Source organism: Carcharodon carcharias, chromosome 2 (genome assembly GCF_017639515.1).
Source record: "Carcharodon carcharias isolate sCarCar2 chromosome 2, sCarCar2.pri, whole genome shotgun sequence".
NCBI classification, from domain to species: domain Eukaryota; kingdom Metazoa; phylum Chordata; class Chondrichthyes; order Lamniformes; family Lamnidae; genus Carcharodon; species Carcharodon carcharias.
Genome location: NC_054468.1, coordinates 228,448,643 through 228,520,731, shown reverse-complemented (window position 1 = coordinate 228,520,731; position 72,089 = coordinate 228,448,643). Strand labels below are relative to the sequence as shown.

The following is a 72,089-nucleotide window of genomic DNA, read 5'->3' as shown; positions in this document are numbered from 1 at the left end:
ATCTCTTCAGTTCTCGTCTCCTTTCTCTCACTGACTGCAGTCTCTTTTTCTTTCTGTCTCTCCCTGACCCCAGTCACTTTCTCTCTCCCCAACGATAAACTCTTTTTTTTCCTCTCACTTCGTAAAAAGCTTACAGAGCATTAAAAAAAACAAATTGGGCTGTAGCCTCCGACAGACCCGTGAGATTTAGAAGAAATAAATAACTACTTACCTGGTCTTGAAAATTACGTTGATATTTCCGTTCGCTGGAGCTGCTTGGGGTCTGCATCGAAATACTCTTTGCAGGCCCCAGCCAAGTCTAGCTCCAGCTTATTCAAGAAGGCCAAGCCCCCTACTTTACGGCATTAGCTGCCATAATGCAGGTAAGTTTATAGGGCCTGACAACTTCCCTTACCTGAGAGATGGTAAGCGTCTAAATCAAGTAGATGGGATTAGGGGGCGGGTGGGACTGTGGGGGGGTTGTTGGAGGTCGGGGGATGGGGTGTGTCAGAGGATACTTCCAGAGGAAGTGTGCATTTCTGGGCAATTTCTGGGCAAATCCTCACCTGGGAACTTCACAGAGGGATACCCCTGTGCATTTTTTGGGGTACCCCGCAAATCCGGCACTGGGGAGCATGGAAGTTATGGGCCATTATGTGCACTTTCTCTTTCTCATATACACGTGAACACAGATAGAAAGATACACAGTGTCTTTAAGAAAGTTTCAAAATGAACTATGTGACAATAAAAAAATTAAAAATCTGTTGAGCAGAAACTAAAGAGGCTAAAGAAAATACTCCTCAGTATTGCCAACTGAATGGTACTGATGCATCAGACTGCACAATACTAATTCATCGAAGCTGTAGGAGAGTATTTCATCTCCAACCCCAGGGTTTTAGAAGTGGCTGAGGCCCTCAAACAATAAACATAATCGAGGCACTAAAGGACAAAAAACAGCTCAATTAATACATGGAATCATATTGTTGTGAAATATATAATTTTTTAAATTTTGTTTTGACATTTTTGGACATTAGAATGTTCAAATACTAAGAAAAATATAATTTCTAGTTAGCATTGAGAGAAGTATGGGAATCCAAAGGCCAAATTGCAGTGTGACAGTTTATTTACATAGGCATTTAATAATGTAAGCAGTTAACATAAAGTATGACAAAAACATGAGAATGGAAAGCCAAATGGGATAGACAGGCACAATAATTTTTTTAACAATATTTTAGATAGATACAGCATCTTACTATATTTCAGAAATATTCAAATCTTAAATGGGAAAATGTACTGTTTGGTTTCCCCAATTAAAATAATTTTGATGGATTCCTAGCTATAGGAAAGATAATAAGGCAATGCTTCTACAGTCCTGCTGGTTTTGTTACAGGCTGTGTCTTTTCAGGATAAGGACAAGTATGCAAATTCTGCCTCCATGATTGAATTAATTTCTCTGGATTTTGTGTTCTGCCCAAGGACTGTGGCAGATCCAATTGCAATGGAATGTCTAGTTTCAAAGCTTGTATTTTTTTTAAGTCAGTCCCTAACTGAAAGGGAAATTGAACATTCAGGTTGCTAGGGAAACTAAAACTTAAACTTCAGGTTTCTGGGGAAACTGATGCTGGTTGAAACCAGATAAAAGACACAAGAGCCACATGAGCTCAGATTAGCCAGTAGTGCAATGCAGGCAAGCTGAATAAAACTAAGGTTGGGTCTAGGAGCTGGCAACAGGCCAACGCCAGGGTTGCTGTGGTTGTTTCCATTACTTAATTAATCGACTGCCCAAACTCAGCCATACAATGCACAGGGTTGTTACTGAGGGTTCAGATAAAGGTGAATCTGGTCGATCCATCCATCAAGCAGAGTTGAGGTCATTCTGCAGAAGTAGGTCATTTTGGTGAAGACTGTGCCCTTGGAACTCAGGTTGATTGGGAGCTGATGTTAGATGAGAATCGGTGACTAAATCCTTGAATAAAAGGAGGCAGATCAGAGCTTTAAAGGACTTTGTGGCTGAAGTATGTGCTGCATATGCTGAATGAAACACCTAGTAAATCTGTGAGTTCTTTTGTTGTATCTGTTGCTAAATGTGTAATTTATAATTTACATTGGCTGCAATTTTGCCTGTTAATTCAAGTTTAATTGATGTTGTTTTTGGTTTTGATCGTTAAGGAAAAGTTATAAAAAGTGAAATCTTATCCATTGTTTTTTTTCTTGGGGTTTGTCAGTAAATTTGGTTCTTTTGGTTGTTTAATCTCCATGATGTTCATAATACAATCCAGCTAATCTCAAATGAATTACGTAACTGATTTCTAAAGCCATCCACCCCCAAGTGACTTGCATAAATTGTTATTTTGATCCAGTTGCTTCCAAGTGCTTTACAGAAATGATTCCTTAATCTAGTAGGTGCCAAGAGTATTACAAAATTGGTTTCTTAATGCGGCTAACACCAAGCATGTTACAGAAATAGTTTCTTAATCCATTGAGTCATAAATACATTTTTGAGATGATTCCCTAATCCACAATGCATTGCAGAAAATCTTCCTGATTCCAGTCTGTCCCGGGTTCATTGTGAAGTTGAATTACTATATAACCTGTGTCTCAGTGGTAACACTCTGGCCTCTGAGTAAGAATATTACAGGTTTCGATGCAAGAGGATTGAACATGAAAATTGAAGCTGACACTCCAGCTCAGAACTGAAGGAGTGCAGCTCTGTTAAATGAACTCTATTTTGGATTAAATGTTAAACAGAGGCCCCATCTGTTCTCTCAAGTGGATATGAAAAATCCCATGGCACTATTTTGAAGAAGAGCATAGGAGTTCTCCCCAGTATCCTGACCAACAATTATCACCCATTTATCATCACTAAAAACAGGTCACTTGGTCATTATCACTGATGTTTGTGGGGACTTCCTGTGCACAAATTGGCTGCTGCATTGCCTCATTATAACAGTGACAACATTCCAAAAACACTTCATTGGCTGTAAAGCGCATTGGGATGTCCTGAGCTTGTGAAAGGCCCTGCATAAATGCAACTGTTTCTTTATTGGAGAAAGAACTCAGCCCAGCTGGTTTAGATCCTGAACGCTATCGGAGTCAAGCACAATTGACACAATGAAGTTGGAAAATTAATACTGCTATTCAAGAAAAGAGGGAGAGAGAAAACAGGGAACTACAGGCCAGTTAGCCTAACAACAGTCATCAGAAAAATGCTGGGATTTATTTGTAAGGAAGTCCTTAACAATGCACTTAGAAAATCAGTGTGATCAGACAGGGTTAACATGGTTTATGAAAAGGAAAACAAACAGAAAGTGCTGGGAAAGCTCAGCAGACCTAATAGCATCTGTGGAAAGAGAAACCGAGTTCATGTTTTGACTCCAGTAAGAGTTCCAAAGAAGACTCATATCAGACTTGAAACATTAACTCTGTTGTTTCTCTCTCCACAGACGCAGACAGACCCGCTGAGCTTTCCTAGCAGTTACTGTTTTTATTTCAGATCTACAGCACCCACAGTATTTTGCTTTTAAGAAAGGAAAATCATGTTTGTCAAATTTATTAGGGGTTACTGAGAATGTAACAAGCAGGGTAGATAAAGGGGGGCCAGTAGATGTAGTATTCTTGGATTTTCAAAAGGCGTTCTATAAGGTGCCACATAAAAGGTTAAGGGTTTGTGGAGTTAGGGTAATATATCAGCATAAATGGAGGATTTATTGATTGACAGGAAGCAGAGACTAGGGATAAATGGGGCATTTCTAAGTTGGGAGGCTGCAACCATTGGAGGCTGCAAACATTGGAAGGGCCAGTGCTGGAGTTATTTATTAAATATGTTAATGAATTAGATGAAGAGACCAGGGGAAATGTGTCCAAGTTTGCGGGTGATGCAAAGCTGGGTAGGAATTTAAGCTGCGAGGAGGGCACAAAGAGCCAACAAAGACATATAGGCAGGTCTGCACTGGAGTACTGTGTTTGGCTGCAGCAGAGAGCTTCAGTTGGAGATTGGTGACTTAGGGAGTTTAAGGGTTAAATTCTATATAAAGTCTAGTCTTTCTTTAATTTTGCAATTAACTAAATGTTGCTGTTCGGGTTGGAAGAAGGTGAGTTTTAGTTCAGCCTTAAAACAGGGCTCATACAAGCTCTGCTGGCAAATGAAACTAGTTAATTAGATAACCAGCTAAATCAGGTTTTCAAAGGCTAGGTTTAGAGAGTATAAAAGTAGGCTATCTTATAGCACTGACTTTGTCTGCCCTGCAGTGCTGTGTTTGGCTGCTGTAGAGAGCTTCAGCTGGAGTTTGGTGACTCAGGGAGTTTGTTGAGGAGGGAAGAGGTGCTCATTTTCTTTTCTACCTTTCCTCAGAAAGGAGAGCAGCAGCCTTGGTAAGGAGGACTTGGTGAGTAAATTAGAAAAGCATAATATTTTTTAAGTTCCTATACTTGAAATTTTTTTTTATTCATTCATGGGATGTGGGCTTTGCTGGCTGGGCCAGCATTTTTATTGCCCATCCCTAGTTGCCCTTGAGAAGGTGGTGGTGAGCTGCCTTCTTGAACCACTTCAGTCCACGTGGTGTGGATACATTCACAGTGCTGTTAGGAAGGGAGTTCCAGGATTTTGACCCAGCGACAGTGAAGGAACGGTAATATATTTCCAAGTCAGGATGGTGACTGACTTGGAGGAGAACTTCTAGGTGGTGGTGTTCCCATCTATCTGCTGCCCTTGTCCTTCTAGATGGTAGTGGTCGTGGGTTTGGGAGGTGCTGTCAAAGGAACCTTGGTGAATTCCTTACTGATTTAACTGAGAAGTGCCAGGAATAAGGGAAATTTAGGACCAATATAATAAATTATATAATTTATAATTATTATTATATAATAATAATATTTAAATTATTTTAATAATTTTAAAATTAAATTTTATGTAAATTTAATAGAATTTAAAAATTAAAATAAAAATTATTTATATTATAATATAAATAATCCAAAATAGAATAAAGTTAACGTAAGGGAAGCAGAGTTAAGTCACAGCAGGGCAGCTCAGTTGAGTGGAATGTGTGTCCTATAATATGTGCGAAGTCATGGGCACTACTGGTGTCCTAGAAGACCACATGTGCAGGAAGTGCTGTCAGCTACAGAAACTTGAGAAAATTGGCTGAAAAATAGGAAGCAGAGAGTAATGGTCAATGGATGTTTTTCAGGCTGGAAGGAGGTTTGTAGTGGAGCTTCCCAGGGTTGGTATTGGGATCCTTGTTTTCCTTATCTAAGGAAGCATGTACCTGCCTTCAAGGCAGTGCAGTGAAGATTTACTAGGTTGGTCCCTGGAATGAGAGGGTTGTCATATGATGAGAGACTGAGTAAATTGGGCCTAAGCTTTCTGAAATTTAGAAGAATGCAAGGTTATCTCATTGAAGCAAAGAAGATTCTTCATCATGGGCTGGTACAGATGATCGGAGAAGTTGGGGGAGGGGGGAGGACAATATCTAGGTGTGAGTGGGAGAGAAAGTTGTACCGGGAGTGGGGCGGAGATGAAGGTGTCAGAGCAGGAGAGGTTCGGAGTGGGGATGATGGTGTTGGGGGTGGTGGTGAAGGTGTTAAGGGGTGAGGTTTTGGGGGTGAAGGTGTAATAGGAGAGAATGGTGCAAGCGGAGTGGTAGGTTATATGGGTAGAGGAAGGTGTAAGGGAGGGAGTCTGGAATGGGGAAGGTGTCCAGAGTGGGAGGGGGGAGTCTGGAGAGGTGAAGGTGTCCAGGGGGAGGAAGAGTAAGGGGAAGGTAAGAGTCGGGGGAGGAAGGTTTTAGGAGGTGGGGGTGGGGGTGAAATGTCCAGGTGAACGTGCAAGGGAGGAGTCTTTGGAGTCAATGATTGCCTCCTGGGGAGTGAACTCAGAGGTGGGTGTGTTAGGAGGGGATGGTTAGAGAAACAGGGGATAGACGGAGCCGATAAGGTGGGAGGGTGAGGGTGCGACAGTCTCGGTAGAAGGGGCGGCGAGGGTGGTTAGTGGGGATATGGAGGTAAACGTGGACACGGGGGGGCTGATGGGGAGGTCAATTTGGATGGGGGTGGGATTTTCAGGAGAGTAGGGAGCATGCATGTTCACCTGGACTTCCTGGAATGACAAGTGTTTGGGGTTGAAGGTTATGCCGGGGTCTATGGTTATGGGGGAAAAGGACATGGGTGACTGGGGGAGGGGAAAGGATGGGGGAATGCAGGGGGAGCACTCAAAGCCTGTAAATGACACTGAAAGACATTACACATTATAATCTGAAAAATGTTCACTTTCACTGAATAAAGTGACAAAATGTATTCACCTGTGCAATCGCTTGTCATCAGAATTTAACTTTCTAGGCCTACCACTTCTTCTAGGTGCTGCCCTGACATCCGCAGCAGGGGTGGAGACAGACTGTGCACTGATTGGCCCTGTTACCTCTGATGACTTTGGTGCACGTCCTCTGGAGACCCAAGGCCTTGGGGACCCTGGCTTACTTTGGCTGTTCTCCTGTGGGCCAGCTGTTCCCTCTGCAGTGACAGAGGATGAGGCTGAGGGAGTCACAGGCAAAGGGGACTTGGAGGGAGACGGCAGCCTCTGAGATCCCCGAGTGGATGACCCAGGGGTATACAGCTGCTGGTCCTCCTCCCTTTGGGTGTCCGAGGGCCCCGGCCTGACTCCTTGAGGGGAAGGAGCACCTGGAGGGATGTTGAGGTCCCCCATTTCCCCCTCGCGTTGCCACTTTAGGAACTCACCCATGGCTACTGGGATGGAGTGCAGGTTGCACAAATCTCCACGTTCTGCTGGACCAGGGTCTCCATGGCGTCCGCAACCCTTCCCATGGAGACCTCCATGCGTGTACATGTGGGTACCATTTTATCAGAGCAGGCAAACACACTCCTCTGACTCATGTGCCACTCTGATGAGGGCTTCCAACAGCTCTGTGTGATGTTCTTCCATCTTCTGCTGTCACTCCACAATGAGTTGGAAGGCCGAATCCAGAGGCTCATCATCTGACTCAAACCTCACGTATGCCTCTTCCCCAGCAGTCCTCCGAGTTCCGGGGAGCTCGACTGAACCTGCCTCCTCCTGCTGCGGACACATGTCCGTGTAATGACCCCCAGATTGTGAACCCGAGCCTGCTCCAGATTTGGGTCCCACTGAGGTGTGTGTCCCTGCGCTGGTGCAGGGTGTGGGTAAGCGCTGTGACAGGTCTTCCAGGCTGCTTATTCCCAGCTCTTCAATGAAGGTGGTATCCTCTTGGCTGGAGCTGAGGGCCTGGATGGAGCTGAGGGAATTGCTGTCTGAGGGTGTCAGTTGGTTCACAGGGAGCTCTGCAAAGCAAAGTAGAGATAACTAGTTCATGGCAGCAAAGCCAAAAAACAGGAGAGAGAACATTCACAGTTGTGTTTAGAGAGGGATGATCTGTTGCAGGATCCTCATGTGGAGGGTCGCCATCAACCTCGTTCACATCCTCACCAGTTAGTGCGATGGTGCGCTCCTCAAGTGAGTGAGGGGCCTAGTGTGAGCCACTCCACCCCTGGTCACTGACCTCTCCCTGTTGTTGTGAGCCAGCTTCTCCTGATGGAGAGAGTGTGAGCGGGATGCATGCCACAGCAGATGATAAGGATGCGTGGAATGTTTGTGTGGTGAGCGGAGACATGGGCAGGATGAGGACACGAGCTCCAGAGGATACGAACCTGAAGGAAATGTGAGGGGGTGTGTGAGAGTTAGTGGTGTTGACCCTTGAGATGCGAGATCCCTGTGGATGTGTGGGAGTGTATTGAGTGATGAGCTGGTTGACTTACCTTGGTGGAATAGATGAGATCATTCACCCTTTTCCTGCACTGGATGGCTGACCTCATCTGTACTCTGGCGGCTGCTGCTGTCAGAGCAGGGGGTCGGGGGGGCGGTGGTGGGGGGGGGCAGAGGGAGTTCACGGCAGCCTTCCACTGCTTCCAGCAGGCACCCCAAAAAGGCGTCGCTAAATTTGAGGGCTGTCGTCACCTTTGCTTTTGGGGCCATGTCTCCTGCAGCAGTCCTGGTCTGTAGACATGAAGTCGGCTGCGCTCTGGTGCACTTTAAATATGGCGCCTGGAATGAGGAAGCTCGGAGATCATGGCGTGGTGGGTAAATCCGAGCCCACCCACCAACGATCAGGCGTGTTTCCTGTGTATGTGTTATTAATGAGGTGGGACACGCAGAGAAGGGGATGATGTGGTGCAAAAATCCACCATTACCACTGGTGGGTAAAATGTCATTTTTCACGCCTGCTATTGCACTTTGTGCAATTCCTGGATGATTCCACCTGTCGTATCCCCAGGCTGGGGTATCTAGGTGAGCATTCAATCATTTAGGACTGAGATGAGGAGAAATTTCTTCAGTCGGAAGGCTGTGAACGTTTTGAATTCTCTGCCCGAGAGGGTGGTGGATCGTTGAGTGTAGTCAAGACCGAGATAGACAAATGTTTGGTCTCTCAGGACTGAGGGATATGGGGAGCAGATGTGAAAGTGAAATTGAGGCCATGATCAGCCATGATCATATTAAATGTTGGAGCAGTTTCAAGGGACCAAATGGTTTACTCCTGCTTCCATTTCTTATGTTCTTATGACCCGGCAATAATACATGATGAGGCCTCTTCAAGAACAGCACACGGTTTTATAAAAATCAGGACCCATCTTGTCATGGACCTCAGCATCACTTCCCACAGTCTACACCAGTAGAAGAGAAAGGTCTGCCAATTCAAGCAGAACCTCGCTCTCTTTACCCTGTTATAAAATCCACATATCTAGGTTTGTTTATTAGGAGTTGAACTATAATATTGCTATTCTATCTGCCTTACCTAAAGCAATTCTCCCTCATGAGAATCAAATCCTTTGGACACACTGCCATAACATTTTTTTACAACTCTCTCATTGCTATAGTTTTGTGTTTTTATGGAAAATATTTACTTTGATTCAACATCAACCATAAGAGGACCTTGTAATCCCTATGATGGAGTGTGTTTTATTCTTCACAATATCTAGATAGCCAATAGCTAGGAAATGTAACACCAACACCTTACTCCATATAGCAGATATGGGAATGTATGACATTCCAACTGTAAAATGTAGATGCCATTCACTTTCTAAACATCAGCTTTAAAATCTTAGGCTCCTTTCCTATGCTGAGAAATGTATTACTGCCTCAGAACTCAAACTCATTTAATTGTCTGTAGTTACAAGGGCAGGTCGGAGACTGGGAATTCTGTGGTGAATGACTCACCTCCTGACTCCCCAAAGTCGAACATGTATGAGGCAAAGTCAGGAGTGTAATGGATCACTTTCCATTTGCTTGGATGTGTGCAGCTCCAACAATACTAAAGAAGCTTGGCACCATCCAAGACAAAGCAGCTCGTTTGATTGCCATCACATCCATTAAACATTCACTCCCTTCACCAACTATGCCCAGAATCAGAAAATGCAGTAACTTGTCAGGTCTTCTTCGAAAGTACCTTCTGCAGGATTTGGTGCAGGAGTCACAGATTACCCAAAAAGCAGGTTCAAAACCAAAGTGATTTTAAAGCAGTTTATTAAGAAGCAACAGTTTTGATGCGATACATAAGCTAAATAGGCAGAAAAGACATATGATCTGTAACAGGTGAGAATGACTTACCAGATCAGGGAGGATATTGATCTTTGTGGCTGATGGTGGCAATCTCCTCAGAACAGTTTATTGGTCACAAATCAGACAAATGGATAGATGAAGCTGATTTTTTTGTAGTTGGCAGTGACAGTCTCTGTCTGCTTGAATTAGTCAAAGTGTTAGACTGAAATCAGCATGGATCCACCCCTAGAAGCTATTTTCTGTCCAAAGTGATTTTTCCCTCAAGTACCAGTTTATACAACTTATGTCTAAGGTTTGATTGTTGTCTCATGACATCACTTACTCAATTGTCCATTGGCAAGAGACAGATATCCAAGATAGTTCCTTTTATTTCCATCCAAAACCCATGAAGTCAACTCCATTTTTAACAAATCCATTCTGATTTTCTTTAATTGATCCACATTTGTCCAAGTAACTGCTAATTTTGTCACATATTGTTCTACAAGCTTTCCCACCACCAAGGTTAAACCTACTGGCTTGTAGTTGCTGCGTTTATCCTTATTGCCACTGTTTTTGCAGAAGGGTGTAACAATTTCAATTCTCCAGTCCTCTGGCACCACCCCTGTATCCAAGGAGAATTGCAGGATTACGGCCAATACCTCTGCAATTCCCATCCCTAATGCCCTCAGTTTCCTTGGATGCATCATACCTGGTCCTGGTGATTTATCAACTTTAAGTACAGAAAGGAATTAGCCTTTCTAATATCTCCTCTGTTATTTTTTTTAGCCCAACCAGTATCTCAACTGTTTCCTTTTTCATTATGTCTGTGGTAGCACCTTCTTCCTTGGTTAAAAAAACCAATGGAAAGTAGTTATTTAATACTTCAGCCATACCCTCTGCCTCCATGCAAACTCAATCCTCATTTTGGTCCCTAACCTTCCCTACTCATCCTTTTGCCACCCTTTTACTATTTATGTGCCTTTGGAAAACTTTTGGATTCCCTCTTTTGTTAATTCCCAACCTCTTCTCATACTTTCTCTTTGCTTCTCATTTCTTATTCACTTCCCCTCTGAACTTTCTACTTTCAGCCTGGTTCACACTTGTATTATCAACCTGACATCCGTCGTATGCATTTTTCACTTCTTCATCCTACTCTCTCTCTCACACAACAGAACTGTTATTTATGCAGTGAGACTCAGTACCTGTTTCCATATATCAAAGCATTACCAGCCATTTATTCGCATCAAGGTCAGTCCTGTCTGATAAACTATTTCAATGAAACATAATCTTTCCTGAGTGTAGATAATATCTATTAATGTAACATTGTATTTGTCTTTTGATGTGTATTGTTGTTTTTGAGATAGAGTTTCAATACCTGGATCATGATTATTCAAGCTAAGGTTGAAAAGGTGAAGTTTTGTTAAAATATAAAAGGAAGCCTTTCCTTTACTAATACCTTCCATGACCTCAGGATGCCCATAAATGCTTTACAACATCCAATAAGGTACTTTTTAAGTCTGGCCACTGTCTGGCCACTATCATAGAGTAGGAAATTCTGCAGCTAATTCACAAACAATGCGGTACTGCAAGCAACAACTTGATAATGTGCTTTAGTGTTGTTGGCACTGCAATATTGGACCTCCAATTCTTGATGTTGTTCATTGAAAGAAAATGAGTTTTGTTGCTTTGATCTGTGGCTCCGAGTTCTCATTCTCAGCCTCATTGTAGAGAGAAGCATCTCATGGAGGTTAAATGCTTCCTCAAAAGAAGGCATAGAAAAATTAGGAATGGCAACTTCAGGTCAAAAGAGGTGAATAGCTGGAAGCAAGCCCATCCCTCTCAGCTAGACAGGAGCAAGGGAGGTCCTTTCTGGGAAAGGGCAGTAAGTTTGTCAAAAATTATGAGCGGATGCTTGAATCCGAATCCACCTCAGAATTACTAAATGCCAATTGCTTTCTGCTAACCACCAGGGAACCAGCCTAAGGAAAGTTGGAACATCTTCTACCCTCTTGTGAGCGAGAGTAAGATCACAGCCCCAAAACAATTTGTCATGAGCTGATAGATGAAGGAAATGGAGCAAGGAGCACTCCTCTATGGTTATGAGTAAGGCAAGGATTGTTTTTTTTTAGGTAAAATCGAGTTTTGTCCTGCAGCTGATTGCTGGATCTGGAAGTGTCTGATGGTGTTATTGGCATTATTTCTCAGCAACAGTACACTTCATCTTGCTGAGCATTCACCGTCGGTATGTCGTTTTAAAATGGAGTTTAGTCTGTATAGAACACTGCATTAGAGTGTCAGCTGTGGCTCAGTTGGTAGTACTCTTGCCTCTGAATTAGAAAATTGTGGTTCAAGTCCTTCTCCAGGACTAGAGCACAAAACTCAAGGTTGACACTCCAATGCAGGATTGAAGGAGTACTGAGCCATCTTTTGGATGAGATGTTAAACTGAGGCCCTGTCTATCCTCTCCAACATATGTAAAAGATCCCATAACACTACTTTGAAGAGGAACAGGGGTGTTATCCCCAATGTCCTGGCCAACCTTTAACCAACATCACTGATCTTGCTGTTTCTGGGAGTTTTGTGTGTACAAACTGGAAGCAACATTTCCTACGTTACAAGAGTGATTACATTTTGAAAGTATTTCATTGTCTGTAGCTATGAAAGGTGCTATATGAAAGCAAGTCTTTCTTTCATTTGTTTTTATGACGGGACACTACATGAGTAAGGCAAATCTCCTCCAACCATCTTATTTATTTTTTTTTTTACAAGTTAAGTATGGCTATGTATTTTATCTTCACTGGCCAGGTTCTTATTACATTTTGAAAACATGCTGAATGCATGTAAAACAAAAACAGGTAGGTTTAAGATCAAAATTAAGGAACCAAGAAATAATCGTCAGCCGAGTTCCCTGAACGGATTCAGTGCAAAATCCTTCATTAAGAGTGTACTCGGCAGCTTTGATCTGCTGGGGAACTGACCAATCATTCGTAAAACCTCGAGGGAAGCAAGACTCCAGGAAACACTCCCATAGATGGCACATTTATAGACTTACACAGAATTGGCAATTCAGGAGAAGGCTGAAGAAGTCTATGCTGGTGTTTGTGATAGGTATGAACTTTTTCCTACGCTCCACAGGAGCCTTATATGGAAATGACAAATGGAAATGTTAAGCACCAAACTGTTGACCTGCAGCTTCAAAAATTTATCAGGAAAATGACAACAGAAGTGTGACTACACTTTAAAAGGATAGATGCAATTTTTTTTTTCTTTGGTTGGTATCCTACACTAATGTAATCTTCAGTTTAACTAATGTTAGACTATGATTTCTGATGAAGCATCAGCATAAAAAAATTAGTTTTTTTTTTCAAAAAGGATTATGCAAGGAATGAACCAAGTTGACTGAGGCGAAGGCTTTGGATAACAGGGACACGGGTCGAACGTTCGAGAGGAGCAGGGAAGTCGGCGTTTTTATCTGCAAGAAGGTTAAGGGATTTATGAAATGTGTTACTGGGTAAGTCATAGGAACGCAGCAGCACGGATAAGTTTTTAAGAGAGAACGAGATCCATTTCTGGAAATAGAGGGGATTGAGGGATATAATAAAAGATGAGTATTTGAGGTTGAGAACTGGAAAAAAACCTATTTTGTAGGCCAAAATAGTCTTAACGTGCTCCCCATTAACTTGATAATTGAGATAACGAGTGGCATGAAAATCGAAACCGTCGCTTGGAGTATATGATTGCCAGCAGCTCCTTGCGGACTTAGTTGAGAATGGGTTCCACAAGATTGGTGTTAAAACGGGACGTCAAGTAAACGGCTACCAATGTCCAAATCAGTAATTTCAGAATTGGAGGCTGCAAGGGACCCCGAATCCTAATGGAGGCTTTAATCGAATTCATTTTCATCCAATTATTTTTGTCACTTTTATACTGAGGATGAGTATGAAAGAGTACCGCTTCGCCGCAAGCATATCTGCCCATATTGTAGAAAATCCTGCCTTTGTCCGAGTCGGGCCAATTGCTACAATCCTTGTAACTATCTTGTGTAGCTCCCCTGGTCAATCAAGTCCAGGAGCAGCTGCGAATTCAAAATAGGACCCGTTCCTCGCGAACTTCCCTATTATCCATAACCAGCTAATGTTGAGTTTACACCCTTTATTATTCAAAGTCTTTTCTACAATTTGGTTTATTACCCTTTAGAGTCTATAAAACTCCGGCTTGATGTCCATATTCCTAAACAGAAATTATAGCCTAGCAGTAGTAGCCCAGCTGTGGACGGTATCATTGGCACCGTTAAGCATGAGGAATTTTAATAAGCGAACGTTCCCAGCAGCAGGAGGATTTGAAAATTAATGGGCGCCGATTTTAAATAATTAGCCAGGAAGCAAAGGTGTGAAACAATTCTTCACAAGCGATTTGCTGTGATTTGGGAGACACTGGTGGGAACAGATTCGATCGCCACTTTGGAAAGGGAACTGGATAAATACTTTAAAAGGGGAATATGGCTTATGGAGAAAGCGGGAGAAGAGGGGAGTGAAACCAAGCGAGTAGCTAGCACCAGTGAGAGGGGCCAAACGGCCTCCTTCGGTACGGTGATATTCGATGATTCTAGTCATTTTCCCTAACCCCCGCCCCCCCGTAAGCTTGCGGAAGGCGGATAATGGATTTGCACCATTACCATTATACATGAGTTTCCGTCGAACATGGAAGGATTACATCAACAAGAGATTCCAAGCTGTTAATTAAGGCCTAAGGGAAAAGAGAGATTCGCTTGCAACTGGTTAACTGTCCACCTAGCCGAGGAGGTATGAGCTGAATAGGTATAAGCCACACCTTGAAGGTGCAATGGGTTCCATTGTCACCTTCACAATCTATTGTCAGATTGAGGCAGAAACTAGAGAGATTTAGACGAAGACGATACTTGGAGGGGATAGCGAGGAACTTTTCAGTTTGAAATCTGTCTGTGATATTACCTGGCGCTCTGTGTCTGGTGGTTCTGTCGGTAGCCCATTCCTGAGTTACCGATCAGAAAGTACCAGCGGTTGGACTCTGACGTTTTGTTGCCACCCCCTTTTTCCTCTTGGAGCGGAAGTTTGACGAGAATCAAAACATCTCGCAACACGTGAAACACAACCAGCGACGTATTCTTTCCGGTGCCCTGGAGTTGGTCAAGACTCAACCTCAGCCTCCACTCTACCCACACCGTCCACACGGTTTCAACCCCGATGAAATACACACAAGAAAGGGCACTGATTGCAAAGATCTCCCTTTTTGAAGTTGCCACGTCATCTCTCATGCCGACCAACGTAACCTTGAACATTTAAAATATCATAGTTTCCCTCAGAATGTGAAAGGGTTTCGAGGCGAATTAAAGCTGGTGTACAGGACCAGGCGTAAATGATAGTTTAAAAAAAAGAGTAGACGTGTATTTTTTTTCTATCCCTATAATCATGAGGAACAAGGTATCTTGTTTTAAAGAATTGTACTTGCTCTAGATCGTTATAAGAGTGTGTGTGATATGAACATTGACCAGTCTGTCTGGCTGAGTTGAGTAATCGTTACTTCGGCAAAGCCGATTCTCCTGGGATTGGGATCTTGGTTTTAGACATCTTTAATCGCACACAACTCGCAATCAAACCAGAAACACTTCACCCCCCACCCCCCCAACCCCAGTATATAATAGGAATTGAGCGGGTGAAGAGTTAAACATCCTTCAGAATAAAAGGGTAAAACAGATGAGATCGCAGCAATGGATTTGAGATGGTTGGGTGGAAACAGAGTTTTTGTTGTACAGGTGGAGGCGTTCCCTCGAGGTTCTTCTCATTGGATTCAGAAATAACTTTCGTCACACTATACACATGAGCGCAGTGATTTAATCTGCCCTTCGATAAAATTATCACTTTGTTACAGCCGAAGTAGGTACGACTGCAACCTCTTTGAGAACCGTTCAATAGGAGTTGCACCAAGACCGTGAGACAGAAACAGCAAAATCCAGGGGAGAATGTTAAATAGAGCGCCCTAGAGACCATAAAAGGAGTGTGAGAGAGGAGGAGGAACAAGGACCCGTGTGAGTGAAAGAGTAAAGGTTCGAGGAGTGAGCGAGAATCCGACAGAGAGAGAGAGAGAGAGGCTATACAATAAAGAGAAGGGTAACAGGGGACGTCAAGGACGGAGAGTAAGAAGTGCCAGAGAAAGGAGAGAAACAAGGCAAAAATGAACAAGAAGAAGGTGCGAAGAAACGAGTAAGACAATCCCGCGAGACAGAGAAACCTGTCAGGCCGAGAGAGAGAGAGAGAGAGAGAAATTCAGGTCAAAGGAAAAAATCGTGGTGCCGAATGAAAAATAGATTTCAGCACCGTGCCTCGGGACAGCTCCCTTCTCAGTGCTACCCGACAGGCGAAACCTTTCATCTCGGTACGATCAGGGTCATTCCCTTGTAACCAAGATTCACTGGGACTCAACCTCAGGGTATCCCCAGAGCCATGGGACACTTTGTTTTATTTCTAACCGGTGTCAAAATACTATTGAGAATATTTAGATATTGAAACATTATTACCGGCGGTTATTAAAGAGCATGCTTGCGAGTATTTGGCCGAAATATCAACCGATTTGTGTCTTGTGTTCCCCCCTCCTCCTTTTCATTCATTCTTTCAGGTAACTTGTTGCAAGTTGGCCAGGCTTGGCGAATTCTGCGAGTACCCAATGCGTTGACTGACTGTGACAGGGCGGACTTCACGGGAGTTTGGGGCGAGAGCAGAACGTTACTTTTTTTTTCCAGTTTTGATTCCCCTTGGGAAGTTGAGGGACGCTTCACTAGGATGGAGAGTGGGCTGTTCTCCAACGGCACCTTCCTCTTCCCAGATCCAGCAACTTTGAATAACTTTACCGAGGGGATCGTCCACCTTGACACCGTGTTCTTGGTGATCAGATGTATCGTTCCGCCCATTTATTTCCTGATCATCACGGTGGGCTTGCTGGGGAACATCACTTTGATCAAGGTCTTTGTGGCCAACAGCGCTATGAGAAGTGTACCCAACATTTTCATTTCCAGCTTAGCCGCCGGCGACCTGCTGCTTCTGGTGACCTGTGTCCCCGTGGACGCTGCCAGGTATTTCTTCGAGGAATGGATCTTTGGTACAGTGGCTTGTAAACTCATCCCCCTGATCCAACTCACTTCAGTGGGAGTGTCAGTGTTCACACTAACAGCCCTCAGTGCAGACAGGTAAGAGGGGCCTCCAGACAGTCCCGCTTACATCTATCTACCTGTCTGTTGATCTATCAATTTCTTTCCATCTGATTGTGCATCCATTCATTCCAATAAAAATTTCCAATTATAATTAAAGTAATGAAAATAATTGAATGTAGTGATCTATTATCATCATGGAGCAATAGTAGCATTGAGTATTTAAAATTGAAAGAAAGGGGCACACAAAAGATACACAAAGGCAGACAAATGACTTGCCTTTTTCATGGGTTTGAGAATTTCAATACCTTTACTAGGGGTGAAAGGACACTGTTCTGATAGATGGTGCTCCAACAACTACAACAATCTTCAGATTCATCACAGTGGGAGCCTTGGTGCTGAAAGAGCACTGCTCCTCTATCCCTGTTATCATGTTCCCCTTGAGCAACAGTGGACTCAGTTATCACACAATTAGAACAAATCTGGCAGACAAGAAAAGGCAGTATTTTAACATTCTGTGCCATGCAGTAGCTGATTTTCAGTAATTGACCTTTTCAGTAGAACATGCATTTGTTGCTTTCAAAAATATGTCTAGAATCTCCAATGCTCCATGTCAGTAATTACAATTTAAAACTTGCACCTGGGTCAGACAGACACTTCACTTATTTGGTGTAATCTCTATAAATGACCTCAGAAAAATGTCATAATGTACCAACTGCATGATGATCTACGTAGGGTCTATAGGACCTGAAGGGTTAACCCTGTTTCTCTCCACAGATGCCTGAACTGCTGAGTATTTCCTGTTTGTATTGCCAACTTGCTGATCTGTCCCAAAGCCTCTTCACCAAACCTACTCCTTCAAATATACTTTTGGTCACCTAGCTTCAGTTTTAAAAACTAAATGTAGCTCTAACCCCTAGAACTAGGGTCACTGTTTAAACATAAGGCGTTGCCCATTTAAAACGGAGACCAGGTGAATTTTTTCACTGAGGATTGTGAGTGTTTGGAACTCTCTCTTCCTGAAAAGGCTGAGGAACCAGAGTCTTTGAATATTTTTAAGGCAGAGATGGCTAGATTCTTGGTAGGTGAGGGTTATTGGGTGTGGACAGGATGCAGATTTTGAGGTCACTGTCAGATCAGCCATGATCTTATTGAATGGTGGAGCAGACTCGCGGGGTTGAATGACCCGCTCTTGCTCCTTGTTCATATGTTGGCTATTTTGGAACTCCCTCCCTAACAACACTGTGGGTACACCGTCCCTCTTCCACAGCTACGTTCGTGGCTGGGTGTCCCTGGAGAGGGAGCACGCGGTGTCTGCAGGCACTTTCGAGGCCTTCCGTGCTCGGTGGGCACCGCAGGGACTGGGGTGTTTTATTGACCCCCTTTTAATCACATTTTGGTTTAAAGTTTGTAAGTTTCCTTTAAACTTTGTCCTTAGTTTTACAGCTGACCTGAATTAGGGTCTGTGCTTGATTTATCCCTTATTTTGTTAATTTAATTGTTTTAACTCTAAAAGAGTTACACCACATGGACTGCAGTGGTTGAAGAAAGCAGCTCACCACCACCTTAAGGGCAATTGGGGGTGGGCAATAAATGCTGGCCTTAGCCAGCAATGCCCACATCCTGTAAATGATATTTTTTAAAATGTTGCAATCATAGCATGATATACATGTACATGTGTATATGTGAAATAAAAATGTGCAACAAATATTTAGGAGGCAGGATAACTGAGGCATCAAGTGTATTTGTGGCAGTACGTTGTTATCATCCTTTTAGCAGCTCTTTGTAACGTTCAGTATATGTTAAGATAAATTTCACATTCCCCTTCTCCCTGCAATCCTTGAGTTGTTAACTCATCTGTCAGCTCCTCTTGCATAATTTCCTGTACGAACATCATCTCCCAAAACCTTAGGCTATTTGAATCTGAGGAGATGCATCACAGCCAAGCACAACTCGAACCCAGCCACACAGGAAGGAAATTTGCCATTGTACCCAGTCTGGCCTATAAGTGACTCCAGACCCACAGCAATGTGGTTGACTAGAAACTGACTTCTGAAATTGCCTGGAATTTATTCAATTATATTGAAGAAGACATATCACCATCAACTTCTGAAGGACAATTAGGGATGCGGCAGTAAATGCCACCTTATTTGAAATGCCCACTTCAAGTGAATTCATTGAAAAAGTGCTTTTATCCAATTGAGCCAGAGGGGGCACTGGTATCATTGTTCTTTGAACCATTGTTAACAGTCAGCTCCAAAGGTAACTGTCTTCACAGACTGTAACAACACTCTATTTCCAGGATAGGAACTAGCTTTTTGGGCTAGATATCCTTGCTGTCAATAACAGTGAACAACTCCTTAATGCATTTGATGTGATATCCCTTCAATGCATTTAAGGGAAAGCTAGATAAACACATGAGGGAGAAGGGAAAGATTGATTTGCTATAGGGTTAGATGGAGAAGGGACAGGAGGAGACTCATGTGGAGCATAAGCACCAATATAGACCAGTTGAGCTGAATGGCCTGTTTTTGTGCTGTTAGTTCTATGATTTTATATAATTTCAACAGCAACCTTAACTTGTTTTATCAGTGGAAAGAAAAATCAAATTGACAGCTGTTATGTAGTATTGTTGGCACCAATTTCCAGCCACATACGCTTCCATTAGATTATTGATATGAGGTATGAATGAATCCGTGATAGATGCATATGATAATTTATTTGCTCACAGCTTGATTTTTTTCAATGTTTGCTTTGACTTTAACTTTAATAGCACAAATGATAACATACTCACTCTGTCATTTCTTTTTGCACTTGTCTCTTTTGCTGTAAGTATTTTTTTTGATCCCCTTTCTAACAGATTTATCTTTAGTACACACTTTATTACTTGACTATGCTAACACATTCCTGGCCCACCTTCCATGATCTACCTTCTGTAAGAGTGAGATTATCCAAAACTCTGCTGCCTACAAGCTAATGTGTACCAATCATCATTCACACATCACCCTTGTACTCACTGACCTACACTGACTCCTGGTTAATCAATGCCTCAATGTTAAAATTCTCATCCTTGTTTTTAAATTAGTCCATGCCTGGCCATTCCCTATTTCCCCCCCCCCCCCCCCCGCCCCACCCCCCAACCCCACAACCTTCTGCAATATCAACGCTCCTCCAATTCTGACATCTTGAACACCCACAATTTTAACCCCTCTACTACCATTTGAGGCTGCGCCTTGGCAGCCAAGGCCCTAAGCTCTGGAGTCCACCCTGCCCAAACCCCTCCACCTCCCTTACCTTGTGCTACACCATTAAGACATTCCTAACTCTAAAACATACCTCTCTGACCAATCTTTCAGTCATCTGTCCTAATATCTTACTATGTGGCTTGGCGTCAAATATTGCTTCCAAACTCTCTTCTGAAGCACCTTGGGATGTTTTATTACATTAAATGTATTTAATGCAAGTTGTTGTTGTTGTACTAACGGTGATAATTCATGTTTACAATTTCTTACTGATAGTTGGATTCATGGGATTAGTTTGTTACCAGTCAGCTGTTGGGTTATGTTGTGACTGGGATCTAAATGTGGTCTATTGTTTGTTTTTGAGCCCTAGTGTCACATGTTTTGCAGTGACCCCCAGTGTGGTAAAGCATTGTGAATTAACTGTTAGTTGGTTGAATGCATGGCTGGTTTTATTTTGGTTGCTTCCTCAGCTTCAACCAGATGATGATCTTCAGTGATGACGTGTAGACACAGGGTTAGTTTTCCCCATGCACACGCATACTGGTGATGTTCAGCTCTATCTCTCCACCACTTCTTCTAAGGGTCATAAAACCACCTCCGCCTTCACAGGCTTACCAGCAGCTGCCCACCAATGTTGTGGCAGGGATCTGAATAGTAAAAGGGTGGTAAAAGGAGGGGTAAAGCTGACACATGGAGATGGGAGAAATAGTTGAGGCATCGAATGAATACTTTGCATCTGCCTTTATCAAAAAAAGAAGCTGCTACCCAGGTCACAGAATCACAGTGCAGAAGAGTCCCTTCGGCCCATCGAGTCTGCACCGAGGTCACAGTGAAAGAGGAGGTAATTAGTACACTGGAGGGATTTAAAATTTATAAAGGGGAGATTTTGGATTTCCGGTCTGTACATAAATTTGACAAAGCACCAGGACAGGATGAGATGCATCCAAGGATACTAGGAGAAGCAAGAGTGGAAATTGCAGAGGCACTGACCATAATTTACAGTCTTCCTTAGACTCAGGTGGTTCCAGAGGACTGCAGAATTGTAAATGTTACACCCTTGTTCAAAAATGGTATAAAGATAAGCCCTGCAGCTACAGGCCATTCGGTTTCACTTCAGTAGTGGGGAAACTTCTAGGAATAATAATTTGGGACAAAATCAATAGTCACATGGACAAATGCAGGTTAATTAAGGAAAGTGAGCATGGATTTGTTAAGGGAAAATCATGTTTAGCTAACTTGCTGGAGTCTTTTTTTTGAAGAGATGACTTAGAAAGTTGATGAGGGGAAGGCTGCAGATGCAGCGTACAGAGACTTCCAAAAGGCCATTGATACAATGTTATACAAAAGACTTGCGAGGAAGGTTATAGCGCACGGAATAAAATGGAAAGTAGCAACATGGAAACGGAATTTGCTGACTGACAGGAAACAAAGAGTAGTGGTTAATGGATGCTTTTCGGACTGGAGGAAGGTTTGTAATAAGAGTTCCCCAGGGTTCAGTGTTGAGACTCTTGCTCTTCCTGATATACCTTAATGATCTAGACCTTGATGTACAGGGCACAATTTCAAAATTTGTGGGTGATATGAAACTTGGAAGCATTGTGAACTGTGAGGTAGATAGTGAGGTAGAACTTCTAAAGGGCATAGACATCTTGGTGGAATGGGCGGACAAATGGCTGATGAAGTTTAATACAGAGAAATGTCAAGTGATTCATTTTGGTAGGAAGAACATGGACAGATAATATAAAGGAAACAAGTCTGAAGTGGGTGCAGGAGCAGAGCCACTTTGGTGTATATGTGCAAAGTCATTGAAGGTGGCAGGACATGTTAATAAAGCATACAGTATCCTAAGCTTTATTAATAGGAGCTTAGAGTACAAGAGCAAGGAGGTTATGTTGAACTTGAATGAGACTAGTTTGGCCTCAACAGGAGTATTGCATCCAGTTCTGGATGCTACACTTTAGGAAAGATGTGAAGGCATTGGAGAGAGTGCAGAAAAGGCCCATGAGAATGATTCCAGGGTTAAGGAGCTTTAGTTATGAAGATAGATTGGGGAAGCTGGGACTGTTCTGGAGAAGAGAAGACTTGAGAGGAGATTTGATAGACGTGTTCAAAATCATGAGGGGTCTGCACAGAGTAGTTGGGAGAAACTGTTCCTGCTCATGAAAAGATCGAGAACGAGAGGGAACAGATTTAAAGTAATTGGCAAAAGGAGCAAAATTGATATGAGGAAAAGCTTTTTCATGCAGTGCGTGGTTAGGGTTTGGAATACAGTACCTGAGAATCTGGCAGCTTCAATCAGGGCATTCCAAAGGGTATTAGACTGTTATCTGAAAAGGAAGTATGTGCAGGGTTAAGGGGAGAAGGCAGGAGAATGGCACCAGTTGAAATGCATGCTCATTGGGAGAGCAGATGCAGACATGATGGGCTGAATGAGCTCCTTCCGCACTGTAACGATTCTGTGAAATCGGGAGAATCCTCTCCCACTCTCCCACTGCCACGTTGGTGCAATCCCCACTTACTGACGTAAAATGCTGTAAACACCTTTGCATTGGGTTTGCTAAACAAATAAATATTTGGCCAGAGTTTAATGCTCCCCCACCAGTGGGCTTGTAGGCAGGAGGGGCATGAAATTGAAGGGATGGGATTCCCTCTGGGTTCTTGCCCGCTCCTACCATGCAAGGGTTTTATCCTGGGGCGGGCAAGGCCTCAGATGGGAAGCCTGCCTTTGCCCCAGTTGAGGCTATAATGGCCACTTAAGGGCCATTTCCCGCCCAGCCTCCATTTTTAGGCTGGTGGGAAGATTGAACCTTCGTGGGAGAAGCCTGAAGTACAACAAAGTTTACATTCTGGGTGGGAAGAGGAGCAGGGGGTGCCTCCATCAGTAGCCCCCTCCTGAAGTCTGGCAACCAACCCCCCCCCCCACCCACCCACCTCCTCTTAAGGTTCAGTGGCCTTCAGATCTCCCTCCCTCCCCACCCCCCTGAGACCCCAAATGCCCCTCCCCACCAGCTTCTCCCTATCCTCCAAGCCCTGGGACCTCTTGAACTCACCTGGGCCTATGGTGCCCAGACCCTGTAGGCTCTGGCATCCTCCTAGCATTTCTCCTTCTGCCCACTGCAGCGCCGTCACTGCAGGGACTGGGGGGGGGGGGTGGGGTGGTGCTGGTGGGGGGTGGTGGTGGGGGACCTGCTGGCCAATCAGGTTGGCAGGCAGCTCGCTAAGGCGGGACTTCCTCCCGAGTGAAGGGCGCAAGTCTCGTCTGCAGCAAATTGACGCTGGTTGGAGCAGGAAGTGGGTGGGGGTGGGGGGGGGGGGGGCAGATAGTTTCGGCAGGGATGTGTTCCTGCCGACACTTGGGATGGAGACCCCACCCACCCAAAAAATTTCAGGCCTTTGTGTTTCAGGAGTCAGATTGTGAAACCGGGTTGGTTCAGATCATGTTTTGTTCTACATTTCCTTAATCGTGTTTACATGTGTCACTGAGTCCAGATATATTGCCTTGTTCACCCTTCGAGGTGACGATGGCCCTGTTCATCATCTGAGGTGGTTGGTGAGGCTCCGTTGGGTACATAGGTGACTGCCAAGGCTGATCTGTGTCCGGAAGGTTTTGCTGGATGTAGGACAGGATACCGCAGTCGATTGAGTTTTTGGATGAGTTGCTGGCTCGGAATTTCCTCCTTTTTGTTTTCTCCCTGTTTCAATATGTGCATGCTTTTGAAGGAGGCTGCACCATTTTTTTTATTTGGTTGTGCCATGTGCAGCGATCCTGGATGAATATCTCCCAGGACTCAAAGTCAATATCAAAAACCCTAAGTGAAGCCTTGAGAGCACCATTGTACCATTTCCTTTGAGTGCCATGAGACCCCATCCCAGACTTGCGCTCTCCATAGAATATTCATTTTAGTAAGCGAGGGTCAGGCATTCTAGCTTCATGACCGGCCCAGCTCGATAAGGTGTGGATGCTTGGCATGCCAATTCAGGTGAGCACTCTAGTAACTGGAATTTTCTCCTGCCAGAGAGAGAGAGAGAGGGAGAGAGAGAGAGAGAGATTTTAATATCAGGTTAATTTCCCCCGAGCATGTTTGCTCTTGCTTTCAAATCAGTGAATTTTTACTTTTAATCAAACAAGGGCTTTGGAGTGACCTGCCTGTGACAATAAATATACTGGTGCTTGTTTTTTGCCACCCCACACCCACCTCCTCCCCCCACCAAGCCCTCCCCCAAAATGTTATTTTTTGCAACAAGTAACTCGGCTACAAAAAAAAGTTATTAACTGCCAGGTTCACAGATCTCCCTGGATAACTGATGAAGCATTGATTCCCTGTGGAGTTTGGAATGCGGACTGCAGCTGTGAGTACCTGCTGGTCTCCTAGGCACTGATAAACTGATGTTATTCTGCAAGATGTTAGAATCTGTCATTCTTTCATGTTGTTTATATTTTGCTGCTTTGCAGGAGCAAATCACCAAGCAGTGTATTTTTGTGTGTGTGTGTGGTCGCGTGGGTGGACGGGCATGTAAATTTGGGTGGTGGTCCATTCCACTACCTTCCCGGCCACCCTGCAGCTCACCCCAACATACTGGGGGGGCAGGCACCAAAATCAGCAGCCTGCCCGCCATGTTAATATAACCAATTAAAGGTTGGTTATATTAGGCTTGTTATCAAACCTATTGATCCTAATAATATGCTGCCCACGTCATAAAATGTTTGGTGTGGGCAGTAGCAGCAAGCCCAATTTTTAACTTCAAGGGCAGGAAGGAAGGGGTGGGGGGGTCGGTGGGATTTGCTCTTGGGGAGCTGCCTTTTGTCAATCTAAGGGCACCCCCCACTTAGTCTGAAACCCCCTTTGTTCCTACCCACTCCATCTCTTAAACCCTCCCCCTAATGATCCCAAACTCTCCTGTTCCAAGGCCCCGGGGCACCTAGACCTTGGGCTCCACTCTTCAGCTGCAGACCTGGCCGCTGCCACTGATTGGCCAGCAGCTCCTGAGGGCGGGACTTCTACCGCAGTGAGGGACGGAAGACCCAGTGCAGCCTCGTTATTGAGCTCCACGGTGCTTTACTGCTGCAGGGCTGCTCAGTGAGGAGTTGGCTGGGGTTCACACTGATGTAGTTTCAGGGGTGGGGAATGCCATCCACTCTGCTCCCTCACCCAAAGGGCATTAGTGAACCAGATGGGTTTTTATGTCAATCAACAATGGTTTCATGGCAGTCATTAGACTTCTAATTCCAAGTTTCAGTTGAATTCAAATTTGACCAGCTGCCATTGTGGGATTTGAGCCCTGGTCCCCAGAGCATTACCTTTGGGGTCTCTGGATTACCAACTTAGTGACGATACCACTACGCCACTGCTTCCCCTAAACGGCAGCGAGGACCTCAGAGGGAAATTTAATAACTCTGCATTTCCCATCCTCATCCTATTAACCTTTACTTTGACCATTAGTCTGGCATTTGCTAGCCTCTCCTTTGGCACAATCCCCATTGTTAGTGCCTTCGCTATCTCCTCACAACCTCCTTCAGTATTCTGGGATATAATCATCCGGGCCTGATGACTTAACATAATTTTCGGTCTCATTAATGTTCACTACACATTCCATAGAATCCTAGAAATGTCAAACAATAGAAGAGGCCATTTGGCCCATCATACCTATGCCAGCTCTTTGAAAGGTTTATTGATTGGTGTTATATCTAGCAAAAAGGAAGATGGTTGTGGTTGTTGGAGGTCAATCACCTCAGGCCCTGGACTTCACTGCAGGAGTTCCTCAGGGTAGTGTCCTCAGCCCAACCATCTTCAGCTGCTTCATCAATGTCCTTTCCTCCATCATAAGGTCAGAAGTGGGGATCATTGCAATGTTCAGCATCATTTGTGACTCCTCAGATACTGAAGCAGTCTGTGCTACTATGGAAAACATTCAGGCTTGGGCTGATAAGTGACAAGTAACATTTGTACCACACAAGTGTCAGTCAATGACCATCTCCAACAAGGGAGAGTCTAACCATCATCCCTTGAAGTTCATTGGCTTTACCATCACTGAATCCCCTACTATCAACATCCTGGGGGTTACCATTGACCAGAAACTGAACTGGACCAACCAAATAAATACTGTGGCTACAAGAACAAGTCAAAGGCTGGGAATTCTGAGGCAAGGAACTCATTTCCTGACTTCCCAAAGCCTGACCACCATCTGCAAGGCACAAGTCAGGAACACTCTGGAATACAATCCATTTGCCTAGTGAGTGCCGACCCAACAATACTCAAAGCTTGACACTGTTCAGGACAAAGCAGCTCGCTTGATTGGCAACCCACCCACCACCTTCAACATTCACTCCCTTCAACCGATGCACAGTAGCAACAGTGTGTAACGTCTACATGATGCACTGCAGGAACTCACCAAGGCTCCTTTGACAGCACCTTCCAAACTCTCAACTCCTACCGCCTGGAAGGACAAGGGTAGCAGTTGCATGGGCACAACAACATCTGCAAATTCCCCTCCAAGTCTATCCTGAATTGGAAATATATTGCTGTTCCTTCACTGTCGCTGGGTCAAAATCCTGGAACTCCCTTCCTAACAGCATTGTGACTGCAGTGGCTCAAGAAGGCAGCTCACCACCATCTTCTCAAGGGTGATTAGAGGTGGCAAATAAATGCTAACCTTGCCAGCGGTACCCTCATACCATGAAAAAAATTTAAAAATCCAATTAGTCCCTTTCCTGTTTTGTCCCCCATAGCCTTGGTAATTTTAAATGAATATCTAGCAATACTACAGGTCATTTACAAGTGGCACCGATATGTTGTCACATTCAGGCTCGTGTTACACTAGTTGGGACCTGTAGCAATGTTATCACCGGGGGCATAAAACCATCCTCTGAGTAACACTACATTGCCAGAGGCACAATAATATATACCAAGAGCTGCCAAAGACAAGGACACAATACATCCAGGAATACAAACGTAACCTCCTGCACTCTAGCAAAGATCAGAGGCAACTTGGGAACATGGACACATGCACACGTACTCATACACCCACGCTCACAGACATACACATGCACACACGTGTGAGCACATACACTCTCACACACACACACACACACACACACACACACACACCACACACACACACACACTCTCACACTCACAAAGGACAAACACACACTTTCATCTCCCTCTTGGATCACTAGGAAATCTGAGAATACACCTATTCTCCCCTAGGGAATATGGATGCAACCTTTCCCACAAAGGATCACCTCAGAATATGAACTGCACCTCTCTCTCCCATTCCCCCAACACCACACTCCTGCCCCACCCCATTCTACGAAGGTCCCAACGCAAACACTGGACGAGTGAATTAAATTACAATTATATTTTACCCAATTTCTCCCTCTGGTGCTGTGACTACAACAGGTTTTATCCTTTGTGGATCCATGGGTTATTAGAAAGGAGAAGGTCATTGGACCCTCTGATCTATTTATTTCTCATTTTAATTAATATCTTGTGCAAAATATAAACTGCTTGTACTAAACCCAGAGAGTGCTGGGAATGCGCAGTAGGTCTGTTAGTGCTGGGCTGGGTGCAGAACCAATCCTGATGAAGGGTTTATACCAGAAGTATCAATCTATCTTTTTGTGTCCGATACTCACTAGCTGGCTGTGTAACTCCAGCATTTTCTTCCTGCGTTTCAGATGCCCAGCACCCAATTCTTTTTTAAATGCTCTCATTTGAAATATACTGTAACATTGTCTGGATATCAATAAATCATCATCCATCTCTTCATTGTTATCTTTATTTTAGATAAGCAACAGGGCATTTGGTTCAACTTGTTCAAGTCAGTAATGTGTCATAGCATGTATGTATCTTTTCTTGCCCTGCTTAAGTGGGTATCCCAACTAAATAATTTAGCAGCAAGTGTTTGTAAGTTTAAAAATAAAAGGTTACTTATTCTCAGTCACTTGCCCCAAATGGAATACAACATCAGATACACTCATACACATAAAGGTTATACATAGATAAAGCTCATGCACTTTTACAGTTTACAGTTATCTCAGTCTCTGGTTTGTGATCTCTGGTCTCCACCACACAGGCATGTAGTTTCTTGGATGGTTTTGATACTTTAAAGTTGAAGGGAGGGTCTTGTAAAGCAGCAGGTTGTGGGGTTTCTTATAGTTGAATTTCTAAGAGGTTGGTTCTCAGGTGATCTTTAACTGGAACCGGGTACATACTGTAGCTGCCTGATGTGTCTCAGTTTGTTTCCTAGCCTGGTTCACAGATTGGTTGAACTGATGCTTCTGACAGCTTTGGTGCAACTGTCTGCACACAGCTCTTAACGAAAACATGGCTGCTCCACCATGTGACTTTTCATAATTTCAAGTCCTTTTCCAAATAAGGGTTGGTATTTATGTTGATTACACATCCTGTGTTGTGAGTTGACACCTCTCTAAGCATTGCGGAGAGTCAGTGTCTTTGTTTTTAGAATAACCCATTCAAATCAGATAATATCCTTTTGATTGGTTTCAGGGAAGGGTATCAACTCTCATCAATCTGGAATGTTTTGTTTTGCCGCCTCTTGAGGTGGGAGAGTGATTCTAATCCACAAAAGAAATACAGTTGTGTGGCCATCTTTTCCAACCTCTTTGTGTTGAGTTTTACAATTTAAAAATAGTTTGAAGTTCAGGATATGACATGTTGGTTCTGGACCTGACAAATGAAAACAGGAAATTATTGGAAAATCTCAACAGGTCTGGCAACATCTGTGAAGGGAGAAAGAGTTAATGGCCTAGATTTTTATCAAGTTGGGTTGACTTGGGAGCCCTTTAAAAATGGACAGCAGTCCTGGTTCTGGGATTCCCGATCTCATTCTCAGGCTGCCTAATTTTCAGAAGTGCAGGCTCGTTCTTATCAGAAGCTCGCATCTGGCGCTCCAGACCTGCCCAACTCCATTGCGGGAACAGTCATGTCCTACTTCTCCACAATTTTTTCATGGAGTCAGCCCAGGTTTTTAAAGGGTGGTAGTTAACATCCCCTTACAGGAGTTGTGAACCCTCATCTGCATGAGGGGATATTTTAAAAGGTAAGTTCAAATGGTCTCCCTCATGCTCTCTATGCCAGGCTCTGCCCTTCCACCCCCAGGCCCCTCATGCCCACTATGCGAAGCTCTGCCTTTCCACCCACCCTCATTCCTGCTGTGCCAAACTCTGCCAGTTGTGTGCTTGGCCCTGAGCCCAGACAGCTATTGGAACACTAGAACAGCTGCTGTCTCGAGGAAACATTGTTTGATTGCTAGCTCAGGTTTGCTGATCCCTGAAGTCAATTTCATGATGTTTGTTGATACAAGTGATTTCAATGGTTTGTAGTTTGTGGTTTTTGAAGCTTCAAAGGGCCTGGATGGTTGACACTTTTATTAGCTTGGTCCAGACTTTTTTTTTTCAAGCATATCAATGGATTACATTTTTTCAAAGCTTTGTTGCACACATCCAACTCTACACTACAGTGTTCATTGACTTTAGAAGGTGAACAGTGGTGTGGATCAATGGGCATAGAAGTTCCAAAGTTTGCATAGGGAACATGAGGTGGGGTGGGGGTGGGGTGGGAAAGTCTGACATAGGGGGCATGAGGGGTCATGGGATGGGTGGAAGGGCAGAGCTTGGCATAGGGGGCATAAGGGGACATGGGGGTAGTTGGAAGGTTAGAGACAAAAATTTTCCTGACTCCCCTTACCTGCCTCGAGGATGAAAAGCCAGGTCAATGTTTCAGGTCAATGACCTGTCATCAGAACAGAAAGTTGCGATGGAAGGTCCTCGATCTTAAATGTTGGGCTGAACTCTAACTTTATTGTCAGTCGAGTTTCCAATTTTAACTCTGGTCGAACATCAGGAAACCTGACAGCTTCTTGGATTTGAGGGCTTGGTGGATTCAGCATGTAAGTGACTTCACATCCGTAGACCTTGATGTTGCCTGAGAAATCTCCATGATCGGGCACCCCATGCTGACTGTACCTCTGATTTTTCTTCACCTCCGGTTTTCCCCCCCGACAAACACGAGGCCTCCAACCAAAACCTCCCCCCTCCCCCCCCCCACCACTCAACGTGTCTTCAAACTCCAATTTTCCCTGCCACCCTCCCCTGAGCCCACCCAATTAAAGCCCCCTCCCCCACCCTCTTCCCCTGTCAATGGACACCTCCCACCACCTCAGTTCCTAATCCTGGCCTGCTGCTGCAATCTCCAGTGATTGGCTCCTGACTTGACTGAAAGTTCAGCCCACCAATCAGGCTAGAGCTCTGGGCGGCATCGCCCCAGATGTGCACCAGGTGTGGTAGTGGGTGGGTAAAGTGATGTTTTACCCGCTGGCCGTGATGGTGGGTTTTCACGCCGTAACATCCCAAATCCGCCACATTATTTATGTACTCCCATGGAAGAAGGGGTCTCATTCATCCACCTGCCAACACCCCGCTGCTGCATCACGCCGGGCGCCATGTTTAAAGTCCAGCCTCATGCGCACATGTCAGTGCTTCCAGCTCACGACTGCTGCCACAGAAGACATGGCCCTGAGAATGAAGAAGACTGCAGTCCCCAGGTTCAGCGACACATCCCTGGAGCACCTTTTGGATGCCGTGGAGGATGGGATGTCCTCTAGCCCCCGCTCTACCCACAGGATGGGCAGTAACAGCAGTAACCTGACTTGGGAGGTGGCGGCAGCATGAACGCCCTTTCAGAAGAGGACAGCCAACATCCAACAGCCATCTAATGCCGCAAAAGGATGAATGATCTCCTCCTCTCCGCCAGGGTACGTCACTCATCTCATCACTCTCAACTTGCACACACTCAAACCCATCGCACATCCACAGGACCCTCACGCACTGCCGGTTCAAGGGACATCACATTCGCGCTCTCACACTCACCAGCATTGTCTTCATACCATCCACGGGACCCCTCACCACCCACACATGCCAGGCATACTCATCACCTGGCCTGGCAAGCACCCTGTTCACCCTTTCTCCATCTCTATTCATGCAGGACAAGCTGGTACACAACAACAGGGAGACGTCACAGACCAGTAGTGGAATGCCCAAAATCAGTGAAATTCCTTCATCAGTGACGTTCCTTCCATCATAAGGTCAGGAGTGGGGATGTTTGCTGATGATTGCATAATGTTCAGCACCATTCGCAACTCCTCAGATACTGAAGTAGTTTATGTCCAAATGCAACAAGACCTGGACAGTATCCAGGCTTGGGCTGGTATATGGCAAGTAACATTCATGCCACACAAGTGCCGGGCAATGACCACCTCCAACAAGAGAGAATCCAATGATTGCCCCTTTTATGTTCAATGGCATTACCATCGCTGAACCCCACCACTGTCAACATCCTGGGGGTTACCATTGACCAGAAACTGAACTGGACTAGCTATATAAATACTATAGCTGCAAGAGCTGGTCAGAGGCTAGGAATCGTGTGACGAGTAACTCACCTCCTGACTCCTCAAAGCCTGTCCACCATCTACAAGGCACAAGTTAGGAATGTGATGGAATACTCTCCACTTGCCTGGCTGAGTGCAGCTCCCAAAACACTCAAGAAGCTTGACACCATCTAGGACAAAGCCCACTTGATTGGCACCACATCCACAAACATTCACTCCCCCCCACCACTGATGCACAGTGTGCACCATCTACAAGATGCACTGCAGGAATTCACCAAGGCTCCTTCAACAGAACCTTCCAAACCCATGTCAACTACTGTCTAGAAGGACAAGGGCAGCAGATAGATGGGAACATCATCACCTGGAAGTTCCCCTCCAAGTCACTCACCATCCTGACTTGGAAATATATCGCTGTTCCTTCACTGTCGCTGGGTCAAAATCCTGGAACTCCTCCCTAACAGCACTGTGGGTGTACTTACACCAAACGGACTGCAGTGGTTTAAGAAGGCAGCATACCACCACCATCTCAAGAGACAACAAGGGATGACAATAAATGCTGGCCCAGCCAGCAAAGCCCACATCCCGTGAATGAATAAAAAACACCTAATTATCTCTCCTTGCTTCCACAGGCAAATCTGGGAAACGGCCGACAGAGTCCACGACCCACGGCCTCTAATCAAGCTGCGATGGAACCTCTAAGAGGAACCTGGAGGTACCCTCCCTGAAGTCCCATCACAGCGCTCACCCACAAACTCCACCAGTACAGAGACGCACACCTCAGTGGGACTTAGTTTTAGAATAGCCTTGGGATCACAATCTGGTGAGCATAATACACCGTCTGATCCACAGCAGGTGGAGGTAGGGACTTCCCAGGTCCCTGGCACTCGGAGGGCTGCTGGAGACCAGAACTTTGCTGAGTCCGAGTCAGATGATGAGCCTCTGGACTCGGTCATGTCACAGTTGCTGGAGCTGCAAAGACAAGCTCAGGAACATCAGGGAGGGATGTCCGCTGCATTCCTCAGATAGCAAGGCACGATGGAGGAGTCCGTCCACCTTCGCTCTTGTTGTGGTGATAGTGCCAGCATGCCAGGTCTTCACTCCTGCATTGCAGTGTGTGCTGAACTCCATTGCTTACGTCATAGTTGGCCTCCAACAGTGTGTACACGAGAGGGGTGCTGGGCAGCTTGACCTCACTCCAGCTACCTTTGCTCCTCAAGGAGTCAGCCCCGGACCCCAGGCATCCATAGGGAGGAGGATCCACAGGTGCACACTCTGGGCCCATCCATCCAGATGATTCCAGGAGTGTTTGGCCCATGTGAATCTCCTCTTCCTGTGACCTCAGCAACTCCAGCTCCACTGTGGATGTCCGAGGAGCACCAAGACATAACGGCAGGGTTAGGAAAGTTAAGAAGAATTAGTTACACAGCTTGGGCATGGGTGTTAATCACTTATGCATACTGTTCACTATTGTCAATAAACTTCCAAGAATGTTTCCCTGCCTATGACTCATTGTTCTGATGAGCAGTGTTCATGTCATTCAGATGTGAAACCTTGGCTCCTGCGCCAGATAAAGGCGGGTGTCTCAGTCCAGGGCCTCTTCCCTGTGCTGTGTGTAACCTCCAGATCAAAGTGATGGTCCAGCCTCACACCCCCAGACACATTACTGATGCCTGCACCTCGACAGTGCTGGTCATTGCTGCCAGAATGTCGTGAGCAGGTGCCACAGAGTTCTCTCATTCTCTCTGTGTGCTCTCAGCACCGTTGAGGTGGGGCTGAGCCCCATCTCTTCAGCATCTTTGACCAGTGATGCTGTGCTCCTGAAGGGCTTAGGTGCTGAAGATGGACAAAGGATCAGATGCTCTTGAAGTTTCATGGCTGCGTCTCTATGATATGACCCTGATCACGGAGCGCAAGCGAGCTGCCTTCAGCCAGACAGGAGTCAGACATTCACAGAGGCTGTGTGAAGATCAATGGAGTGTCCTCACTGCAGATCGTCATCATCCATCTGAAATCAGGCGACTATTGGGGCCTCCACTATGTCTCCATGACAGGAGCATTATCACAGAGGGTACTTGCACTGCCATAAACCAGACTGGAGTCAAACGTTCACAGATGCAACATGAGGATCTATGGGGTCATCGTCCCCCACAAATCTAGCGTTCTATGAGTGCCTCCTGACTGCCTGTCTCATCTAGCCAATGCGAGGACCTCATCCCCATCATCATCACCTCCAAGGACCTCTTCACCCTCATCTCTGTCGGTGTCCCCTTCATCGGGGGAGACATTCAGCTCCTCCAGCTCCTCCTCAGCCAGCACATCTTCCTGTTGCAGCGCCAGGTTGTAAAGGGTGCAGCAGATGATGAGGATGTGTGACACCCTCTGCGGATTGTATTGCAGGGCTCCACCAGACCGGTCCAGGCAGTGGAACCTCATCTTCAGCATCCCGATGGTCTGCTCCACCAAGGTACGAGCTGCAGCATGAGCCTCATTATAGCATCGCTCTGCTGCAGTCTGAGGCCGCTGCATGGGTGTCATCAGCCACGGCCTCTGCGGGTAGCTGTCGTCCCCAAGGAGCCGTCCCTGCAGCTTCTGTGGACTCTGGAAGATTTGAGGGATCTGTGGACCCTGGAAGACTCCAGGGATCTGTGACCAACTGAGGATGTAGGTATCATGCACACTCCCTGGAAACCATGCGCACACCTACAGGATGCCTTTCTGGTGGTCACAAACCAGCTGCACATTCACCAAGTGTAACTCCTTGCGGTTGATGTAGTCCACTGTTTGTTAGTGGAGATCTGAGCATCACATGAGTTCAGTCAATTGCACCCTGCGCCTGTGGGAAACGTGAGATCTGGGCGAATCCAATCACTCTTGCGTTCTGGCTCTCCTGGTCCTGGGCGAAATGCACAAAGTTGTGTGGCCCTCGCAAAGATGGCATCCGTGATCTCATGGGTGCATTTGTGGGTGGAGGGTTGTGAGATCCCACAGAGGTTACCTGTGGAGCCCTGAAAGGAGCCACTGGCATAGAAATTGAGCACCCTGGTCACTTTCACAGCCACTGGCAGTAGATGCCCTCCATGTCCCCATAGCGCCAAATCCTGCAGCAGCTAGAAGATGTGACCGACCAGTTTCCTAGACATGTGCGGTCTTCGGCGACACTGGTTCTCGGTCATCTGCAGGAGTGAAAGGCTATGTCTATAGACCCTGGGTGTCGCTAGGCACCGACCAGCGCCGGCTCGCTGTGGGTCTTGGGTGGCATGTGTGAGAGCCCCAGCTGACTCTTCTTCCTGAGGGTTCTGCTCCTGGCTCTGTGCAGCCAGGAGCCTTAGTCACTCTCTCCTCCGTCGTCTTCATGCTCTGCAGGTCATTAGGCATACAACTAGTTCACCAGGCTCCATGATTCTGATGTACACCTCCTGCAGGTTGAAAGAGAGAGACATGTGGTTAGCATGTGTTATGAAACAGCAGATGGTAAATGCTGAGCTGTTCAAATCCCAGAGAGAAACTTGAATCAACTGCCACAACTGTTTTGCAATTTGTATTTATTTTGAAATGTGGTCCTTGAATTTAGCAGTAATAAGACCATCGAGTCTTATAGGTTTCTTACAAAACTAAATTAAACCTTTATTAATTAAAAAAAAGATCTTAAACAGATACATAGGTTTACAAATTACTACTATAACTCTTAGCTTCCCTCTTTAATCTAACTCCCAGTTACATCTCTGTTATGGCGAAAGCCCCAGGCAAAGTAACACGATACCCTGAACAGTCAAATTCAAAGTGAGCTTTCTTCACTTCAGTTTCTGTAGACAGCAACTTGAGGCTTAGAGGTTGGAGGCTTTTCACACTTGTTAGATCTTAGAATTCCTTCTTTCCTTACAGACAACCTCATCTCCTTTATACATGTTTCTCCCTTTTTAACGTATTGTCTCGATATGCCTTTGGACTTTACCTTTCTAATAATAAAAATCTTTCACAGTACCAATTTTATCAGTAAGCTTTGGGAAAAATAAACACACTGTTTGACTTCTTCTGGCTAAATATAACCTTTCACCCTCTTTTGAAATTCAAATTACTCTGTTTTATCTAAAAATGCAAATTTTCCCTTAAAATCTCACATTCTAAAACTTCAGCCATGTTTATCTATTTAATATTTCAAACCTAGCTTCTCTTCTGATACATCAAAACCTTCAGACCAGTGCCTTTAATTCAATTAAGTCACACATAGGCGCACACAGACACACACACATACGCCCTATTCCTACCTTACAATAAATTTCAATTACATTATGAAAATTATTATATTTTCCTGACTCATGGGTAATCTAAGAACCTGTCCTGGTTAAGTGTGACGGCCTCTTAATGCTACCCAGGGAGTGCTGGCCACCACTTGGATGGCCAGAGGTTAGTGTGCTACAAGGCTGCCCTGTTATCTTGAACCATGGGAGAGACTTGTCCAAACTGGGATGCTGACATGGCGAGTGGCTGAGAGTGCCTGTAGCAGTGACTGCCCCATGGCCAGCTTTAGTGAGGTGATCGTACAATGTGTGCAGTCATCCAACTGTTCTACAGTCCACTAAAATGTTCATGAATTTGCAGCCTGTGTCGGGGAAAACTCTGGATCACCCGGTGGCACTTTGATGCCTCTGCGTTGCTTGAGTGGGCAGCTAAGCTAGTGGCCCGAGTCCAATCATGTCAATGCAGCTGCGCCTGAACTCTCTCGGTTGCAGCGGGATTGACACGTTATGCAGGTTTCCCTTAATATGTGGCCACTTCCCTTGCCCACCCTACCTCCCACCCCAAATGCTTGTGCGCGATATTCAGTGCCAGGCTGCCCTTGCACCCAACCCCTGCCCCCACCAGCTGCCTCATTGGCAGGGCTGCCCTTAACTCCCCTCCCACCCATGAGTCACCTCAATGGCAGGGCTGCCTTTAACCTCAACTCCACCTGCCCCGCCCCACCCCACCCCCACCTCGATGCCCCAGAAGCTTGAAGCCTAACAGATGACCTTGGTGAGTGCTGCACCACGTTACTGTGTACTCACTCCGACCTCCCCTCAAAGTGATGTGCTGTTGTGAAACACATCGGCAGTATTTTGCTTTTGACCATTGCCGGTGTTAATGTGGCACATGGGGCCCCTCCTATCCATCTACATCTCGCCCCACCAGCATGGCCTTCTGTTTCTTTCTCCCTCATACTTGTTAAAACTTCTTGGATGTTGTCAGTAATCTAAATGGCTTTTGATAGGTTGTGATTGGGAAATATCTTGTCAATTGCCAATTGTTTTCTTCAAATTAAATCAGTACCCAAAGCAAAATCCAACAGACTGAAACTAATTAAAACTGAAATCTTGCCAGATTCCCCACTGATGTTGGCAGACACAAACCTGCAGATAGATGTCTCTTTAAAGGTGTAAATAGGTCATGCTATATTTGGATCCATGGAAGACCCTCTGTTAGTGAAATACTGGGGAGTTTTGGAGTGACCATGTGTTAGGACATGCCTAGATATCCATCCCTTATTAACAATTTAATGTATTCAGTCAGGCTCACAATGTGGCTCACTTATACCTGCTAGAAGCTACATACATTCACACACATGGACCCGTCACCTGCAGGCAAAAGGAACATGTCCAGGGATGGCACCTTTTTCAATTAAACAGAGTGTAAGGAACAATAGACCCCGGTGCGTTCTCCATGGCAACATCTCGACCAATCAGTTGACTTGCCAACCGATCAGCGCACTTTTCAAATGCAATATAAATTGTTGCTCCCTTTGAAATTTGACATTCTTGAATCTGTCCTGATGCGAGTTAGATGAAAAGCTTCAACAGCATGTCTCTTCTTTTAACAATAGTCAAGTTCTGTACTACCAAGCGACTATAACGTAGAGAGCTTCAAGAAGTTTACATGGCTATGAGACGTGATTGTCGCCAGAAGAGGTTAACTTATAGTAATCTTTACCTAACCTGGGTGGGAGTGTGCTTCTAAGGAGGATCAAAGTGCAGCCAAGAAAAGGAGGAAGAGGTTATGGAATGCGATAGTACAATTATCAGCTAGTTACAGTCAGAGATTGGTGTATTGCCTAAATATACAGCTTTGCTGGGATTGAGGAAGGTGGAATTTAAGGCAGCAGCTTCAGGTATGGTCACTAGTCAGCAAAATGGCTTCTCAGGATCTGCAGAGAGGTCCATCACTCGATGTCACATAAACCATCACCATTGTCTAAAGGAAGCCAAGCTGTCAACTCAACCACAAGGACAAGGTCGTATCGGCTCTGGAGCATTGCTCGGCAGCGGCACGTTAATTCTAACTTATTAAAGAAGTCTCCAATCCCAAATTAATCTCACAATTATAATAGACTCAGTCCTCAATATAATTGACCTCAATTATAATTTAATAACCAATTAATCTGAATTATTGTGATACACCAAACTGTCCTTTTAAACTTTGTTATTTAAACTAATGGGTGTTCCTGACTACATTTATATCCGCTAATTATTTGTGCACTCGATGTGTTCTTAAATTAATAAACACTTTCTGGTGCTTGAGTTGACATTGGACATCTTTGATGTTTTTTTTTTCCTTAGTTGAAGAGTCATACGGACTCGAAACATTAACTGTATTCCTCTCCGCAGATGCTGTCAGACCTGCTAAGTTTTTCCAGGTATTTTTGTTTTTGTTTTTGTTTTTGTTTTGGATTTCCAGCATCCACAGTTTTTTGCTTTTTATCTTTGATGTTTTGTTGAGAAGGGGTTAATGCTCAGCATCTTGTGGATATCCTGTATTGAGGTGAGGAAGGTGATCCTGAATTCAGTCTGAGCTGGGTAATGTAAGACCGTGCGATGAGTCAAATTCAGGCAACAATCACTCTTTGGTGATTAAAGCACAGACAGGCCCTTGACAGGAAGTTAAGATGAAGAATTCCTCTGACTTCTTGACACAGATATTCAGGGATGCGGGTGCTAGTGTTCAGATGGGCCTTTCCTATTAGAAGGTGAGAAAGACTGTAAGTAAGAACTCTGCTGATGATGCACAGGTTGTTTATGAATCATATGCATTTCTATCTAAACCCTTGTATGTTCCGTGCATGGGATTGTGTCATTCGGTTCATATCAGCATAAATTTGATCGATGATGGGAGACTGTGGTGTATTGGTAATGTCACTAGACTAGTAATCCCAAGGCCCTGCCAAGACTAATGCTCTGGAGACATGGGTTCAAATCCCACCACTGCAGCTGGTGGAATTTAAATTCAATTAATAGTAAACCTGGAATTGAAAACTAGCCCTAGTAACGGGGAGGCCTTATAGTGCAGTGGATGGAGTCTCTGCCTCTGCTCCAGGTTTAAGTCCCACCCCAGAACTTGATGGCCAAAGAAGGTGTTCATGACATTGCCAAGCAGGTTGAGTGTTGAGTGAATCCTTCCAACGCATGCCAATGGCAGATGGTAAGAGCAGGAGAGATTCCTGGTCAACCATGTGATGGATCAGAATATTGGAGCCTCTATCATACTACCCATAGCTCCAGACTACAACATATGTGTAAAAGTGCTTATTGCCACAGCAACTCCGATTCCCTGCTCTAGAGTGTACATTGGGCCAGAATTTGTTGTGATGATAATGAAACTATCACCGATTGTTGTTAAAAAATCCTATTTGATTCACTAATCCCTTTTTGGAAGGATATCTGTCATCCTTACCTGGTCTGGCCTACATGTGACTCCAGACTTCACAGCAACGTGGTTGACTCTTAACTGCCTGTCAAAATGGCCGAGCAAGCCACTCAGTTCAAGGGCAATTAGGGATGGGCAACAAAATGTTGGCCTTGCCAGTGACACCCATATCCCATGAAAGAATAAAGAAAAAAAAATACCCAAGGGCACAATGTATTAAAAGAATTCAATGACAAAAATCTGAGTAACAAATGGATTTACTTCTCTCCTCACTGAGTTGAGCCAGTTTAGGGACCTCATTTTGTGAGTCCTTTCATGAAACGGTCAACTTTGCTACCCTTATATCACAACTCCATGGAGGTTTACAGCCAAGAAGGTGGTCATTTGTCCCATCGTGTCTATGTTGGCCCTTTCTGCTAGAGCAGGTCCCACTGACCCACCCTCCCCCTTTCTTTCCATTCTCCTAATTTTCCCTTTAAAAGATGGGATGGTCGGTCCTGTGACTGTTCCCTGTGCCAAAATGTTTCACCTAAAACTTTCTGCACAGAAGAATTTCTCTCTACCTCTCTTGTATCATGTTCTCATCAATTCTCTCCCCTTCCCCTCTTTGGGAGCTCTTAGCTCTCCACTAGGACATGGTTCCTACTGGTACTTTGATGGTATTATTAGGCTATTTTACCTTAAAGGTATCACAGCACAGCCTAATCCTATCCTCATTGGATACCATGAGCACCTGTAATGGGAGGGGGGGCTTGGTTGTTGGGTTGCAATCAGAGTAATGAACAATGGTGGTCTTTTCCCCTCCATATTCCAGAGATCCTGAGGACTACTATTATCCTGACGTAATTACCCTGAATGAGGTAGCCACACGTCAAACCTGAGACTTTGCTCATGTGTACTTTTCAGATGCTCAATGGATGTTAAGCCCTTCAACCACCTGATATTGGTTCCTGTACTATTCAGCTTTTAGCACTTGTATTTGCATCTTGAAATGAAGGATCATTGAACAGAGATGGAGGCCATTTGGCTCATGCTGGCTCTTTAAAGGAGCTATCCAATTGGTCCCACTCTGCTGCTCATTACTCACAGCCCTGCAAATTTTCATTTCTCTTTTTAAGCATTCAGAATGTTGCTATTGACACTGCTTCAGGTGTCATGCCCTGACTTTCATTGGATTGGTCAATGATTGTGCTTGGCTCATACTGACCAGGAAACACTCACTGCCTGCCTTCAGGTGTATTGGGAGGATTCACAGGCTGATAATCAACCTGTTTGGCCGTGTAATGAACGCACCTTCTGTGGCCATCAAGTCCTGAAATGGGACTTGAACCCAGAGCTTCTGTCCCAGAGGTAGGGACACCACCGCTGTGCCACAAGACCTCTCACTCCTATTTACTCATTCCAAATCACAACAATCTGCCACATTAAAAAAAAAAACCCTCACCAGCCCTCTGATCCTTTTTGCCAATTCTTTTCAATCTGTGCCCTCTGGTAACTGACCTTCCTGCCTGTGCAAACACACCACCATTAGTTACTCCATAAAAACTCCTTATGATTTGAGCACCACTATTAAGGCTTTCTCAGCTTGAAGAAGAACAGCCCCAGCTTCTACAGCCTCGTCACACATCTGAAGTCCTCATGTCTGGTCGTGTTCGAGTAAATCTCCTCTAAGTCCTCTGCATGGTCCTTGATGTGCTTCCTTACATGTGGTGCCCAGAATTGGACACATTCTCTCAGCTGGAGCCTAAAACTCTGTTTTACTCCAACTGATATGCTGACAATAAAATTACTGAGGTAGCTTTTCCTCCATGCTAATATGCAGTTTCCTCTTCAGTGGAGTTTTACCCACCATTTTAGGGAAGATAGCTCTTGGCTCATTGCTAATATCATGTGGTTTATTTCTCATTGAGCTTTCTCTTTTGCCTGATTACATCTGATGTCCCAATGACCAACTTAACTAACCGCAGGCGGTAAATTGAAATATAAATTAGTGGCAAATCAGGCTGTCATGTTTAGGCAGGAGATCATTTTAAGTAGCCTGCATCTACCACCTACATGGTGCGATTGGCTGAAACACATTCACTTTGCCCCAGGAACTGTACAAAGAAAGATCTGCTTACTGAATGTACGTTTATTAACTGCTTCAGTGCCTGGCTGATTGAACTTACTTTGCAATGGAAAAATTGTATGCAAATGGAAAAACCCCATATATATGTCAATAATCCCAGAGTCTCCCACGGTTGGAATGAGTAAGGGAGGTGAGGTAAATTAAGTAACGGGTAGGTAACTCCAAACCTGGGATCTTGAAGGGCCTGTCCTGGTTCAGGAGGCAGGTACACCACCACCACAACCTTCAAAAAGCAACTAGGGTTGGACAATTTAATGCTGGCCTTACCTGAATGATTCATGTCGCAAGAACAAGTAAAAGTTTGTAGGAGGAGGTTGGGGGGGGTGGGTGGTCTGTGGGGATGGGGGGGTGGGTGGTCTGTGGGGATGGGGGGGGTGGGTGGTCTGTGGGGGTGGGGGGGGGGGCGGGGTGGTTGGGGGGTGGGGTGGGTGGTCTGTGGGGGTGGGGGGGGTGGGGTGGGTGGGGGGTGGGGCGGCCAAGAATTTCATAGAATCAGAGAATCATAGAATAGTTATAGCACAGAAGAGGGCTATTCGGCTTGCCAAGTTCCTACCAGCTGTGGGCAAGAGCGATTTGGTTAGTCCTACTCCCTTGTGCTTTCCCCTTAGCCCTGCAATGCTTTCCCCTTCAGATTACTATCCAATTCCCCTTTGAAAGCCACAACTAAATCTCCCTTCACCGCATTCTCAGGCAGCGCACTCCAGGTCCTAACCACTCGCTGCGTTTAAAAAAAAAAGTCTTCCCTCCTCTGGTTCTTTTGCCAAGAACCATAATTGGTGTCATTTGGTGCTCGACCCTTCCACCAACGGGAACAGTTTCTCCCGATCGACTCTGTCCAGACCCCTCATGATTTTATTTATTCCATTCACCGTGAAGCACTTTGATGGACCCGTTTAAAGGCGTTAGGAGAAATAAGGAATACCACCGATTTGAAATCCTGGGTAAAAAGCTGAGCTCGGAATCCGAAAGATGTCAAGGATGAGAAAAAAATTGATTTTTTTTTTTTGGTCCCATCAAAACTTGTCATCCGCGGCCAAAAGCAAAATGACCAAGAAGAGAAACCCTGAGCCCTGGTGCTTTACCCTGTTTCTGGGCCCCTTTATCCTCCCCCCACTCCCCCACCTTTAACCCTTGACAGTTTCTGTCGAGTGCGTTTTAGGTCCTGTAGAATAGGGCAGCACAGAGGGAGGCCATTTGGCCCTTTGGGTCTGTGCCAGCTCTTTAGAAGAGAAATCCAGTCAGTCCTACCACTGCGCCCCTCCCCCACCCTCTCTTTCCTTTCAAGTTTTTTTCTCCAAGTATTTATCCAATTTTCCTTTTGAACACTAATTAACTTGAATCCGTATCCACCATGATATCAGGGAGAGAGTGCGTTCCAAATCCTAACCGCTCTGTGTAAAAGGTTTTCCTGGGCTATCTGATTATTGACCCTTCAGCCATTGGTAACAGTTTCTCTTTATTCTGCCCAGATATGAACATACCAATTGGGAGCAAGAAGAAGCCATTCGGCCCTTGAAGCCTGCTCCAACATTCAATAAAATCATGGCTGATCTGATTGTAACCTCCAGCCGACCCTGATAACCTTTCACCCACTTGTTAGTCAAGAGCCTATCTAGCTCTGCCTTAAAAAAATATTCAAAGATCCTGCTTCCACTGCCTTTTGAGGAAGAGACTTCCAAAGACTCTCAACCATCTGAGAGAAAAATTTTCACCTCATCTCTGTCTTAAATAAGCGACCACTTATTTTTAAACAGTGACCCCCCCCCCCCCCCAAGTTTCAGATATTTCCTCACATCCACTCTGTCAAGTTTAAGACCCCCCAGGATCTTAAAGGTTTTGGTCATGTCACCTCTTATTCTTCTGAACTCCAGTGGATACAAGCCTAACCTGTCCAACATTTCCCCATAAGACAACCTGCCCATTGCTGGTATTATCCTTAGTAAACTTTCTCTGAACTGCTCCTAAACCCTTCATAATTTTATACACCCCCATCCAAACCCCTTGAACTCCTTGGCTCTAAGGAGAATGACCCTTGATTCTTTGTCTGTGGATGCTGAAAATCTGAAATAAAAACTGGAAAGTGCTGGAAATACTCAGCAGGTCTGGCAGCATCTGAGGAGAATCAAAATTAACCTTTCAGGTCAGTCTGATAAAAGCTCATCAACCTGAAGCATAGACTCTGTTTTTCTCTCTCCACAGATGCTGCCAGACCTGTTGAGTATTCCCAGCGCTTTCCGGTTTTTATTTGTCATCCTTGAGTTCTGACTTACCCCGACCCGAAGCCCAATTGTTTTTTGAAAAGGTATGCATCTCGACTAAGATAAAAGCAAAACACTGCGGATGCTGGAAATCTGAAACAACAATAGAAAATGCTGGAAAAACTCAGCAGGTCCAGCACCATCCTTCGCCTCAGTCACATCTGTTCTGATGATGCCACTTTCCAAAACAACGCTTCTGACATGTCTTCCTTAACTGAGGTTTCCCACCCACTGTGGTTGACAGGGCCCTCAACCGTGTGCGACCCATCTCCCGTGCCTCTACCCTCACACCTTCCTCTCCCTCCCAGAACCATGATAGGGTCCCCTTTGTCCTCACTTTTCACCCCACCAGCCTCCGTATTCAAAGGATCATCCTCCGCCATTTCCGCCAACTCCAGCATGATGCCACCACCAAACACATCTTCCCCTCACCCTGACCCCATGGTCACCATTCCATAGGGACCGTTCGCTCCAGACACTCTGGTCCACTCCTCCGTCACCCCCAACACCTCATCCCCCTCCCACAGCATCTTCCCATGCACCTGCAGAAGGTGCAATCCCTGCCCCTTTACTTCCTCTCTCCTCACCGTCCAAGGGCCCAAACACTCCTTTCAAGTGAAGCAGCATTTCACTTGCACTTCCCCCAATTTAGTCTACTGCATTCACTGCTCCCAATGCGGTTTCCTCTACATTAGAGAGACCAAACGCAGACTGGGTGACCGCTTTGCGGAACACCTTTGGTCTGTCCGCAAGCATGACCCAGACCACCCTGTCGCTTGCCATTTTAACACTCCACCCTGCTCTCATGCCCAAATGTCCGTCCTTGTCTTGCTGCATTGTTCCAGTGAAGCTCAACGCAAACTGGAGGAACAGCACCTCATCTTCCGACTAGGCACTTTACAGCCTTCCGGACTTAACATTGAGTTCAACAACTTCAGACCATGAACTCTCTCCATTATCTTCACCCCTTTTTTAATCCCTTTCTTCTACATTCATTTTAATTTTTTATCCACTTATTTTTACTTCTTCACTTATTCATTGTTTTATCCCATTTTCTATCCTTTTTCCCCAACCACTGCCCCCCTCAACCCACCCCACCCCCACAAAAGGGCCATCTGTTACTTGTTCCATGTTATTCTTTCCAGAGTGCTTACCCTTGTTCTGCTATTATCACAGTCTGCTTTCTTACCTTTATGTCACTCTCAGCACCTCCTTAAGCCAGTACCACCACCATTATCACTCCCTTTGTCCTTTTGTTCATGACATCTTTGTCAATCTCTCCTTTGTCCCCACCAATCGCTGACCTATAACTTCACCTGCTCCACCTCAATTAAACAGTAAAAATGTAATCACATTTCTACTTCCGTTTAGCTCTGAAGAAGCGTTGTATGGACTTGAAACGTTAACTCTCTTTCTCTCTCCACAGATGCTATTAGACCTGCTGAGTTTTTCCAGCATTTTCTGTTCTGGTTATGGGTCTCTACTATTTCATTTGAGTGATTTGTTCCAGCCATTTACCAGTCTTTATGCAAACAGGTTCGGTCCGCTGTTTGATTTAACCGTACTTTTTTTCGCTCTCACTGGGTTATTACACAATCTATTTCTAGGCAATATTAGCAACACACACTGGGTGGAATTGTCCCAGATTTGTAGTAAGTGCAGTAGTGGGTGGGTAAGATGATGTTGGCTGGTTTTCATGCTGTATCATCCCAAACCTGCTGCATTAGTTATGCATTCCCGGGCAACATAACCATTTCGATAGTGGGTGGGCTCTCATTCACCCGCCACACCATCACCTCACTGCTTCATCATGCCAGGCATCATATTTAAAGTCTAGACACCCGCACACAGGCCTCAGTGCTTCCAGCCCAGGGCCACTGCAGGGAAGATCTCCCCGAAAGGCAAAAAGACTGCAGCCCCCAGGTTTAGTGACACGTCATTGGAATGCCCTTTGGACACCCTGGGGGCCTGCCACGATGTCCTCTACCCCTGCCCTGGCTGCAAGATGGGCAGCGGGTGTGACCAACCAGGCTTGGGATGTGGTAGCAGTGGTGATCAGTGCCAATGCTGCACAGAAGAGGTTGGCTATCCAATGTAGATAGAGGATGGATGATCTCATCTGTGCTGCCAGGGTAAGGCAACCATCTCATCACTCTAAACTCTCACACTCACAAGCCCATCACACATTCACTGGCATCTCACTCACTGCCAGCTCAAGGGACATCACCACTCACTCTCTCACACACACACCCTCACATCTCCATCTGGCCTCATTCCCTCTGGACACTGCCTCCTCAGCCCTCACCATCTTGAGGCCACTTGCACAGATCATGTCACACACCCTGGGATACCCCCCCTTCCCCAGTACAGCCCTCGCCCTGCAGCCTCTTCCCTTGCCTGAGGCCACTTCTCCCCCTTCCCCAAACAAGCCCGAGCCCTGCAGCCATTGAAAAACCACCCCTGCCTTATGGCTGGTCTGGTAGGTAGAGACCTGCCCGTGAGTCCCCCTAACAGTGATGTGGTGCTGTCTGTGAAGCCTGGCGCTGAAGACTGCGAGTGCTGTCCGAAGTAAGGTAGGCAAACAAACCTCAAAGTCCCGAGCGAAGTGCAGCCCGCCAGATCCGTTTCGCTTATGCGCTGTTGTGAAACATGTCGGCCTGTTTTCCTGTGGGTGGACAATCTAGTGGGGGGGGAGACGATTCCAGTGGGCCGGCCTAATAATGACATGTGGATGTAATACAATGAGGTTCCCACTGTCCGATGGCGGGAAATGCAGCTCGCCATTGGCGGGCTGAGTGGGTGATCGCAAACTGGTTTCACACCATTGTGAAACTGATTACGCCATATTGTCCGCTGATGCCACCGAACATGCCCGATTAGTGGGGATTCAAGGGAGTGCAGAGAATGATGCAATTTACTGCTTAAGAGTGAGTTCAATGGAATGCTGACTAGACCTTTGCAAAAAATAGAGAGAAGGAAGACCAAAACAGAAACAGAAATACCTGGAAAAACTCAGCAGGTCGGGCAGCATCGGTGGAGAAGAAAAGAGTTGACGGTTCGAGTCCTCCTGACCCTTCAACAGAACTAAGTAAAAATAGGAAAGGGGTGAAATATAAGCTGGTTTGGGGGGGGGGCGGTGTTGGGGCAAGAAGAGCTAGGTAAAGAGCCAGTGATAGGTGGAGATAACCAAAAGATGTCACAGGCAAAAGGACAAAGAGGTGTTGAAGGTGGTGATATTATCTAAGGAATGTGCTAATTAAGGGTAGAAAGTAGGACAAGCAAGGTACAGATAGCTCTAGTGGGGGTGGGGGAAGGGATTGAAATAGGCTAAAAGAGATAAAACAATGGTTGGAAATACATTTAAAAATAATGGAAATAATGGTGGGAAAAGAAAAATCTATATAAATATTGGAAAAAACAAAAAGGAGAGGGAAGAGACGGAAAGGGGGTGGGGATGGAGGAGAGAGTTCATGATCTAAAATTGTTGAACTCAATATTCAGTCTGGAAGGCTGTAAAGTGCCTAGTCGGAAGATGAGGTGCTGTTCCTCCAGTTTGCGTTGGGCTTCACTGGAACAATGCAGCAAGACAAAGACAGACATGTGGGCAAGAGAGCAGGGTGGAGTGTTGAAATGGCAAGCGACAGGGAGGTCTGGGTCATGCTTGCAGACAGACTGCAGGTGTTCTGCAAAGCAGTCACCCAGTCTGCGTTTGGTCTCGCCAATGTAGAAGAAACCATATTGGGAGCAACGAATGCAGTAGACTAAATTGAGGGAAGTGCAAGTGAAATGCTGCTTCACTTGAAAGGAGTGTTTGGGCCCTTGGATGGTGAGGAGAGAGGAAGTGAAGGGGCAGGTTTTGCATCTTCTGCGGTTGCATGGGAAGGTGCTGTGGGAGGGGGTTGAGGAGTAGAGGGTGATGGAGGAGTGGACCAGGGTGTCATGGAGGGAATGATCCCTGCGGAATGCCACCGGGAGGTGAAGGGAAGATGTGTTTGGTGGTGGCATCATGCTGGAGTTGGCGGAAATGGCGGAGGATGATCCTTTGAATGAAGGAGAGATCAGTAACTAGACTGTGCTGCCAGACAAGCTGGAGTAAAGTTACCAAGAGGGCTGTCTCCTAAGGATATGCACAGTCCTGGGCAAATCCCAATTTGTGGGCTACCTGTAACATTTTTAGATAAGTTTTCTCTGATGGCTGGGTCCCTGAGTGTGTGTGTGTGAAAAAAAGCCCCAGCAGCATCCCAGCTACTGAGCACTCAGCTATAAGCATGTAATGCACGATTGACTGTGATAACCATGTCACGCCTAAAACTACACCTTGCTTCCGAGGCTGAACATAATTCCTTGTTCTCCTTTGGTTAAGGAGCAATCCATGATCTCTATGGGATTCCGTTATAACATTTTTACAAACACACCCCACACCACAACTGGAGAAAACTCTCTAAGGCTGGAATTTTCCAGCCCCTCACGCCGGCGGGATCTTCCCATCCCACTGATGTGAACGGAGATTTCAATGGCTCACCACGGGGAGGGAGGGGCGGGGGGGAGCTGGAAAATTCCGGCCTAAACACTGGAGTGAGGACATTCACTGCGTTCAACTTTTTAAAAAAAATTACAGAAGTGATGCAATGAATAATTCGATTTAAATAAAAATGAAGGTGCGCCTTCCAATGTTAAGCAAGTGTTTGTTGCGAAAGCGTACTGGAAGAAAGATAAAATAAAATAAAAAGCGGAAGGTTTCAATTGCTCAGGACCAAGAATAAACACAGCAAATGAGTGACTTACCCCACAGGTTGGATGCTATGTGCTTTATACCCACTTTAAAGACATTAACTAGTTCGGAATAGTATTACTCCCGACACCATGGTGTCGAAGCAAAAGGCTCCCCAAAGCACTGGGCTTGGAGCGGTCACCCCCATTCGCCATACACTAGGTTCACCCCCAGTAAAAACTGGGAAATAAAGAATACAGGTCGGAACTGTTTTTTCCCTCTGGGGCAGGTAAACAAAAAGATTTTCCTCATGTCTCCGCTGATTCTTTTACCATTCATGTTAAGTCAGTGTCCTTTAGTTCCCGACCCTTTTGCCAATGGGAACAGCTTCACCCGATCAACTCTGTCCAGACCCCTCGTGATTTTGATCATTTCATTGACTGGAAAGCATCTCGAGGCATCTGGAGGCCACAAAAGTTGCTAAATAAATGCGAGTCCCTTCTTTTCTCGTTCGAGATTAAGACTGAGAAATAAGAAGGGAAATCATCTTACGAAGGGAGTTAAGTGCACTTACATTAGGTTCCATTTTCTATTCAGTCAGGATGAAGGCCCAGTCACTGGTGCAAAAGGAATGAGGGATGGACAGGAGGCCCAAAAGTGGAGGAGGTCAGAGATCACTGGCCCCCTGTACGTTGATCTTATGACTTAATTCACTGACACATTTTGAGTATTTAAAAAGACTAATCAAAAACCGTTGGATGTTCTGCATACGTGGACTGACCATCCTCTGTGCCTTTATGGTGAAGATACATAAATAAATAGAGTTGCCAACTTTGAACATATTCCTGGGAGTTTTATCATATGACCTCCCATTTCTAGCTGCCCTGTCCAAACAAACTGAAGTTTTTTTAATCCCTAGCTAATATTCTTAGAACAACTGAACAGAAGAGTTCAAAGGAAATGAGAAATAATTCTTTATTTTAATGTTTCAAGTTGCTTACGGCAATGATTAGAAGATGACTCTTCAATTCCTTGAAACTCCAGGGTGTGCCTGGAGTGATGGCAACCCTATGACATGAGGGATAAAAGAACTGAATGGTGTGCAGACTAGGTGAGATGAGGTAATGTCAGAGGAGGCTTGCACAAAGCAATAAACAGCACCATGGGCCAGCTGAATGCACTGAACCACTTCTGTGCTGTGAATTCTATGTGAGGTTATTTTGAATTATGAAAGAGCCTAATAGGAGTGACATGGAGCAGATATTTCCACTTGTGGGGAAAGTAGGACCAGGGGTCATAAATATAAGATGGTCATCAATAAATCCAACAAGGCGTTTGGGGGAAAATTCTTTACCCAGAGAGCGGCGAGAATGTCGTACTTGCTGCCACAGTGGGTAGCTGGGGTGAATTGCATAGATGTATTTAAGGGGGAGCTAGATAAACACGAGGGTGAAAGAAATAGAAGGAAATGCTGATGGGGTTAGACAAAGGAGGGTGGGAGGAGGCTTGTGTGAAGTAATGACACTGGCACGGACCAGCTGGGTCAAATGACCTGTTTCTGCGCAGTAAATAATTTGAATAAAGTCAGCATTTGTGCATTTGTTGTTGTTTGCAGGTACAAGGCGATTGTAAATCCCATGGATATCCAGGCATCCAGTGCAGTCCTTCATACGTGCCTTAAGGCGGTGGCTATCTGGATGATCTCTGTGGTCCTAGCCGTTCCGGAGGCTGTGTACTCGCAGGTGGTGCAACTTCACAATGGGGAGAACGAAAGCTTCAGTGCCTGTGTTCCATATCCGCTCTCTGACAAGCTGCATCCCAAAATCCATTCGGTGATGATATTCCTGGTGTACTATCTCATCCCCCTTGGCATCATCAGCGTTTACTATTTTCACATCGCTCAGAGCTTAATCAAGAGCGCACATGACATGCCTGGAGAAAGTAGCGAGCATGTCAGGCGGCAGGTAAGTTAACAGAAACCACCATTGCCCGGGTAGATAGAGAGGTCTCCCCGCCTGTCACTGACCTTATACAGACATTTCAGGGGAACAAGAAGAACCAGTAGTTCTTCTGGATTAGTGGTAATGTTCTGGGCACCTTGGTTCAAATCGCACCAAGGCAGCCGATGGAATTTAAATGCAATTAACAAGTCTGGAATATAAAGCTAGTCATGACAATGTCAACGACCATTGTTGTAAAAACCCATCTGGTTCACTAATGTCCTTTTAGGGAAGGGAATCTACCATCCTGACCCGGTCTGGCCTACATGTGATTCCAGGCCCACAGAAATGTGGTTGACTCCTAACTGACAAAGCAGGAAACTCTAGGCCAGTTAGCTTAACATCTATCATGGGGAAAATGTTAGAAGCTATTATTAAAGACATTATAACAGGGCGCTTAGACAAATTCAAGGTAATCCGGCAGAATCACCATGGTTTTGTGAAAGGTAAATCATGGTTAATCAATTTACTGGAGTTCTTTGAAGGAGTAACATGTGCTGTGGATAAAGGGGAAGCAGTCGATGTACTGTACTTAGATTTTCAGAAGGCATTTGATAAGGTGCTGCATCAAAGGTTATTGCAGAAAATAAAAGCTCATGGTATAGGGGGTATCAATTGGCATGGGTAGAAGATTGGCTGGCTAACAGGTAACAGACAGTTGGCATAAATGGGTCATTTTTTGGTTGGCAAGAAGTAACGAGCGGTGTGCCACAGGGATCAGTGCTGGGGCCTCAAATTTTTACAATATATATCAATGATTTAGATGAAGGGGCTGATTGTATGGTTGCTAATTTGCTGTTGACACAAAGATAGGTAGGAAAGTAAGTTGTGAAGAGAATATTAGGAGGTTACAAATGGACATAGGTTAAGTGAGTGGGAAAAGACCTGGCAAATGGAGTATAATGTGGGAAAATGTGAAATTGTTCATTTTGGCAGGAAGTATAAAAGAGAAACATATTATCTAAATGGTGAAAGATTGAAGAGCTCTGAGATGCAGAGACATCTGGATGTCCTGGTGCATGAATTGCAAATGGTTAATATACAGGTCCAGCAAATAATTAGGAAAGCAAATAGAATATTATTATTTATTGTGAGGTCAAGAATAGAGAGGTTGTGCTTCAAATATACAGAGCACTGGTGAGGCCACATCTGGAGTACTGTGTACAGTATTGGTCTCCTTATTTAAGGAATGATGTAAATGCATTGGAAGCAGTTCAGAGAAGGTTTACCAGACTAATACCTGGAATGGGTGGGTTGTCTTATGAGGAAAGGCTGCTCAGGCTGGGCTTGTGTTCACTCTAGAAGAATAAGAGGTGGCTTGATGGAAACCTTTAAAATCTTGAGGAGTCTTGACAGGGTGGATGTGGAGAGGATGTTTCCTCTTGTGGGAGAGCCTAGAACTAGGGGTCACTGTTTAAAAATAAGGGGTCGCCTATTTAAGACAGAGATGAGGAGAATATTTTCTCTGAGGGTCGTGAGTCTTTAGAACTCCCTTTCTCAAAAGATGTACCTTTTGAGGACAAGACTTTGAATATTTTTAAGGCAAAGGTAGATTCTTGATTAGCAAGGGGGTGAAAGGTTATCAGAGGAGCGTGGGAGTGTTCAGCTGAGGTTACATTCAGATCATCCATGACCTTATTGAATGGCAGAGCAGGCTTGAAGGGCTGAGTGGTACTCCTGCTCCTAATTCATATGTTCGTATGTATGTATGCATGTAAACAGCCTAGCAAGACATTCTGCTCCAGGGTAATTAGGGCTGGCAACAAATGCAGAAATTAAGAAAAAATCCATATAATACGTTTAACATTTTAAAATGTTCCAAGACACTTCACAGGAGTGTTAGCGACAAAATTTGACTGCAAGTCACAAAGGAAGATAGTAGGAAGGATGGCCAAAAGCTTACTTTTATAGAATGTCTTAAAAGAGGAGAGACAGGCGGAAAGCCAAAGGGGTTTAAGGTCATGCTAGCTAAGGGAACGTCTATCAATGATGGAATGATGAAAATTGAGGACGTGCAAGAGGCCAGAAATAGATGAGCACAGATATGTTGGGGGGTTGGAAGTAGTTACAGAGATAAGAAGGAGCATGACTATAGGGTAGCAGTTTAAAAGGGAGAAGGAATTGAAGGATATGCTGATAAGGTGAGCTGAAGTAGAGTGGGAGGAGGCTTGTGTGGAGCATTAAGACTATCACGGACTAGTTGGGCTGAATGGCCTGTCTCTGTGATGTAAATTTGAACTGAGTTCAAATCAAGCCAGGCAAAACAATATAAAAGAAAATCAGAAATGAATGCAATTCTGAGAAATGGACCTTTCCTTTGTGGTGTCAATCTCATATCTTCAGTAATGTTAAGCTGGGAGAGCCCAGTACAGTGTACCCAGTCAGTGTCACAGTTGAGATTAATTGGGAATGGAGATAATATTGGAAAAACACCAACAATAGCAAAAAAAAAGGCTCCAAAAAGAGTAAATGCAATATAAATGGGTCTTGGAGGACAGTAGACTCAGGTGCAAGGGGTCTGATTGGAATCAGCAGCACATTACTATCACTGATACTCAGTAACAGGACATTCCAATGTTGTTAGGATTACCTCACAAGGTAGAGTGAAGACCTTTGTCACATCTTGTTTATATTTAATTTATTCCTTGTAAGCTTATGTCAAAGTATCTAATGAACAGTTGCAATTGTAATTCAGACAGAACAGATTGCAGATTGAGCATTCCATTGATGCACACCAAGAAGAGAGATTGACTGGACAGGACCGTTGTGTAACTATGGTAAACCAGTAAAATTGGGAGTTGGCTGCAAAATTAGAATAAGTGCCATCCATGCTTCAGTGGGTACCGCTCCCTCCTCTGAGTCAGAAGGGTTCAAGTCCTACTGCAGAGACTTGTGCACGTAATCCAGGCTGACACTCCCAGTGCAGTACTGAAGAGGCACTGCACTGTTGGAGATGCCATTCTTCTAACGAGTTGCTAAACCGAGGCTCCTGTCTGATCTCCTGTGGACATAATACACCCCTTGGCACTCTTTGAGGAAGAAGGCGGGGGTCCTGTTTAATATTTATCCCTCAGCCAATATCACTAAAACAGGTTATACGGTCATTTTATCTCATTTCTTTGTTTATGACCTTGCTATGTGCAAATTGGCTGCAGCGTTTCCTGCATTACAACAGTGACTACACTCCAAAAGTATTTAATTGATGGTAAAGCACCTTGGGACATTCTGAGATTGAAAAAGGTGGAATTTAAATGTGGAGTCTATTTAAGGAGATGAGATAAAATTACCCACTCTCACCTCGCCCAGAAACCTCAAGTTTCTTAACCTCGGCCATAGAGACAGATCTAATTCCAAATAAAAACTTGGCAGTATAAACAACGAAGCTGAGGTCACTACTTCATCCATGTTGAAATAAAATACTCTGATTCTTTTCATGCTAATTTGTTAATAAGAGATGGTTTTATTTTGCCCTGATCACTCACTAAGTACATGAGTTTATATGGTGAAAAATAAAAGCTAAGACACTTCTTCTTGTGTGATTATAAAATGCAAAATGGAGGTCACTGTGAAAAAACAATTCCATCACTAAACAGGGGAGTATATCACTCTTCGAAAATGTCTTACATCTTTGAATCCAATATTGTACTCCTAAAAACATTGGTAGTGTGAAATTAAAAACAATTTCTCTTCATGCATCAGAGGAGATGCTGCAGAGCCAGCAGTCCATCCCATTTGCCTATCTGTCACTAGGGACTCCTTCTTGACATTATGGCTGATTCCCCATCTGTACGGATCATAATAATGTCTGTCTGGAAGCCCCAAAGAACATGAGGAAATGTTCGCTTTATATCAAAAAAGGGCTCAATAGGCAGTAAGTCCCCAGTGTGGGAAAAACTGTGGGAAGTTGGGGGTCTGTGTCAGTGAATGGGGGAGTTGATGTGATGGAACTAACCTGAAATTTTCAGACAGGTCCAACCAATATACCAGTAATCGCCCTCCTCCTTCAGGTTGCTGACCCTAACAACAACGGATTATTGTTTTGTGGCACCTTTAACGTAGCAGAATAAAGTACTCATCAAACATCGAACCCCACAAAGAGATGTTAAGATAGATTGTTAATAGGACCCAAGCTGATTGGTGAAGCCAAAACCAAGACACAGAGCTTTTCTCTATTGAGAGAGTTCAGTCTCACAGCTCTCCTCCCACACAACCCAGTGTCCCACCTGTCCCCTATTTATATCGTCTTTTAAAAAAAATGATCTATTGGATTTCAATTCCCTCCAGCTTCCATGACTGGATTTAAACCCTTGGCTGCAAAACATTAGGCCAGGCCTCTGGATTACTAGCACAGTAACATTACCTGTGGGTTGTCCATTATTACATCTCATCTGAAAGACAGCACCTCCAACAGTACCCCCTCAGTATTGCACCAGAGTGTCAGCTTTGTCCAGTCCAGTCCCTAGAGTGGGACTTGAACCCAGAGCTTTCCTGGCTCAGAGGCAAGAATGCTACCTGCTTTACCATGGCTGTAAAGATAAACTATACCATCACCCAGGTGTGGAATTGAACCCCTTGCCTTTTGTGTAACAGCCAAGGATATTCACCATGATATTGAAGAAGAAGGAGCTCGATAAGGTGGGATGCTGAGGGATTGTTTCCTCTGGTTGGGGGTACAGCCTCAGGATAAGGGGCTGATCATTTGGGACTGAGATGAGGAGAAATTGTTTCATTCAAAGGGTTGTGAATCATTGGAATCCTCTACCCATAGGTGTGGATGCTCCATTGCTGAATACATTTAAAGCTGGGATTGACAGATTTTTGGTCTCTCAGGAAATTAAGGGATATGGGGAGTGGGTGGGAGAGTGGAGTTGAAGCCCAGGATCAGCTATGGTTGTATTGAATGGCAGAGGGGCAGTGGAGATGGGCCACGTGGTTTACTCCTGCTCCTATTTCTTATGTTATTATAGTCTAGTCCACAAGGTATAACTTGCTACCAAAAGGAGCAGCATAGTTACATGTAAGGAGAAGTCAGATAAACCCCTGAGGGAGAAAGGAAGAGAAATGTCTGCTGATAGGGTGAGATGAAGAGGAGTAGAGATGCACACAGGCAAGAAGCTATTGGAGTTATTTCTGTGTCATACACACTTTTGGAATACTATACAAGTTAGTGTTGAGGGTAAATCCAGGTTAAGGTTAAGGCCTAATGCTAGGTTTACTCTACAAAATGTCAGCATTGATATGAGGTGGGAAGTGATTCACAGTACTTTGTAGCGTTAATGTGCCCAAAATCTTTGCAGTGTGAAAGAAGCCTCACTCTATCTAGCTTTATTACATGGTTTTCATATCCAAAGTTGTATTTATAAGTATTAGACAGGTACAAATGTCCAAACCCACAGCTTATAATTGAGCTCAATAACATCACGTGTCAGCTCCATGGCTGCATGTGTCAATGCTTTAGGGCTGGTGCTGTTTTAACACAGGAGTTATTCATTAAAAGTATTGACCTGGAGCATGTATTAATCAAAAAAGAAAGCTTGATGGGATTTTCTAAAACCAGCTGGGTCTCGAGGGAATGTTGCACTGTAAAACATAACCACCCTGTTTATAATGTGTACAGAATAGTTCTGCATTCAGATATTTAGACATCATATACTTACATTTTGCATCAGTCATGGTGACTTTGCATGGCTGTATATCTCTACAGGCCAGCTATTATAGCAGGGGTATGTCACACAGTGGTTATGTTACTGGACTAGTAATCCAGGGATCTTGGTTAATGACCTGGGAGTATGAATTTAAATCTTATCATAGCAGATGGAGCTCAATTCAATGGATGAAATAGCCCTGGAATTAAAAAGCTGGTATCAGTAATGGTGATTATGAAATGGCTAGATTTTTATAAGCACCCATCCGATGCATTAAGGTTTCACAAGGAAGGAAATCTGCCATCCTTACCTGGTTTGGCCTACACGTGACTCCAGACCCACAACAATGTGGTTGACTCTTAACTGCCCTCTTATATGGACTAGCAAGCCACTCAAATGTATTTGAGAAGGTGGCTCACCAGTGCCTTCCCAAGGCCAGTGAGGGATGTGCATTAATTAATGGCCATACTGATGACACTTCTAAGTGGTGAACCTACATCTTCCCTCATATACTTTAACGTGAACCTTGGTCAGACCGCACAGATTACTGCGTGCAATTCTGGTCACCATATTATAAAAAGGACATAGGGGCACCAGAGAGGGTGCAGAGAAGATTTACAAGGATGATCCCAGAAATGTGTGGGTATGCATCTAAGGCAAGGATTCACAGGATTGGTCTCTTTTCTCTTGAAAAACAATGGCTGAGGGGTGACCTAATAGAGGTATTTGAAATTATGAAAGGTCTTGATAGAGTGGATACAGAAAGAATGTTTTCTCTTGCGGGGAAGAGTGTAACTAGAGGCCATCAACATAAGATAGTCATCAAGAAATGCAATTGGGAATTCAGGAGAAACCTCTTCACCCAGCGGGTAATGAGAATGTGGAACTTGCTACCACTGGGAGTGGTTGAAACAAATAGTGTAGATGCATTTAAGGGGAAACTAGACAAGCATTTTGGGGAGGAGGGAATTAATAGTAACTTGAACATCGCTGAAAAGAGAGACATGTTGCCAAAGCTTTTCATCTGAGACTCATCAGGACAAATGCAAGAATACCAAATTTTAAACAATCACAACAATTTATACTACAGGAGAAAAGGGTGAAGATTTGTTACCAACTGATGGTTACAATGATAGATTTAGATGAGGAAAGATGGGAGGAGGCTCAAATGGAGAATAAACACAAACATGGAATGATTGAGCCAAATGGCCTGTTTTGGTGCCATAGATCCATTGTAATTCCAAAATCTTACCTAAATCTGTCCAAATGGATAAAATCGTCAAGGCTGACAACTCAGTGCAACTCATTATTCTTTTAATTATTGCATGACAGATTCCATATAAACATCAATACAGTGTTCCCTTTAACTTTAAACAGAAGCAACATACAATATTTTCCTTAACTCTCCTTAATCTCACCAGCGATCACTCAGAGGAATGTGTTCCCATCTGTGTGGATGATCAAGTCTGCCCACAGTTTCCTTGAAAGTTATCCAAGGTCTGCCTCTAAAAAGACACTTCTTATAATGCAAAGATCACACCCGTGACAATGATTGATGCAACCCCCTCTCCCTGTGACTGTACCACCTTGATTTGTTCACCTCCCCATTCTGGTCAGTGAACGGTCCATTTACGCACAAGGAAAATTCTGTTTCGACGTTCATACCATTATCATGGTACCTAAAGGAGGAAGCGGATCCTGACCGTTGAATTCCTGTGGCCACGTTAACAGGACTGACAAACGACAATGATTCCGCCACCTCTGGGTTGGTTCCTACATCCTGTGGAAATATAAATTCAGGTCGAATATCCTTCATCGGTACATCCAAAGTCCGAACACGTCCAAAAACCGAACATGTTTTTTGAACGGCTGTGCAGTTAGTTTGTATGTTAATAAAACAATGTAATATATTACTGGTGTAATAAGTGTTAACAGATAAGAAGTAGAATGTGTGAGAGTTGGCAAATGGAGAAGCAATCCACTTAGCAAAGGTGTTCTGATAGGCTTATCAGCATTCTTTGATGGGTTTTACTCCAGCAGCAATTTTGATAGAGGTAGAGTATCCTTGATCCAAAACCCTTGGGGCTGATTGCATTTCAGTATTCAGATACTTTCGGTTTTCAGTTCTCTCATATATAAGGTAGGACTAGCTATACTTACGTTACAATAGCCTAAGTCTAGGCTAGCTATAGGCTACAAATACTGGGTTGCTTCTCCATTTGTCAACTCTCACACACTCTACTTCTTATCTGTTAACACTTATTACAGCTGTAATATAACATTACATTGTTTTACTAACATACAAACTAACTGCATAGCCATTCGAAAAAAGTTCGGTTTTTGGATGTGTTTGGGTTTTGAATGTACCGATATTCGACCTGTATTTACATTTCCACAGGGTGTAGGATCCAACCCAGAGGTGGCGGAAACATTGTCATTTGTCAGTCCTGTTAACGTGGCCACAGGAATTCAACGGTCAGGATCCTCTTCCTCCTTTAGGTACCAAACCCCAAGAGAGTACTGGCGACCATGGGATTCCATTGGATTGGCCCATGGTTATGCTTGGCAAAGTACAGCAATGGTTTGCAATAGTTCAGTTTACACAAAAACATGCCAGCCTGTAGTTTGTAAATTCCAACTACTTTCTTGTTTGGCATATTCATGAAGTTGATTCATCTGTGTCCATGTCTCTGTAAGAATAATTTCCTTTCAGCGCACAGCTTGTTTTATAAGTTGATTTAAAAGTCACATTGGTACCTTGAGGCAGTCTGGGAGATGGAGTTTGGTCAATTTCTGACGATTAGTCAATTTACAGAACAACCTGTACAGTGCAGCCGTTTAACCCTTTAACGTCTGTTAAATGCATTCTTGCTGCAGGAATGGCTACAATACTCACAACCTGTGAATGAGTTAGAAAAATATATAAGCACTTATAACACCATGGCAGCTGGTGGAATTTATATTCAATTAATAAAATCAGGAATTGAAAAAGGGAATGTCATGACAATGATCATTGATTGTCGTTAAAAACCCATCATCTTCACTAATGCCCTTTAGGGAAGGAAATCTGCTGTCCTTACCTGGTCTGGCCTACATGTGACTCCAGACCCACAGCCATGCGGTTGACTCTTAACTGCCCTCTGAACTGGCCGAGCAAGCCACTCAGTTCAAGGGTAATTAGGGATAGGTAACAAATGCTGGCCTTGCCAGCGACACTCACGTCCCATGAAAGAATTTTTAAAAATCCTACTTGGGCAGTTGAGATTTCGAATTCTGTTTAAAAAAAAATAAACCCCAGGGAACATAAATGTTGGTCTCAGTAAAAGATCGAGCCGTTGAGCTGTGATTCAAAAATCTCCCAACTGCTTTCCTGATGCCCATTAGGGAAGAAAACCTGCTACCTTCACCCGGTCTGTCTATATGTGACTGGGGCCTTGCACTAATGTGGCTCGCTCTTAACTGGATAATTACTGTTGGGCTATGAATCCACGCCAAGAATGAATAAGGAACAAATTGGGTGGAGGTTCTTTTTTTTTTTGTATGTCCTAAGAGGTCTGTTCTTCATGATTATATTGAACTTTATTGAAATAGCGTGGGAGGCTGAGGCCAGAGTGGGGCGGAGAGTTAAAATAACAAGCGGATGACATGCAGACTAGATGGGCCAAAGGGCCTCTTTCTGCACTGTGAGATCCTGTGATTTTGTGATAAGGTGGCTTTGTTACAAAAGTAATATACTGCAGAAGCTGGAAATCTGAAATAAAGATGGAAAATGCTGGAAGCATTCATCTGGCCTGGCAACATCTGTGGAGAGGGAAGCAGAGTCAATCAAAACTGGGGAAAGGTACATGTATAATGGGTTCTAAGAAAGTGAAAGGGGGAGTGTGGGGGAAAAAACAGGGAAAGCCTGTGATAGCGTGGAAGACGGGAGAGATTAAATGACAGAAGAGTTAGTGGTACAAGGCCAAAGGAGTGTGAATGGGACAAGTAATAAAACAAAAGATGTGTCTAGAGGAGGTGTGAATGGCAGAATGATGAACAGCTGCTGCCCAAAAACCAAAGACCAGAGAAAAAGGAGTTAAAACCAAAACTTGCAAAGGAAAAGCTAACAAAACAAAATGGGGGCAGAGGTTAGAGTTTGAAATTGTTGAAATCAGTCTTGAATCTGGAGGTTGCATTATTTTCTGCTGTGAGGCTTTTAATAGCCTTTGCTTGTGCCTGTTTACATATGGTTGTGTGATCTCAGTGAGGCTGAGATCAGCCTGAGAAAGATCCTGAACTCCGAGTGGCAGCTGCTATATAGCTCTGGCCGTGAGCATGATTAATGCAGGTTAAGCTCAGGTTAAGCAGTGCCTGACAGATGGCGTTTGCAGTCAGATTCTGGAGCTGCTTATAGCTGGTGAACCACTTGAATTGACTCGGCACACATAGGAAATGGAGAAGACGATTCATTCAAGTAAACATCCAAACCACAACCTTGTTCCAGCTGAACAGCACTTTTGGAATCAATCCATACAGAAGGTCTCACTGCCCCGGTGCTTAACTGGGTTGAAGTCACTGACCCACAGGCCACTGAGGCTATAGCATATTGGCAGAGGAGCTGTGATGAGGGGATAAATCCAAGGTGTCAAAGGTTCCATCACATGATTTTTTGAAGACAGAACGTTATCCTGATCAACACTTCTTCCTTCCGGCAGCAAATTAAAGCAACAGCGATTTGCACTTACCATGGATGTTGGTGTATATGTTGCCCTTTGAACCCTCAAAATCCCTCCAAAAATGCATTTGATCGAGATGCCAAGTATAAAAGCCAAACGCTGGCTGGGGTGTAGGTGGTCGCTATTTTTAAATGTCATTTGCTTCTGACACACAGGCTGGAATCTGCCAGGACTCCCTCCCCCCTCCCCCCCGCCCACCACCCCCCAACCCCCCACAACGGTGGGACCAGCGAGCCATTGAAATCTCCGTTCACGTCGGTGGTACTGGAACATCCCACCGACCTGAGGGCTGGAAAATCCCAGCCAAAGAGTGGGCGTGTCTTAAATTCCCACACGTCTTCACACCACAGGCGATGTCGCCTGTTTGCTCCCTTACTCCCAGTTATAAGGTATTGGTAAATAAAACATGTATTTGTGGGGAGAACAATCGAGACCGACCACCAATGCGAGCATAACTTTTGTTTGCTTAAATGGGACATGGGCATTACTGGCGAGGCCGGTATTTATTCCTAACTGCCCTTGAACTGCGTAGCTTGCTAGCTCATTGCAGAGGGCAGTTAAGATTCAACCACAGTGCTGTGTGTCTGGAGCCACATGCAGGTGAAGATGGCAAATTTCCTTTAGTGAACCAGATGGGTCTTTGCAACATCTGATGGTAGTTGCCATGCTCACCATTACTGAGGCTGGTTTTCAATTCCAGATTTTACTTTTTAATTAATTGAATTTAAGTTCCACCAGCTACCTTCATGGGGTGAAATCATCACCTCTCCAGTGTATTAGCCCGGGCCACTGGATTACTGGTCTAGTGACATTAGCATGATGCCACCACCTCCTCATAGCGTTGTGGCTGTAAAGGGGGATGACTTACTCACTTGAGTGCATGCAAAACCATAGGCCGGGATTTTCCAGCCCTGACCCCAGTGGGAATCATTATGGGTGGGATGGAAAATTTGACTGACCAGCCAAAGGCCCCTTGCCTTTGGGTGGAAATTTCCAGCTCCGCAGTGGCCAGGACTAGAAAATCCTGCCCATAATTTTTGGGTCTGGAAAAATGGGGTTGTCCTCCACACATGTTGACATATATACCGCGATTTACAGCATATAGACCTATACATTGCAAGACGCTTCTCCTGAGCTTAATCAAAAAAAAATTGACACTAAGTTGCAGGAGATATTCAGACAAGGGGCCAATAGCTTGGTCGAAAAGGTAGATTTTGCGGACCATTTTAGAGGAGGGTAGGGAGGTGAAGGGGTTTAGGGTGGGAATTCCAGAGCTTAAGACCCAGTTTATTTCTTTCAAGTGTCCACCCAATTTCCTTTTGAAGTGCAGATACCTCAGAGAGCAGTGGAGCTGGAGGTGATTGCAGAGAGAGAGATGGGAATTTGAAAACAAGGATGAGAATTTTAAAATTGAGGTGCTGCTTAACCGGCAGCCAAAGTAGCTGAAGAAGAATCTTGGTAACATACAGCACAGAAGGAGGCCAGTTGGCCCATCATGCCTGTGCTGATTCTTTGAAAGATTTGTCCATCTTAGTGCCACATCTCAACTGTTTTCCCATAACTCTGAAAAATAGTCATCTTTGAGTGCATGTCCAATTGTCTTTCAAATGTTCAACACTGCATTTCATTTCAGACATTACAACATTGACTGCACTTCAATGGCTGTAAAGCACTTTGATATGTCCAGTGGTTATAAAAGCACTGTATAAATGCAAAGCTTTCTTTCTTTTTTGCTGGATTATGAGGAACATTCACAATACAATCCACAACTTGGAATCCCAGCAGAGCCCTCATGTGCAAAGATTGGACTCTTCCCCTTTGCTGTGCTCATTGCTAACAAGGTCCCTGTTTGCATTGGGCCTAGGATTGCCTCTGTAATGGAAGAACATTACAGCTGTGATGCAGCTTCCTAACCCAGTTATGCTACCCTGCGTGTGTGAAAGTTGTCTGCTGTCACACAATGGCTAGCACCCTTGCGTCAGGAAGTGGTAGGTTTAACTTCCACTTCAGAGACTAGAGCTCAAACCTTAGGCTCCAGTGCAGTACTGAGGGCAAGCTGCACTGCTGAAGGTGCCACCTTTGAAAGGTGAGGTCTCAGACGGGTGTAAAAGATCCCCAGGTGTTGTTCAAAGAAGAGCAGCGGAGAATTCCCCCTGGTTCCCTGGGCCAACATTTATCCCTCAATGAACACCTATAACAGATCTAAAAGCACTCAGCATTCTGGCAGTGTCAGTGGAGTGAGAAACAGAGTTAACGTTCCTGCTCAGTGACCTTTCACCTGGACTGGGCATACTTAGTGATGTAACAGTTTTCAAAGGTGACCTGGAACAGATTATCTGGGCACTTGTTTCATTGCTCCTTGTGGGATCTTGCTGTGTGCAATGTGTTCGCTGCACCACAAGAGCACCTACACTTTAATAGTGCTTCATTGGCTGCAAACCATGACTGAGACACCCTGAGGTTCTCGTAGCCAAACATGTACTTATAAGGTGCAAAGGCTTTGAGCTCCAACCCCCCTCCTACAGGCTTGAAGATGATTGTCCTGTGGTGAATCCCAGGCCACAGAACAGGACATGAGATTTTCATCGTTGCAGAATCACTTGTGAAGTAAGACAGCAAATGAGTGTGTTTCAGCTCTGATGAAGGGTTTATTTTATGTACGGATAGCTCCCCACACACAAGAAAGATGTCCACTTGCATTACATACTTCTCTAGGCTACTTCTAGGCTTCAATGTTGGGTGTTGAGGAGGGAGCCTAATTTTGATTCTTTCGTTGAACCACTTTCAGCCTTGCCCGTGACAGATGACGCCCCCAAAGGAGAAGGCCTACAGGTCAATGCGGCCTATCCCCACACAAATATGCAGCACAATGCAAATACTGCACTGCCCACTCCCACCCCACTGAAAGGCAAGTGATCCCTCGGGAGGTGCAAAAAACTTTGTGGTCTGATCGAATCCCCCCCCCCTTCAGCCACTTAATGTGTGGTTAAGCACTGCTTGAGAACTAGATTTAAAAGTTGAACCAGTGTCTGTTGGTCAGTGCATAAGAACCTAAGAATTAGGAGCAGGAATAGGCCCTTGAGCCTGCCCCACCTTTCAATAAGATCGTAGATGACCTGATGTGACCTCAACTCCACTTTCCTGCCTGACCCCATAACCTGTCAAGGTTATGTTGATCAAAAATCTGTCTAACTCAGCCTTGAATGTATTCAATGGCCCAGCCTCCACTGCTTGCTGGGGGGAGAATTCTAACCACTAAGTGGTTCTCGGAATAAATTCCTCCTCACCTTCACGTTAAATGGGAGACCCCTTACTTTGGAACTGTGCCCCGAAAACCTATGTTCCACCACGAGGGGAAACATTCCCTCAGCATCAGCCCTGTTAAGCTCCCTCAGGATCTCATGTGTTTCATTAAGATCCCCTCTCATTCTCCTAAACTCCAATGAGTACAGGCTTAACCTGCTCAACCTTTCCTTATAAGACAACCCCTTCATCCCAAGAATTAACCTAATGAATCTTCTTTGAACTGCCTCCAGTGCAATATATCCCTCCTTAAGTAAGGTGACCAAAGCTTCACACAGTACTCCAGCTGTGGTCTCACCAATGCTCTGTACAGTTGTAGCAAGACTTCCCTACTTTTATATTCCATTCCTCTTGCAATAAATGCCAACATTCCATTTGCCTTAATTCCTTGCTGTACCTGCATGCTGACTTTTTGTGATTCATGTACAAGGACACCCAGATCCCTCCGTACTGCAACAATTTGCAGTCTCTCTATATTTAAATAATATCCTGCCTATGTGCGCAACCTCATAGTTTCCCACATTATTCTCCATCTGGCCAAATTTTCCCCACTCATTTAACTTCTCTATATCTCTTTGCAGACTTTTTATATCCCCACAAATTACTTTCCATATCATCAGCAAATTTGGCTACAATACAGCCGGTCCCTTCATCCAACTGCTGTAGTCTATATGTTATAGGTATACCCACAGTGCTGCTGGGAAGGCTGCTGGGTGCTCCAGGATTTTGTTCCATGCAGTGAAGTAGCAGCTGATTTAGTTCCAAGTCAGGATGGTGTGTGACTTGGAGGGGAACTTGCAGGTGGTGGTGTTCCCATGCAGCTGCTGCCCTTGTCCTTCTAGGTGGTAGAGATTGCGGGTTTGGAAGGTGCTGTCGAAGGAGCCTTGCTGAGTTGCTGCAGTGCATCTTGTAGATGGTACACACTGCTGCCACTGTGTGTCGGTGGTGGACAGAGTGAATGTCTAAGTTGGTGGATGGATGGGATGACAATCAAGTGGGGTGCTTTGTCCTGGATGGTGTCGAGCTTCTTGAGTGTTGTTAGATTTCGAAAGCGTTCTATTACACTACTGACTTGTACCTTGTAGATGGTGAACAGGCTTTGTGGAGTCAGGAGATGAGTTACTTGCCGCAGAGTTCCCAGCCTTTGACTTGCTCTTGTAGCCACAGTATTTATATGGCTGGTGCAGTCCAGTTTCTGGTCAATGGTAACCCTGAGGACATTAATGGTGGGGGCTTCAACAATGATAATGTAGTTGAACATCAAGGGGGGATTGTTAGATTCTCACTTGTTGGAGAAGGTATGACACTTGTGTGATGTGAATGTTATTTGCCACTTATCAGTCCAAGTCTGAATGTTAACAGGTCTTGCAGCATGCCGGCATGGACCTCCTGGACTTCCTGACATTCAGAGATTGTAGTAGCGATGAAGCCCTGGGATGATAATATGTTGCGACGAGGTGGGAGGTTGGGGAGACAGGAGCACTCTAAAGATTTTCTGGATCAGTTGAAATCAGTGAGATGACCTTCCTCACTCATACCCGTACTGCGATGTGTGAAACTGGAGCTCAAAAAGGAGGAAGAGACCTGTGTAAATTAGACAACAGGCTGATTAACGAGTGGTAGCAGCAGGCTCGGTACATAAAGTGTGCAGATCACAGGAGGAGAGCTGATCAAGGAAATGATCTTGATGGGATGAATAGTCTTTATCTGCTTTTGACGTATGATGAAGAAGAAAACTAGAACAAGAAAATGGCAAAAAGCAACAGAGAACAAACACAAAAAATACCTGGAAAAACTCAGCAGGTCTGACAGCATCTGCGGAGAGGGCCACAGTGAGTGAACACACTCACTATGACATGAACCATTAACATTACTTTCTTTCAGCGTTTGACTAATTGATGTTTAATATTTGATATAAATGAAATAGTGGATGTTATATACTGGATTTCAGTAAGGCCTTTGACAAGGTCCCTCATGGCAGACTGGTACAGAAGGTAAAGTCGCATGGGATCAGAGGTGAGCTGGCAAGATGGATACAGAATTGGCTTGGTCATAGAATTCAAAGGGTAGCAGTGGAAGGGTGCTTTTCTGAATGGAGAGCTGTGACTAGTGGAGTTCTGCAGGGATCAGTGCTGGGACCTTTGCTGTTTGTAGTATACGTAAGTTATTTGGAGGAAAATGTAACTGGGCTAATTAGTAAGTTTGCAGACGACACTAAGGTTGGAGGAGTTGCAGATAGTGAAGGGGATTGTCAAAGGATACAACGGGATATGGATCGGTTGGAGACTTAGGCGGAGAAATGGCAGATGGAGTTTAATCCAGACAAATGGGAGGTAATGCATTTTGGAAGGTCTAATACAGGCAGGAATTATACAGTAAATGGCAGAACCCTTAAGTGCATCGACGGGCAGAGGGATCTGGGTGTACAGGTCCAAGGTCACTGAAAGTGGCAACGCAGGTGGATAAGGTAGTCAGGAAGGCATATGGCATGCTTGCCTTCATTGGCAGGGGTATTGAGTATAAAAGCTGGGAAGTCATGCTGCAGCTGTATAGAACCTTGGTTAGGCCACACTTGGAATATTGCATGCAATTCTGGTTGCCACATTACCAGAAGGATATGGAGGCTTTGGAGAGGGTGCAGAGGAGGTTTACCAGGATGCTGCCTGGTCTGGAGGTTGTTAGCTATGAGGAGAGGTTGGAGAAACTCAGATTGTTCTCACTAGAGCGACAGAGATTGAGGGGCGACTTGATAGAAGTTTACAAAATTATGAGTGGCATGGACAGAGTAGATAGTCAGAAGCTTTTTCCCAGGGTGGAAGAGTCAATTACTAGGGGACATAGATTTAAGGTGAGAGGAGAAAACTATAGAGGAGATGTGTGGGGCAAGTTTTTTTACGCAGAGGGTAGTGAGTGTCTGGAATTCGCTGCCAGAGGAGGTGGTGGAAGCAGGTACAATAGTGGTGTTTAAGAGGCAGCTTGACAAATACGTGAATAGGATGGGAATAGAGGGATACGGACCCCGGAAGTGCAAAATGTTTTAGTTGACGGGCAATATGATCGGCGCAGGCTTGGAGGGCCGAAGGGCCTGTTCCTGTGCTGTACTTTTCTTTGTTCTTTGTTCTTGTTCTTTGAAATATGATTCACCCTCCTCATGTGGCACTGGTCATGAAACCTTTCTGTCCTTCAGCTTAAAACCTGTTCATTTGTTTTTGAACATTTAAGCAATGACTGTTGATAGCAGGATCTGAGGGAATCTGTGCTAATGGTAATTGGATTTGAAGAAATTTTAGGTTGAGGTACACAGTGATGATAATTCAGCTTTCTCACATAAATGGAATGGGTAGGCATTATTATCCTTTGCCTTTGATAATAGAAAGATAACTGGAAATGCCTTAAATGCACAGTGTGCGGGCCAATTGCCTGGAAAAGGCAAAACAGGTCGGGATCTAGGGAAGGTTTTCATATTACTGTGCTTCATTGCAAGGAAATGTGATTCTGTACAGAAATTGATCTGCCCTTTTTGGGAGATGGTAGCATAGTGGTAATGTCACTAAACTAGTAATCCAGAGGCCCAGGCTAACGCTCTGGGACAGTCCAAATCCACCACGGCAGCTGGCGGAATTTAAATTCAATTAATAAATCTGGAATGTAAAGCTAGTCTCAGTTACGGTGACCATGAAACTATTGATTGTCATGAAAACCCATCTGGTTCACTCATGTCCTTTAAGGGAGGAAACCTACCGCCCTTACCTGGTCTGGTCGACATGTGACTCCAGAACCACAGCGATGTGGTTGATTCTTAATTGCCCTCTGAAATGGCCCTAGCAAGCCACTCAATTCAAGGGCAATTAGGGACGGGTAACAAATGCTGACCTCGCCAGCGATGCCCACATCCCATGGAGGAATTGGGAAGCTTATTATCCCCGCTCCCTGCTTAACTTGAAATAATTGGAGTTAGAGAAGCCATTTGAGTTGACGGAGAGGGAAGGGGATAACGTTATTTTTGACGTCCCTTGACGTCCGCTTGATTCTGCCTTTTTCACCTTCCCCTGCGTTACCTTTTCTCTTTCTTTCTCTCCTCCCCTGTTTCTCTTTCCAGATGGAAACCCGGAAACGTCTGGCGAAGATTGTGCTGGTGTTTGTTGGCCTGTTCGCTCTGTGCTGGTTCCCCAACCACGTCCTGTACATGTACCGCTCCTTCCACTATGGCGAGATCGACCCTTCCCTGGGGCACCTCATAGTCACCGTGGTGGGCCGCGTGCTGAGCTTCTCCAACTCCTGCGTGAACCCCTTCGCCCTCTACCTTCTGAGCGAGAGTTTCCGAAGGCACTTCAACAGCCACCTCAGGTGCCAGAGGCGGCGGCAACCCTCGCTATCCAACAGCTATTACCAGAGCACCTCCGCTATGCGTATGACATCAGTGAGAAGCAGCAACAGGAACACCATCAGCAATGGCCACAGCCTCAAACAGGAGTCAGCGGCATGAATTTTAACTCAGCAGGGTACTATCTTTTATTTTGCTTCATATCTATGTAACCTCCCGTTTACAGGCTATCTAATCGCCCGCCTACCCCACTCCCACTCCACTCCAACTCTGTCTGCTCAACCCAAGCACCTTTTGACTCTTCTGCAGCAAGGAAGGATGAGATGATACGGTGGATCAGAAGCTTGCCCTTGCATCCCTTTCAGTTCGTGAAACTTGAAAGTCTCCCCTTTTTCCTTTTGACCGTAGATGCCTGTGAAATGAGCTTGTGTGCCCCACTCCACCTCTTAGTGGACCTAGGTCCTTGCCACAGGGGTACTCAGAATTCAACTTTTCATTGGCATAAAAGTGATCCGACTTGCTTCAAGGCCAGCCTGTGAGTTGCAGAAGCTTTGTTTGAAGAAGTATTTCCTGGTCTTAGCCATAAATTTGCCTTGCAATAGCTTGAACCTGTGGTCAATTGACCTGTTGTCGTAGTTTGGTTGGAATTAGTGGCTTAGCTTTACCTTTTATCTATGTTCATTAATGTAAGTATAGACCAATGAGATTCCCTTTAGGTTGTTGTTTTTAAAGGTGGAAGAATCCACCTTTCCCTAATCTTTCCTCATAACTCAGTCCTCAAAGCTCAGGGAGCAGTCTCATGACCCTTCCCTGCACTGCCTTTCAGGGGTGAATGTCTCTCTTATGACTTGGTAACCAAAGACCTTTCACAATCTCATAAAATTTCTTTGTAACTAATTAAGTATTTTTGAAATGTAGCCATCATTGTAATGTAGGAAACGTAGCAGCCAATTTGCACACAGCAAGCTCCCACAAACAGCAATGTGACAATGATGAGATAATCTGTGGTTATGATGTTAGTTGAGGGATAGACATTGGCCAGGGGACTAAGGTGGTCTCCCTTACTTTTACACGAATAGTGCAGTGAGATCTTTTATCGTCCACTTGGAGGGACAGGTGGCACCTTGGTTTACTGTTTCTTCTGAAAGACAGCACCTCTGACAGTAACCTACTGTCTCAGGACCACTCTGGAGCACCCACGTGGATTATGAGCTCAGGTCACAATTGTGAACTTTGTTTGAATTGGAGATAAATCAGAAACTTTATTATTTAAGGCAATAAGAAGGGTCCCTTCCCAACCCTATTCAATGCATAATGGAAATTGGCTAATAGAAAGGTCCTATAACTTGGTCTTTTACATAGAGCGCTGCAAAAGGAGGCCATTTGGCCATCGAGTCGATGCTAGCTCTCTGTAGAGCATTCCACTTAGTCCCATTCCTGCCACTCAGTCCCTGCAGCCTGCAAGTTTATATCCCTCAAGTGTTACGGCATATCCTATTCACAAGAATAGAAACAAGTACAGTATAATTACCATTAATTTAATCTGACTTGGACTGTGCTTTTTTTTTGACAGAGGGCAGTGAGACGAGGCAAAACCCAACAAGACTTTGTCCCATGAAAATTCTGGAGGTAATTGGGAAAGTAGCTAACAGGAGCTGGATAGTGGATATGGAGACTGGTGGGCTGAAAGGTGAGGACAAGCGGAACCCTCTCATGATTCTGGGAGAGAGGGGAAGGGGTCAGAACAGAAGTGCGTGAAGTGGATTAGAGGCTGTGAAGGACCTGTCAAACATGCTGACGGGGAAATCCTCAGTTGTACATATGGGAAGTGGTAGTCTGGAAGGTTTCATTCCTGAAAAGATGCGATGGAGAGAGAGAAACTGGGAGAATGGAATAGATTTAATGGGTCACCCTCTGCCATTTCCACAACCACCAGCATTATGGCATCGCTAAACACATCCCCCCTTTCAGCGTTCCGAAGGGACTGTTCCCTCTGCAACATTCTGGCCCACTCCTCAGCCACCACTAACACCACCTCCCTTCCCTATGGCACCTTTCTGTACAAGCACAGGAGATGCAATACCTGGCCTTTCACCTTTTTTTCTCACCATCCAAGGCTCCAAACACTCTTTCCCAGTGAAACAGTGATTTACTTCTATTTCTTTCAGTTTAGTTCTCTGTATTCACTATTTACAACGTGGTCTCCTCTATATTGGGGAGATCAAATGCAGGCTGGGCGGCCGCTTTGGGGGCCCCCTCCGTTCAGTCTGCAAGTGTGACCCTGAGCTTCCTGTCACTTGTCATTTGAATTCTCCACTTTGCTCCCACTCTGACCTCCCTGTCCTTGGCCTGCTGCAATGTTCCAATGAAGCTCAAGGTCAGCTTGAGGAACAACACCTCATCTTTCGTCTTGGCATTCTGCAGCCTTCTGGACTGAACACAAAATTCAACAAATTTAGAACATAACATTTGCCTCTATTCTGTTTAGTGCTTTGTTTTTGCTGGTTTAGTTTTATCTAGTTTCTTTCTTTATTCCTTCATTTTGCATTCAGATGGCTGTTATGCAGCCATTCACACCCATCTTTTGTTCCTTTACTATTACCATTCCCTTTGGCTTTTGTACCATGAACACTTTTTTGACACCTTACTCTCTCGCCCTCCACTCTGTCACAGATTTCCCTTTTGTTCTTCCTCCAGCCCCTCTATCTCAACCCTTGCTCAAAAGAGATTCCATTTTTATCTTTCCTCGGTTCTGAGGACCGGGCATCGACCTGATAAGGTTAACTCCGTTTCTCTCCGCAGGTGCTGCCCTGCTGCTGAGTATTTCCAGCGTTTTCTGCCTTTATTTTATAAACTACTATGTCGCTGGATTTGGGAGCTGTCTACATATTGGCGGCTGCGTCTCCTGCATTGTAACAGCGATTATGCTTCATAAAGTGCTTAAGTCGCTGTAAATTACTTTGGGCCTCGCTGAAGATGCAAAAGGCTCCCTTCTTTCCCTTTTGCACAACGACAGCCATAGCCCCTTTAAGGTGGTAAAATCTGTTTCTAAGTGCAGCGGAGTCATTAAGGCTGATTAGCTGCCATCTAAGTGCTAATGAGACTATTGCGCACACAGCAGGGGAGGTCTTGAGCAGGTTTTACACAGTGCCAGAGCGTGAAGCCTTTGGAATCCATTAGCAGCACAATTGGAAAGAGGCGCACCAAAGTCTGTAGTTAATGAATTTCATTCCGCTTCGCATCAAATAGTGTAGATCAAGGAATAACTGCTGCTGTCAAAGGTCTTTATAAACTCACTTAAAGGCCTTTGTCTGGATTATGCCACTGGGACCATCAAGGTAATGTGGACAAGGGGAGGCCACGACAGTAAGTTAAAATATTACTACCCAATCTGAAATTAACTTTTCAGTTCAAATTAAACCAAATTGAATAACTTAAGAAATAGCTGTTTGGTAGTACAAAATTTGAATATTGCTTGAAAAAAGAGACTTGTCGAAGCTTTTCATCTTGCACTCATCAGGACACTGTCAGTCACCATCACTGGTGCATTCTCGACAGCGATGCCTCAACCACTTGCCAACCAATCAGCACTCTCTTCTCACACAGTATAAATTGTTGTTTCCCCCCCCCTATATTGGTATTCTTGCAAAGTGTCCTCATGAGTGCAAGACAAAAAGCTTCGACATGCCTCTTCCTGCAGGGAAACTTAAGAAACTGTTAAGGGCTGCAAATTCTCTTTTTACTCTCCTACAAAAGCTGTTATTTTCTCATTAGCCCCACCCCCTACTCATTTATAACTGAGAAACTCCCAAAAACCCACATTTGGGAAAGAAAACTAACAGCCTGCAACCCTGCAACTCTGATCAATCGCTTGGCGTTTTGCTGGACATTGTTTCCCGGTAAGAATGCCTCGAAACCATAAAGAAGTGACTTGCATTTATATTGCACGACCTCAGGATGTCACA

The 72,089-nt window shown here is 44.8% G+C and overlaps 1 protein-coding gene across 1 annotated transcript; it reads left to right on the top strand.

Moving 5' to 3' along the window:
- The first annotated feature begins 16,350 nt into the window (after window positions 1-16,350).
- Window positions 16,351-68,286, top strand: nmbr (neuromedin B receptor). The gene is made up of 3 exons (XM_041207678.1): window positions 16,351-16,754; window positions 49,753-50,101; window positions 67,900-68,286. Exons 1-3 carry the CDS (start codon window positions 16,351-16,353, stop codon window positions 68,284-68,286), a joined length of 1,140 nt encoding a protein of 379 aa, XP_041063612.1.
- Window positions 68,287-72,089: the final 3,803 nt, after the last annotated feature.

What these genes read in the sequence shown, in the direction of transcription:
- nmbr (XM_041207678.1), top strand. Translation starts at nt 16,351, where the DNA reads ATGGAGAGTGGGCTGTTCTCCAACGGCACCTTCCTCTTCCCAGATCCA. An exon ending in ACAGCCCTCAGTGCAGACAG is followed by an intron (nt 16,755 to 49,752) that starts GTAAGAGGGGCC and finishes TGTTGTTTGCAG; the next exon opens with GTACAAGGCGATTGTAAATC. An exon ending in GCGAGCATGTCAGGCGGCAG is followed by an intron (nt 50,102 to 67,899) that starts GTAAGTTAACAG and finishes TTCTCTTTCCAG; the next exon opens with ATGGAAACCCGGAAACGTCT.